We start from the raw sequence: 60,186 nt of genomic DNA, 5'->3' as shown, positions 1-60,186 counted from the left end.
GGAGCCAGGAAGAAACACTCTTTGATGCATAGAAGCTGAAACTGGCCATCTGGGGGGCAGAGGTGTGTAGTGCTCAGGGACTCAGGTGCTGGGACCTCCAGCAGACTACTTGACCTCTCTGTGCTTCAGTTTCTCCATCCGTAAAATGAAGGTAATAATAGTGTGCACTTCATTTTGGGAGAAGGATTACATGAGACATTGTGTGTAAAGCATATTGCCCACACGTGGGATGCAGCGCTCACTCAGTATCACAGTTCTCCTCTTCATCATTCTCACTGCCCAGATGGCTGCTGGTGAGACAGTGGAAGCCAAGCTTGGACCTTTGTCCCCTGAGCTTACTGACAGCTCTGAAATCTCCCTGTGGCTGCCGTCCATGACTCCGGTGGTGTTGTCCCTTATGGCAGTATGGGGGCAGGCCCCCCTCCTAAGGCTGGGTAGTTGGCAGGCAAAGGCCGCAGTGCTGCAAAGTATGGGAATATATTGAGAACACCCATGTCTCCAGGGCTTCCAGGACAACGGCTAATCAGGCCTATCCCCTTCCAAGTCAATCATCTTGCGCATTTCCAAGGCCAGCTTTTACTCAGCCCAGTTCCTGTCCCACGGAGGGAGCTTTTGGGGGCATCCCTGTTTAGCAATCTATACCCTAAATTAGCATTTAAAATTATTTTCACAGTTCTTGCAATTTGCTGGGGTGGAAGGGACCCAGCAAAAATAATGCTCTTAATTTGGCAATACTTACCTACCAGAGTTACAAATGCACATGCCCTTGACAGCAATCCCAGTTCAGGACTTTATCCTACAGATGTACTCACCCAGATGCACGGAGGATAGTCACAGCAAGAGATCAGAAACAACCTAAATATCCACCAGTAGGAGATGGGTATAATGGCATAAACAAATAATGGAATGTCAACCATCCAACATTTATTTGAATAATTGAAAATATCTACTGAATGTGTATTATATGCCAGCTATTATTCTAAATGCCTAGGATACATTAATGAGCAAAACAAAGATTTCCTGCCCCCATGGAGCTTACATTCTGGTTTATGTGCCACATGCTATTAAAAGACTGCAGCAGGTCCATAAGTAAGGATGCTGGCCCATCTCCCATATCCAATCTGTATTGTTAAATGAAAAAAGCCAGGTATAAGTGTATATGTGCCACCATGTGTGTACAATGTAACTTTGTATTCGCATAGAATTTTTCTAGAAGGATTCAGGAGAAACTGAAACAGTAATGGCCCCTGGGAAGGAGCACTGAGGAACTAGGGGTCAGCTTTGGGAGGGAAGAGTTACTTTTCACTGTTTGTAAAGTTTAAATGTTTATCCTGTGCTTGCCTTACCAAAAATCACAAAATAAAACAAAATACTAAAACAAAGGGTTTTTTACTCTGCCAAGTGCCTTCAAACTATTTTAAATCTTCTAGACCAGAATTTCTCAGCCTTGGCACTATTGACATTTGGGGGTGGATAATTCTTTGTTTTGGGGGCGGAGCTGACCTCTCCATTGTAGGATGTTTAGCAGCATCCCTGGCCTCTACCTGCCAGATGCTAGTAGCACGCTTCCCCTAATAACCAAAACAAAACAAAACAAAAAACGCCTCCAGACATTGCAGAATTCCATGGAGGCAAAATCACCCCTGGTTGAGAACCACTGCTCTAGAAAGCTGTGAAATAGGAGTGGGAATCACTGTCTCCATTAGACAGACAAGAAAGTTGAGGCCGAAAGAGGTTTTATAGTATTTTTTAAAAGTATATGCCTCATTTTTTCATTGTTATCAATGCATTTATTTTTTTAAGAACTTTTATTGAGATACAGTTAACAGACAATAAACTGCATATATTTAGAGTGTACAATTTGGTATCCCAACCTCCAAATTCATTCCCCCAACCCGCTCCAGTTTCCCCATTTGGTGTCCACATGTTTGCTCTCTGCATCTGTGTCTCTATTTCTGTCTTGCAAACCGGTTGCTTTGTAACATTTTTCTATATTCTGCACATATGTGTTAATATACGATATTTGTTTTTCACTTTCTGACTCACTTCACTCTGCATGACAGTCTCTAGGTCCATCCATGTCTCTACAAATGTCCCAGTTTCATTGCTTTTTACAGTTTAGTAATATTCCATTGTATATATGTACCACAACTTTTTTATCCATTCATCTGTTGATGGACATTTAGGTTGCTTCTATGTCCTGGCTATTGTAAAGAGTGCTGCAATGAACATTGGAGTGCATGTGTCTTTTTGATCAATTCACCTATGATTTTAAATATACAGGGCTCTACTTGCTACTTTTTAAGCAATCTGTTAATACATAAGTGGATATATAGAAGTAGAATGAATCTAGTTTCTTATTTAGTTTGATCAGTTTCTGGAGTTTTAGCTAAATTAAATCTTGCTGGAGATGTTGGGCTGCATAGCATAATAATCATTTAAAAAACAAACTATAATTTTATCAAGATTTGAGGGGGAGGTGGGGGGGGGAATTCTAGTCAGATACCTGACATTCCGGACAATTACATGTTGAAATATCAAATCTCTTGCTTTGTTCAAAATGTACACTTCACCCCCCAAAGTTGGCGTTGGCTGGCCTTATTTTTCCGGTTAGGTTGTTATTTGTGTCATGAGGGCAGAACTAAACCTCACATTCTTTTGTATCCTGTGGTGTCCAGCATGGTTCCTGAGGAGGCTTAAAATGAAGGCAGCCCAGCAGGGTGTGGACAGAATAAAGGCCAGGACGTGGGACACAAATGGAAACAGGTGAGGACTGTTGTCAGCTGATGGGTTTGAAAACACAAACTCTGAAGCTGCCTTTCAGAAAATCCTCTAATCTATGTTTGGCCTTGGCAGCTCACCAAAGGCATGAGGACAGCAGGTTGTGGTGCTTGCCAGGGAGGACTGTCTGTCCCCTCCCCAGATCCTCTCCATCTCTGGTGCTTACTGTGCTGGGGGCTGGGATTACAAAACAAAGAAGACACAGCCTGAGCATCTCACAGTGTGGCCGGGTTGACAGACACATAAACAGACAACAGCAATGCAGTGTGATCTGTGCCACGGTGGGGGTGGTAAAGGGTGCTCTGGGGACCCTGTGAAGGGAGTGGCAGAAGACTTGCTGGGAGAGGTGACATATAAGCTAAGCCTGAAAAGACAGGTCTCAGATGCACCAAGTGTGTGTCCATCTCTTCCCTTTCACCTTCACATGCCTGGTAAATGTCACATCTTCAGGAAGGCCCTCCTTGACCGACCCCTTGGAAAGGAGGCCCTCTAGCCTCCCAGTTTTATTTTCTTCATAGCCCCTTTCAGCAGCTACTCTTGTTTATACGTCTGCCTACTAGTGTGTGGCCTGTGGCTCTCCTCCAGAGTGAGAGTTCCAGAGACCGTGACCCTCTCATTCACTGCTGTGGCCCCCATGAATATCCAACACCTGTGGGGTGAAGAGGAGATTTGCCAGGTGGATGAGGGCAGAGTTGAGGAGTGGGGAGGGCACCTCTAGAATGCATCGGGCAGGTCAAGGTGAGAAGGACTGAAAAGGGTCCTATGGCTCTGGCACCAGGATGGAAGATGGTGGAGGCGGTGAGCCTGAGGTGCAAATGGGAGGAGGAGAAATCTAGATAACCCCTTGGAGAAGTTACCCTGAGAAAGGGAGCAGAGATGTGGGGTGGGAACTAGAGGGACCACTTGTCCATGGAGAGGTATAATCAGTATCTTCAATAGGAGGGAGACCAGAATGTTTTTATTTATTTATTTATTTACTTTTAATTCTTTTTATTTTTTGACATACAATAAACTGCATATATTTGAAGTGTACAATTTGATATTTTTTCTTATTAGTAATGTATATATGGCAATCCCAATCTCCCAATTCATCCCACCCCAAACTCCTCCCCCACCCCTCCACTTTCCCCACTAGGTGTCCATATGCCTGTTCTCTACATCTGTGAGATCAGAATGCTTTTAGACTAAGGGTCAGGAGCCAATGGAGACCAAGGAAAGAGGGGAACACCTAGAGCAAGGTCCTTGGGGAGACAAGAGGGGAAGGGAGCACAGAGACCTGGTGGAAGCATTTGTCTTTGACTGCTGGAAGTTGCCTGCTCCATTGCATTCAGAGGGAGGGAAAATGCATGGGTGCCAGTTAGAGATGCTTGGTGCACAGGGTGGGGGTGTGGGGGGCAGGAAGTGGTGGTCTGAACTTTCCCCGTCACTGGCGGCAAGGCCAACTGCTGTTAGGGACAGGGGAGAAATGGAAAGTGGTTGGGTAGGGGCCAGGGGTCCAGCAGTGAGTGTAACTAGGGAGGGAAATAGGTGAAGCCAGGAGGGGCAGGTAGGTGGGGGGAAGAGGCTGGTGACAAGAGACTGCAGGAAGGAAAATACATAGTGTGATTATGAATAATCAAGGAGGGTGGGAAAGACATCAGTGCGTGGTCTGAGAGTGGAGCATCTGATCTTCAGATTTCAGAGTGGGCAGCTGGGGATGACGCAGCCTAGGCTGTGGCAGTGAGAGCTGGCGGCTAAAGTGCAGGGGAGGGTCATTAGACATGAGGCTGTCAAGGAACTCTGTAGCCCTGTGCTACATGAGTCCCCCAGGAGGGCAGCAGGGCTTGGGGTGAAGAAGCCAGAGGGAGCTTCCAGGAATGAGGGAAAGTGCATGTGAGGCTGAACAGGGAGGAGGTATGTGGGCAGCAGAGGGGTGGGTGTGCGGGGTGGGGGCTGGGCAGGGGAAGAAGGCGGACCACCACTGTCCCGAGGAACAAGAGGCAGCCCACGTGTAATGCAGCAGGAGGTGGAGGGTGGGAATGTTCCTTGACAGGAGCGGGGGCTCCTGGGAGCATCGGGGGAGGGAGCAGGAAGCCAGAATCAGGGCTGGGGCCACGGAAGGACAGATGGCGGGTGTTTGAAGCGGAGGATGTGAGGCTGGGGTTGGCTGGCCTCCAAGCTCTCAGGGCACCCCTGCTGAGAGTCTGTGGGCTCCAGCCCGTGGGCCGAACGCTGTGCTTCGCTCCAGGCAGACACTTGGAAAGGAGTTTGGACGTGGGGAATTGAGGGACCCGAGCCCGCGCCGCGTGGGAAACAGCTGCCCACCTGGGAAGAGTCTGGGCCTCTCTCCCCAGCTAACTTTGGAGACGCTGGACCCTCAGGAGGCCTCCGTGTGTTCCTTTTCCTTAGAAGGGCAGGCCTGCCCAGCCCAGGGAGTACACCGAAGGGCGCCTCCTCCTGCACAGTTTAGGGACGAGGCAGAAATTCCAGAAATTCCAGATTCTTTGGGGGCCCTTGGCGGGCTCAGGTCGGGAGGGCCCTGCTCGGCTCTACCGCCAGAGGGCGCCCTCGGCCCGGTGGGCGGCCAAGCGGCCGTCGGGGGGCGCCACTTGCGCCCTGCCCCGCGCTGCGCCCCTGAGCGGTGGGCCGCCGGCAGGGGCCCGCAGTGGCCCGCGAGGGCGGGGCGGGGGCGGGGCGAGGGCGAGCCGGGCCGGGAGGGCGGGGCGGGGGCGGGGCGGCGGCCGGCGGCCTCCCTCCCCCCGCCCCCCTCCTTCCCTCTCTCCCTTTCTTTCTTTCTCCCCTTCTCACTCTCCGCTCTTTTCTTTGCCTCCGCAGCCGGCCGAGGGGGCGGGCCCTGCAGCCTTTGTTGCCCGCGGACCGAGCGCAGCCGCACGCTTGGCCGGAGTCCGGGCCGGGGACGCGGGAGCTGCACGCGAGTCGGGCATGTCCTGAGCCGGACCCGGGACCGGACAGCGAGTGGACGGGACGGACGAGAGCGTGCGCGCGGGGTCGCCAGGCGGCCGCCCGGCCCCGGCCATGCCCGGCGGCCCGAGTCTCCGCAGACCCGCGCCGCGGCTGAGCCCCCTCCTCCTGTTCCTCTGCGCTCTGGCGCCCGGCGCCCACGAATCCGCACCAGGTGGGTGGCCGCTCCGCCCGGGCCGGCCGGCCGTGCCACCGCTCCCGGCGTCTCCAGCCGCCGCTTCGCCCCCTCTCACCTCTGCCGGAGCCCGCGCCTGCCCGGCTCGGCCGGGAGATGTGGCGCCCCCTGGCGTTAGGGACCAGGCGGGGTTGGGGAGGAGACACCGCGCCTCCCGCGCGCCTTCCCCAGCCCCCGGCTCCGCTACCCGCCCCGCCTGTAGCCGCAGTAAGTCTCTTACGCCCTTCGGGCTCCAGTTTCCCCACCTCGGGAGCCGCAGAGCGCGTCTGACTCTGCCGGGGCTCTCCCGTCGGAGGGACCGGACGGAGCGCGGCCACACGCGATGGATTCGGTTTCTCGCCCTCCCGGAGTGCCTGGCCTGGAAAGCAGGCTGGCCGGGGCGCTGCGGACGAGGGCGCGGGGTCGCAGGTCCCCGGGGTCCCCTGCCGCGCCCCGGCCCCGGCCCCGGCCCACCGCCTCTAGGTGTCTGCCGGGCCCCCGTCGGCTCCCCGGGCCGGGTCTCGCGCGGTCCTTGCACTTCCTGCCTCCGCCTCCCCCAAGTGTGAAGGCGCCGGGAGTGGACCGGGGAGAAGGAGCTTCTTCACCCCCCCGCCCTGGGCTTGGCTCTCGCCGCCCCGGCCGGCCGGCCTCCGACGAGCCTCTGGCCCGCGTCCGGAATCCTGCTCCGCCGCGGGCCGCCGGGCCGCGGAGCTCCTGGAGCGTCCGGAGAATTTAGGACCAGAGGATGTAGAGGACCCCTGGCCTGCCGCTCAGGGAGCTCATGGACTGATGGGGGCGGGTCCAATAGTGGGGAGAGCAGTTCTGGCTAGGCAGTCGGGAAGGCTTTGTAGGAGAGGAGGGGCCTGTGCTTGGAGGGACTGGAAGGATGGATGAACTTTGGATGGGCTGGAAGGATGTGTCTGGGGGGCGGGGTGAGGGGGTGCATCCTAGCCGGGCTTGGTGGAGGCGGGTGGCTAGATGAGGCCTGCCTGCTGGGGCTGGGGGAGACCTTCCTCTCCAGCAGAGGGATTGTGGTTGTGAGGCTAGAAAAGCAAAGCGGCCGGAATGTAGGGGACATTGAAACCAGATCTTAGAGGTTGGGGCACCGTTGAGGGCAGCAGCTGATGAAGGCAGTCTTTTAGGGAGGAGGCTCCCCATCTAGCAGCAATGTGTACGGATTAGAGCAAACATTTAGTGAGAAATGCTATGTGCCAGCCTCCCTAGTTCTCATTTCTCATCAGCTCCACAGCCACCCTACCAAGGTGTGTGATGGAAAGTCCTTTTATAAATGAGGGAAAGGTTCAGAGAGGAGAGTGACCTACCAGCTTGGACTCCTGGGCTACTTGGGTGAAGCCTGTGTTTTCCCACTGCTGAGGACCTATGAGGATGAACCAGGTGATAGGGATGAGGGAGCAGGAAAGCGGTTGCCCCAAGGAACTGCCCCTGAGCCTAAACTTGGGTCCAGGCCCCCTGGCAGCTGTGGGAGAAAGGTGGGGGGGGGGGAGTCCCCTGTGGTCAGGGTCCGCTTTACTTCTACTGCAGGCCAGACACATGTATGAGCTTGCCCATTTTGTTAAATGGGGATAATGGTATCTACCTCCAACGGTTTTTGTGAGAATTAAGTGAGACGCTGAACGTGATTGCTTTGTACAGGGCAGAGAGACTACTGTGTGGTGGCCATGATTTTATTAATCTGCTAGGCAGACCCAGTAAGATCAGGGAGTCTGTGATGTGTCCTGTAACATGGACCTGCCATTTGGGGTGGAGGCAAGGCAGGCACCCTTCCTGTCTAATCTGGGTCCCCCTTCAGTGTGAGTGTCTGTCTCTAGTATCCCCATAGATACGTAGCATGGGGCTCTCCCCAGCCTGCTCCTGCTCAGGATCCCTGACCCTGAGGCTGCTGAGCTGTCATTTTCTTTGGACCCTCCTGGGGGATGTAGACTGGAGCCTCTGCCCACTGAATGCTACCTTCTTTGAGGCCAAAGAGCACATCTTGCGCTCACTTTTAGGAAAATGTGACAAACCAAGAACTTGTTGGGATTGCTGGGACTGGAGCAGGGAGGGGGGGCATTAAAACACTGTTATCACACATGTGAGCTCTGTGTCCATGTGCACACATGTGCTTGCAGGCAAGTGAGGACAGACTCGAAGAGGAGAGTGTGTGTCACACACACACACCCTGGTTATTTTTTCTCTTTGGCATGAGCTGTGGGTCATTTGAAGGGCTGGATTGTAACTTAGGTACTCGATTAGGAGGTGAGGGTAAACACCATGTTGGCATTTCTCTGGTAGAAGCTCCAAAGTGACAGTTCTGTCACCTAGGGGTGATATGCAAAGTATTCAACACCCATTGTGGCAGGAACTCAGTCCAATCACAACCAACTAACCTCCCTGGCAGGACAGTCTCAGCCATAAACCACTGGCATTCCGTGCTCCCATCCTGCTGTAGCTTTAGCTCTGCTAGCTGGCTCAGCTCTGATGCACCCACAAACCAGAGACTGGAACCTGCAATTACCCTTTGCTGGCACTGGGTGGTGGTAGGTTCAGCCACCACGATCTCTACCAGGGGATCAGCTAGCTATCAGAGACATTGAAAGAGTTATTTTTTAACTCACTCTGTCCTCATTTAAAAATATTTTAATGGAAAAATGATACAGATTGACTATTGAAAATGAATGCAGAACAAAACAAGATGAAAATTATTGCAGTAAAAGTGGTAACATCCTTTAAGTATTTTTAAATTTTGCATTAAAAAATATTTTATTATGCCATTAGGCAAAGACATAAAACAGGTTTTTAAAGAAATAGCTATGTATACTTTAGAACTTCTCTTGCTAATTTTCAGTCATAGTTCACATTTGCTATGTGTTATCTACTGTACTAAGTACTTATGTATTAACTCACTGAATTCTTACATATTATTATCATACCCATTTTACAGATGGAGGAACTGAGACTGTGTGGTTGAGTAATTTACCCACGACCTCACAGCTGTCAGTGGCAGAGCTGCGATTCAAACCCAGGCAGTCTGACTCTAGAGCACACTAGTTCTAATGTCTTTCGCCTGCAGCATATTTCTACTTAGCCCCATCACATTTTTGAACTTAAGAGGATGCATCTTTATAACTCACTTGAATTTCTGTCTTGCAATAATTTTCCAAGGTCTAGAGCAGGGATTCTTAACAGGACTGCATATCCCCAAGGTCATGGATCCCTCCCCAGGGACACCGTTGAGCTCTTGGAGCCATTTCTCCCCAGCGGTTCTGATTCCCCAGACACATACATACTCCTTCTCCCACCCACACACGTTTGAGGACACTGCTATTACCTAGAAGTGTGCCATGTAGCTTTCGTTTTTCTGGTATGCAGACCACTTCAGGGCTGGTTGGCATTAGCACCTCTAGACCTTCAGCTTGTCTTTAGCAGCCTTGGCCGTGATGGTTCATGCCCTGGGAACTGCTGTTAATAGTCATTTAAAACAAAGCCTTGGAGTGTAGCTGTTGTCTTATTCTCCATCTGTTTGCCCTGTGACCCTCCTTAAGTTTTCTGACCTGGATTCTCTGAGCAGATGAGGAAACTGAGGCTCAGCAAGATGAAGTGACTGTCTAGGCCACACAACTATTAAGTGGCCAAGTTGGCACCCAAACCCCGGTCTTTCTATGTTCAAAGCCCATCCTTTGGATACAATGCATTATTTTGTCACTCCATTGTCTCTCGTTTCACAAAACATGTGCCTGGGCCAAGCTTCTTGCAGCTGTTCCCCTCGCTCCCAGCTTTTTCCTACTTCTGTGAGGGTCTGCCACATAGTGTTCATCACCAAGATGCCCTCCTCATCTTCATGCTTAAATATGTACCCATATGTCAAGGGACATTTCACATGTGCCCCTGTGAAGAAGCTTTTCTTCTTCCCCATCCATCTGTGGGGTATCCCCTCCCCTCTCTTGGGCCTTCTCAGCACTGTGCCAGGGGTAAGAATCATGGATACCCTGCACCTGTTTCTCTATTCGGAGGGCTAGGATGGTGTCTTATACACTTTCCTGGACTTTGGGGCACTTAACTCTCCTCCACAACACCAAATGCCATGGACCAGGCAGGTAATGTAACAAGGCTGGTGGGAAGATATTTTTCTTGAAACATGGGGCCTCTCGGCCCATCTCTTGTTTTCCCATTTTTGTTAGAGATTCAGTTCTTTACTGAATGAAAAACAATACAAGTGTGAAGCTGGGGGCAACCTATATTTAGCTACACCATTGAGAACACCATAGGGAGTGGTGTAGACTGAGGCATATGGTGGAGCGCACAGGCCCTCTCTAAAGAGTCACTTTTGATAAGCTTGAATTTAGGTCTGACGTGGATGGATGATAAGACTTTAAGCTGAAAATTGAGATTTTTGTACAAAATCAAGTGATTTTTTTAAACACTGGCAACTGATAAAATACTTTCCAACATTTTTGCCAGCTCAACAAACCACCCCACCTCCCAAATCAATACACTGACAAACAGAAAAACATGTCTGCAGGCCATGGTTGTGGAGTCACCACCCCAAATGCCCTTATTAGGATGTCAGAGCAAGAAGTCTCCTTAAGTTTTCCAGCTCAATGGCTTCCAATTGCTGGCACTGAAATGGTTACATCAGAATCCCCAAAAGGTTTAGAAAAATACAGAAGAAAATACAGATTCTGGGGCCTCAGAGCCCTGGATCCATGGAGTCAGAATCTCTGGGCTGGGTCCTGGGCAGCTGCAGCTTTTCAGAGCTCTTCAGGTACTGCTGATGTTCAGGCCGGTTCACTTCCAGTGAGGAATTTCCTAACTTCCCTGATGATCACAGTCCCCTGAGGCTCCTGGTAAAAACACAGCTTCCCAGTCCCATTTCCTGGAGATGCTGATTCAGTGGGTCTGAGGCAGGGCCTGGGAATTTGTTTTTTAACAAATTCTCATCTGAAAAGTCTGGAAAATCCTTGCACTGGTGCCCTCCTGAAACTCAGAGACATGGGAAATTTGTCCAGAGCCACACAGCAAGTCACGCCAGCCCACCCTGCCTCGGAGCTTGCTCCTAGAGGACTGTGCCCTGATGGCTGGCCTGCTGGGGCAGTTGTGGACTGTGGCGGATGTCCTCAGCAGGGGGGCACACCACTGGTGTGTGCAGGGCACTTTATATGTGGTTTGGCAGGAGACAGGGTGGACGGCAAGTTGGGTTTCTGCAGCCTGGCCTGGATGGAACCTCAGACGGGGCTTGGCTTCCCTTCCAGCCCCAGCAGCAGCCACACAGGCAGCTCTGTGGGACAGCTGCAGGGCACTCGGGCATTCTTGTGGCCTTGAGGGGTCACTGTCCTGAGCAGCCAGGATCCCAGGAGCTGGGCATAAAGCCAGTTGATCTGGGCAGGACCTGAGGCTGGGAGAAAGCTCAGATGGGCCAGTTTCCTACCTGTGCCGCAGAGCCTGGGAACGGTAGAGGAGAGGGAACAAGACCATCAGCCCTGGGGTTCCTCCCCACCCCCAGCAGTGGTGCTCTTATGTGTGTATGTGTCCACATGAGATTTCTTTTGAAGCCTAGGTCTGGTGGCCAAAATAGTTTGAGAAACTTGATTTAGTCCAGCTCCTTTATGTTAGCGATGGGGAAACTGAGGCCCAGCAAGGGATGGACTGCTGAGAATGTAGAACAGTGCTACTGAGAGATTGAAGCCATCTGGGTGACTTCATTACTCTTGCTGTGTGGCTTTAGGCCAGTCTCCGCAATTCTCTGAATGTCTCTGCTTTCTCCAGAAGCAACCTGGGGACGCTACTGCAGGTGTCCTAACCTGGATCTGCAGCCACAGGGACCTGGGTAGAATTCAGAGGATCCATGAACTTGGATGGGAATATATTACGTCTTTAATTTTTCTAAATTTGAAGTGAAATTTAGCATTTCCTTCAATTATAAATATTAGCAACAAATCACAATAGTGTTGGCAGCATTTGTGATTTTGCTACCAATAGGAAAAAACAAAATATCTTATCTCAGTACAGCTGCAGGTACCTTGAAATAAGATTGACGTTTATCACTACTTCTAAATAACCAGAGTTGTTAAATTTGCTAGATTTTGTTTAATATGTTAGTAAAGGAGCACGTAATTTCACATCTACTTTTTAAATTATTTTGACAACTGTATTTCAGTATCATCAATGTCCTTGGTATTTCCTTGGTATATTTAATCTTATACATTTAAAAACATTTTTCTGAGGAGTCCATAGCAAAAAAAAAAAAAAAAAAAAAAAGGTTAAGAATGAAGCCTTCCTGGGAAATCCAAGCAGAGAATGACCAGGAGAGGATTCTGCAAATGCAAAGGCCTGAGCAGAAGTCTGCAAATTTTTTCCAGCCCTGGAAGCTTTTCATTCAGTCTTAAATGTGAAAGAAATAAACTAGGGCTGCTCCTTGAAGTGGTAGTGATGAGGGGCCAGGCAGCCCTACCTGGGTGGTCCTTCTCTAACTCCCCATATCTTAGGAGGCCTGGAGATGTGTGCAGAACCCTCGGGCACTTAAAAAAAAAATCCATCAGGCTAATAATAGTCATAATAATCATAATTCCCATCATGTCCCGTGAGCCAGGCACCGCTATGTGTGGAGTATAGTTCAGTTCAATTAATCCTCAGCCCCCAAAGTGTAAGTTATTATCCCCATTCTACAGATTTTACACAAATATTTACTGAGAAATCTCTAGTTTCCAGACACTCTTCTGGCACTTAAAATTTTCAGCAAAGACTATAAAGATTCCTGCCCTCCTAGAGTTCACACTAGGAGGAGATAGAGAAAGAAAAATAGATGAAAGAATGGAGACGTTATGTGATACCGTATGTCAGAAGTGCTATGGGGAAAAATAAAGCAGGGAAGAGGGGATAGGGAGAGACAGGGAGTTGCAATTTTGAAACAAAGCCAGGAGAGCTCGAGGAAGAACTTGAAGGAAGGGAGGGTTTAGTCAGGTGGAAAACTGAGCAGAGCGTGTTCCAGGTGGAGGGAACAGCAAAGCGAAGTCGTGAGGCAGGAGCCTGTCTGACTTTGAGGAACGGCAAGGAGGCCAGTGGGCCTAGGGAGGTGTAGCAGAGAGGAGATTGGAGCGGGAACCTTGTGTGTGTGAGCTGGAAGCCACTGCAGCGTTTTGAGCAGAGGAGGGCCATGAAAGGAGACAGGGAGAGGGACGCCAGACGGGCAATAGCGGAAGCAGTGAAACCTGTTAAGAGGTTACCTCGTTAACCCAGATGGAGCCAGCGAGGCCCGGAGAGGCGAAACAGCACAGGGGGTGGGTGTTGGGGCCTGGCACTCAGACGTCCTCGGCCCTCTCGGCTGCGGCCCACTCCGCCCCGGCTCTTCTCCCTGCAGGACACGCCGAGGGCCGGGCGGCTCTGGACATCGTGCACCCGGTGCGCGTGGACGCGGGGGGCTCCTTCCTGTCCTACGAGCTGTGGCCGCGCGCGCTGCGCAAGAGGGACGTGGCTGCGCGCCCCGCCGCGCCCGCCTTCTACGAGCTGCAGTACCGCGGCCGCGAGCTGCGCTTCAACCTGACCGCCAACCCGCACCTGCTGGCGCCCGGCTTCGTGAGCGAGACGCGCCGGCGCGGCGGCCTGGGCCGCACGCACATCAGGGCTCGCGCCCCCGCCTGCCACCTGCTCGGCGAGGTGCAGGACCCCGAGCTTGAGGGCGGCCTGGCGGCCATCAGCGCCTGTGACGGCCTGGTGAGTGTGCGCGGGGTGCGCCGGAGGGACGCGGACCTATCTGCTGGGTTTGGCATGTTGGCTTTCCCTCTCCCAGCCTCAGTATTCACATCTGTAAAATGGGGTGGACAACGCAGGCCTCTGTTCTCTAGGACAGCAGTTCTCACATTTTAATGTGAGCCAGAGTCACCCAGGCCTTGGTGAAAACCCAGTGTCCCATAGGTAGGTGGGAGGGGTGGGGGCAAAACTTGCATTTCTGGCAATTTCTCAGCGTTGAAGCTGCAGGTCCAGACACCCGACTTTGAGAACTACTGTTTGTGGTGTGTGTAGACTAACTCACAAAGCAGCCAAGTCCCTTTTCTTTGGAAGGGCCAGTTATGACGCCTACTCCTTTAGGCTGCTCTTCTCCAGGACAGGCTTCCTCACCGTTACCTTGCCTCAGGGAGTGGTGAGGCTGCCTTCCGGGAAAGCAGGCCTCAGCCTCCAGGTTTTTCTGGGTTGAGGTCATGCTGGCTACTGCATGCAGCCCTCATTGCCTCCCTCTGCTTGAGTGCTACCTAAGAGCAGCTCCACTCCAGGCAGCTTGGGGCCCCTTTCTGCTCCCGTCTCTGGAGCCTGGGGTGCGGGAGGAGTTGGGGGTGGGGTGCATGTTCTCTGTTCCTAGGGAGAAGCCTCAGCTCAGACTGCTCAGGAAAAGCCATGGCTGTGGCAAGGCAGGGCCTAATGACAGACAGCCCACCCCACAGGCTCTAGGGTATTTGGGCCTGGGCCTTTGAGAGCCCACCTGCCTGGAAAAGTCTCCCATTTACAGAGTCTGTGCTCCTCCCTTTCTATACAGTTAATTAATCGTATTGAGTCTGAGTGACAGGTGCGCATGTGGGCATCGTTGCCATTTTACAAATGAGGAAGCACGCTCAGAGAGGAACTTGCCCAGGGTCACCCAGTTATCCAGTGGTGGAGTCTGCATTCAACCCAGGCCTCCAGCCCCTAGACCTGATGAGGCACTGTCTAGCACTCCAGGTTCTCTGGCCCTGAGTGACCCAGCTGACCAGCTTGGAGCCAGTGAGGGAGGTCCGAGGGAGGTAAAACCTTCTTCTGTGTTGGAGTCCTGAGCTTCCCCAGGAGGTGGTGGGTTACTCAAAGATACCTCCCAAGGCCCCTCCTTCCTCTGGCCTCTCTGAATACCAGCGGACATGATGGAGACACCCCTGCCAGCGTTCCTTCTCTGGCAAAGCCTGGGACCAAGGGAGAGGATGTCCTTGTGGGAGGGGGCATCTCTGTGGCCCTCTTGTTAGATTTGGAAGAAGAGCCATTTCTTTCTTTCTCTCTTTTTTCTTTTGGTGATCAAATTTCTTTTTGTTGAGGTATAATTGAAATATTAGTTTCAGACAACAATTTGATGCCTATGTATATTGTGAAATGACCACAATAAGCTGTTACAAATTTATGTACATATAGTTTTTTTTCTTGTGATGAGAACTTTTAAGATCTTTCTTAGCAACTTTCAAAAACACAGTACATTATTATTAACTGTAGTCACCATGCTGTACATTACATCCCCAGGACTTTTTTTTTCTTCTTGATGTGAAGCTTTTAATTGTAATTCCTGCTTATCTTTGGGATGCAGGAGATGCAGACCCATTTCTTGCTTCTTACGGGCTAAGGGGTGGGGTGGGTATATGGAGCAGCTTCCTGGGCTGGTGGCTTCTGAGCTTAGCCTAGAAGCCTGTGGCTGGGTGAAGTGGTAGAGAAGGACATTCCAGGCAGAGGGTACAAAGTGAACAAAAGCCCAGAGGGAGGAAAGCATGGTGTGTCGGGGTCAGTTGGGGTGGCGGGCTCTGCTGGCAGGACAGGCCTCTGGGATGGGTGGGAAGGACAGCAGAGTGCCAGCCCTCCACGTGTGACCCTGGTGCTTCTTCCCCAGAAAGGTGTGTTCCAGCTCTCCAACGAGGACTACTTCATTGAGCCCCTGGATGGTGTCCCAGCCCGACCTGGCCGCGCCCAGCCTCACGTGGTATACAAGCGCCAAGCCCCTGAGAGGTGGGCAGAGCCGGGGGACTCCAGGGCTCCAGGCATCTGTGGGGTGAAAGGTATGTTTCTCTGCTACTATCTCTGGGGTAAGGGATGAGTCTGGGGCATGGAGGGGCCTTTCTAGGAACCTCTGTCAACACCTCCATGCCCAGCTCCTGTTGGACCAAAGGGTCACAGACAGACCAACAGACACATCCTCATAGCCTGTGCCCTCCAAATGCGCCACGAGCCTGAGGCCTCTGCCTGTCAGGCCTGCCCCAGCTCACCCCCTGGAGTGACTCCTCTCACTACCAGCTCATCTGTCTCCCCACCTTAGGGCTCTGTCTCTCCCTGCCCCCTCCCCACTCACTGCCTGTGGCACTTCCAGCTGTGCCAACGATGCTTCCTTGAGGGTCCAGGTGAGGCCGGGCCATACCCAACCCCAGCAGGACAGCTAGCTGGGAACCTCCCTCCCCTCCCCACTCTGGTCCCACCCCAGGGTAACTGACTTCCATTTTGGGAACCTAGAGTGTGGTACTCAGCACCTCTCCTGCAGAGTGGCCACGGTCAGTGCTGGCCAGTCCCGGTAAGAAGCTGTCTGCTAAGGGTTGCTAGGGTTTGGGAACTGCTCCAGCTTCACAAGCTGCCCACAGCTCAGGGACTCTATAACAGATATCCACAGAGGCATGCTTCTTGGCCTCAGTTTCCCCAGCTTCATAGATGTTCTTCCTCTTCGGATCTGGGGGCAGCCTGGGGCAGTGGGCCAAGTCTCCAGTGGGGTCAGCTGGTTGGGGTCTTGGTCAGCCTCGCCAGGCTGGGGGTTAGGCCAGGGGGTCTGCATGTGCTAGGATGTACTTACCCCTCAGCGGGGGAGAGATAGGGGCTTAGGAGCTCACCTCACGGACGCAGTGCTTTGTCGTGTTCGTATCCGCCATTTCATTAGCCCCCCCAAAGTCGCCCTGTGAGGCTGATCAGCTTATCTATTTACAGTCAGGAACCCCCGGGGTCAGAGAAGGGAAGTGACCGAGCCAGGGTCACACAGCACAGGGGCAGAGGCATCACGGGAGTCCAGGCCCCTTGCCTCTGATCCCAGCACGGTTCCCGCTGAGCGAGAGAGTGCTCGCTGGGGAGAGGCGCTTGAGACGTGTGCCCGGGGCCAGTCTGCTGGCAGCTAACCCACAGCCCGTCTGGGGCCCACAGAGTCCCCGGAGCTGGAGCCCCGGCGGGAGCGTTGGGAACAGCGGCAGCAGTGGCGGCGGCGGCCAAGGCGTCTATACCAGCGTTCGGTCAGCAGAGAGAAGTGGGTAGAGACCCTGGTGGTTGCCGACGCCAAAATGGCAGAGTACCATGGGCAGCCGAGCGTCGAGAGCTACGTGCTGACCATCATGAACATGGTGAGGCTGCCGCGGGCATCACGCGGGGGCGTGGGGGGGTTGGTGAGGGCTGCCAGGGGGTGGTGATGGTGAGGTGCAAAGGGTGGGTGTACCCCAGGCCCAGGCCCCAAACAGGAGGTACAGGCTTCAAGCTCCTGAGTCCAGGAGGGGATGGGAGGCCCTGCAGGGAATCACTAGGAGAGAACCTGGGCAGAGGTGGGGCCTTTGGGGCTGCTGTGAGGACACCACTGGGTGTCACGCCACCCCGTTAGCTCAGCAGCCTCTACCTGCTGCCAGGACCAGAGCTGCGGGAGGGAGGCTGAGGCAGCCACGCCCCTGTGCCCGCCTAGGGGAGCTCATAGACTGCTTGACCCATCCACACCACGCTTAACAAACACTTCCCTCCTCTGTGCCGGGCCCTGTGCTGGTTGCTGGGGACACGGAAATGACCAATCAGACCAGCCCCTGCCTGAGACATCAGCACGCATTAGCGTTAGAAGGATCTGTACGGTTCTGCGGTCTACTAGCTAGTGACCTTGGGCAAGCCACATTACCTGTCTTAGCCTAAGCTTGCTCATCTGTGAACTGGGGTTGACAGTAGTACCGTACAGGGTTGGCCTACTTCTCTTGACCCCACGGGACAGTTGAGATAACTAGGCCCCAGGAGGGGGAGTGACTTGCCCAGGGCATAAGGACAGAGCCAAACAGGAGCCCAGGTTTCCCAAGTCCCACCTGGGACACCGTGGCAGGTTGGAGCTGGTGACTCCCGCTCCCGTAGTACCAGCCAGTCCTTCCCTGCTGCTGCCCCGGCTGTGCAGGGGGGAGGCCTCAGGCAGCCAAGCTCTTCCTTCGGCCTTTGGCATTCGTAGCAGGCCACCCACTGAACACTGTTTTCCTCCTGGGCTGGGTGACTGAGAGCAGGGTGGAGGGTGTGTGCTTTGCAGCTGACATGGCCAGGGTCGTGCTTCAACTTCCCCCCACGCAACACTAAGGGAGGTGTGCTCTGGGTCCTCTAAGGTCTGGCCGCCCCTTTTATAGCCATGAAGCCTGGGCTCAGAGAAGCGAACGGGCTCCATCTGTGGCCAGCATGCCCCCACTGCTCGAGTCTGCGTTGGCAAGCTCAGCTCTGGGCCAGTCCCTGCCCGACTTGGCCACCCCATGTTGGCTCCTTCCTCCTTGTGGAATAAAGGCCATGACCTTCTGCCTGGCACTTGAGGCCTCTAAGGCCCAGCCAAGCTTCCATTTAGCCTTGTCTGCCCAGGGAGACAAACCACTAAAGGCCAGGGTTCAGAAGGAACTGTTGCTGGACAGAAGGTCTGGCTGCTGGGCTGGGCTGGGGTGGGGGGGTGGGGGTGGGCAAGGTCGGGTTCCCAGGCCATGAGATCCTCCTCTCAGGGGCTCAGCCTGAAAGGGGCCCAAGAGCTTGGCTGGAGCCACCAATAGCTAGCTGGGTTCATTTGCCTCACTTTTTCTGAGTGTCCCATGTGGGCAGGTACTGAGCCCTCCAGGCTCCCCCGTGACATCCCCTGTGTGCCAGGGGTCAAGGATTTGGCCCTAGAGTGGGGCCCCTTCCCGCCTTGCTGTCCAGGCTCACAGGACGTATGCTTTTACATTGTGAGCCTCACCCTGGAGGAGGGAGGATCTGGCTTTCACAGCACCTGCTCTGGACAGTATCAGGTTTTCCCGAGCTGGCAAGTCCAGCATTGGTCAGGACAGAGTGGGGGCACCCATGAGCCTAACAGTGCTCAATACCCGAGAGGGAGACTCCAGGTGATGGCGGGGTCACGGGGTGGCATGCAGCCAGCCTCCGAGGAAGCCTGGACCGTGTGTTAGGGCTGGAGCCTTCTGAACATCTGCTACTAGTCCAGGGTTCCACACTCACTGCCTCATCTAAGCCTCAGCCCCATTTTATAGTTGAAGGAACAAAGGTTCAGCAAGGCCAAGGGGCTTGCTCAAGGTCACACGGCTGGCAAGTGGCAGAGCTAGGACTGGAGCTCAGATTTATCTGCTTCCGAAGTCCCTCCCTGTCCTCTCTGCCCCCCACCCTGCCCCAGAGAGGGACAGCTGGGTAGCTGTGCTGACCAGAGTGTGCTGGAAGGATGGGGCAGCAGGGCGGTGGGGGTGGGGAGAACTTAACCTTCTTTTCCCTGCAACGCTGATGTGCTGAGTTCGGCTCTGTGCCAAGGATAAGGTGATAGATGCATAAGATAGATGCATCCCATGCTGGGGAAACTCTGCCTCACCGTAGCATTGCTCAAAGAATATTCCAGGGAGTACTTGCTCCAAAAGGAATGCTAATAAGTGTTCTGTGAAGAAAGATGGCGCTGTTGAAAAAGTTTGGCAACACAGGTTTAAAAAAAGTAACACAGACTTTTCTGCAGGACTTCTCAGAGCCTCCAAAGCTATAGGCATTGAGAATCCCTCAGAGAGGAGTCAGGGGGCACTTGCGAAACGTAAGAAGAGCAGAAACTTTGACGCAGTCAGATCTAGGTTCTGATCCCCTATTCAGCCTCTCTGTGAGCCTCGGTTACTCCATCTGTAAGGCGGGGATAGTGATGCCTGCCTGAGAGGTAAGAAGGATGAGATAAGCAACGTGAAGCAGCTGTGTGCGTTGGGCTTGGTCAGCGTTAGCTGCTGCTGTTGTGGCTGCCATAGCATATGCCCTTCGGCCCCACAGCCACCTTCAGGACAGGCTCACTCCTCTTTACCAGGACCTCCTACAGGTTCCAGTGTGTCAGTGTCCTCTCTGTGCCAGACCCAGGTCTGAGTCCGGGAGTTCAGGTGGGTCTATTCCAAGCATAACGAGAGAGGTCTCCCCACCCCGTTTTGCACGCCCAGTTCTGTTCTTATCCTCTGAGGTCACAGGCCCTTTTTGAGTGGCTCATGTCATCCTGTCTGCTCATTGGGAGCCTGTGGTCACCTGTAACCCCCAGATCTTACTTTTATGAACACTGCCCACCCCAGCTTGCTCTCCAGGCCTGCACCAGAACAGGGCTTGTCTTCCCTGGGTATCGTTTATCCATTTGAGACAAACACACTGATCTCAGGCCATAAATAGACATTCATTGGTTGATTTGGTCAACAGGTAATGACTCTGCCTCCTTCCCAGGATCTCTTTCACCTCTGTACTTCTTGGGGGACAGAGAGAGGTGTTTATATACACTTAGCGGGGTGGGGCTTTGTGGTGGCAGGAAGCTGTCCCAGCCCTAACTCAGGATATAGAGTGGGCTAGTTTTCGGGACAAGTCTTAGCAGACCCTCAGGGGCTCCTCTGGAGCCACTTTATGGGGGGCTGCTGCCAAGTTCACCTGCATGTTGTCTAGGAAAGACTTGTTCTTTTAATCCGACTTTCTCCAGAGTAGTCTTTTCATTTTTCACTGGGTTTTTTGTTTGTTTGTTTGTTTTTTAGTGAAATAACGCATTGGAAAAACTTAGCAAGTGCTCAATATTCATTCATTCATTCAACAACTGTTTTTTGAATCCATAATGTGCCGGGTACTGGACAGATCACTGGGGATATACAAGGGAGTCCACACAGACATTGCCCTCATGGAGCTTATGGTCTGGAAGGGGAAGAGAGACATTAATGAGATTGTTACCCTGATGAATATGAAGGTGTGACGGAGGGGGTACTAGGAAGGACAAGTTCATGGTGGCTTGGGGGTGTTGGGTAGAATAAAGGCTCCCTAGAAGACATGATGGAGGGGTGAGAGCTGGGGAGAGGGTAAGAGATAACTTGGGAAGGTGTTCCAGGCTGAGGGCACAGCATTTGCAAAGGCCCTGTGGTAGGAAGAATCATGGGATTCTGAGAGAAAGCCAGAGTGGTTGGAGCTGGGGAGTGAGCAGATTTGAGGAGGGGGTTGAGGCCATAGAAGTGGGCAGGGGCCAGACCACACAGGCCTGTGTGCCAGGTCTAGGACTTTTGTCCTTACCTATGGACAGTGAAGACCCATTCATTGTAAAGCAAGGGCATAGGGTGATTGGGTTTGCATTTCGGAGACAGATGACTGGGCTGCAAGGCTGCAGGTGGGCTGGAGGGCAAAATTTAGGAGGCAAAACTGGCTGATGTGGTGGAGGAAGGCAGTGCAGAGGGGCTCCCGGCTCTAGCATGTGCATGGAGGTGACAGAGACACGTTGCATCACTGTCTTCACCTTTCCTGACCTTGGGTTCTGACAGTGTAATTCATCCCCCTCATCAGGGGCTTCTTTTGCCCTCTTAACAGCATGTGTTTTGTCCATTCCTATTTGAATATTATTTTCATTGATGGAATTGAGAACTCAGCTCACAACTGCTGTGTCCTGACATCTCTGCCTGTTGGGAACCTGACACCTGTCCCCAGTTGTGGGCTGGCCTCTTTCTTGTTCTGAGGGAGCTTTAAGAGAGCAGATAGCTTTACCAACCCCATTTTCCTGGCACATTGTCCATCTTTGGGGATGGCCTTCTGTCTTGGGGCGGAGTGGAGAGCCGCCCGTGTGGCTGCGGGGGCCTCTGAGAGGCATGCACACCTGCCCTCTTGGCCCCATGGCTCTCAGTCCCAGGGAAGGTGGGCCTCTGCCTGCCTCCACCCCTCCCCCAGGCTGTGCCCAGGTCATGCCTCATGAGAGGGCTCGCTTCTGGGATGCTGGTTCTGGCATCCCCAGGACAGGAGGGGGCTGCAGGGCTATCCCAGCCAGGGCAGGGTAGGACCCTGAGATGGGCCAATGAGCCAGCATTTGGAGGTGTGCGCTGGGGAACAGGGTCTGAAACGGGTGGTCAGGACTGGCCTGGGCCTGGGAGGCCCTCTTGTCCTCCCCAGGTTCTGCCGGTGCTGGGTTGGGGAGGTGTGTGTTCAGGTGTGGGCACATTCATGTAAGGGATGCATGCGTGGGTGAGCTCCCCCGTGTGTGAACGTGGGTGTGCATCCCTCCAGGTGGGCTGGAGGTGGGCAGAGGCTGCCCGTATCCTGTATGCAGGGCGACAGCCTGACCCTTATCTCTTGGGCAGGTGGCCGGCCTGTTTCACGACCCCAGCATCGGGAACCCCATCCACATCACCATCGTGCGCTTGATCCTGCTGGAGGATGAGGAGGTGAGCAGTCACGTAGCCTCGCACTGTCCCCTGGGATGGGCATCGTCCGCCAGAGCGCTCCTGCCGCTGACCTGAGCTGCCTTGTGTGGAAGGGCACAACCAGGGCCTCCTTGGCCCAGGCAGTGTCACCTGTCCCCTCCAGTCCCTGACTGACCCTCTCTTAGGTCCCCTCTGGCAGGTGTCTATGGGAGGGGTTGTCAGACTGGAGGCTGGCCCGGGGCCCATGGACCTGCCTACTTGTCTGCCCACCGCCACCTCTGGGCCTCTGTCTCCCGCCTTCGTGTGGAGGAGAATTTGGCCTGACCCTTCGGAGCTCGGGGGGAGGCTTGAGTGGCTGTGCTCTCTGCCCCCAGGAGGACCTAAAGATCACTCACCATGCAGACAACACCCTGAAGAGCTTCTGCAAGTGGCAGAAAAGCATCAACATGAAGGGGGACGCCCACCCGCTGCACCACGACACTGCCATCCTGCTCACCAGGTACCACCACCTGTGAGGGGCCGGGCCGGGGCTGCAGCCGGGAGAGCCTGTGTGGGAGGGAGGTGCTACCCGACCCTCAGGGAGAAGCCCCAGGAAGAGGGCAGGAAGGAGGTGCTACCCGACCCTCAGGGAGAAGCCCCTGCAAGAGGGCAGGAAGGAGGTGCTACCCGACCCTCAGGGAGAAGCCCCGGCAAGAGGGCAGGAAGGGGGTGCTACCCGACCCTCAGGGAGAAGCCCCAGGAAGAGGGCAGGAAGGAGGTGCTACCCGACCCTCAGGGAGAAGCCCCAGGAAGAGGGCAGGAAGGAGGTGCTACCCGACCCTCAGGGAGAAGCCCCAGGAAGAGGGCAGGAAGGAGGTGCTACCTGACCCTCAGGGAGAAGCCCCTGCAAGAGGGCAGGAAGGGGGTGCTACCTGACCCTCAGGGAGAAGCCCCAGCAAGAGGGCAGGAAGGGGGTGCTACCTGACCCTCAGGGAGCCTCATGTTGCAAAGGTTTGCATACCTTTGACCCGAGACTGGATTCCAGCAGTACGTGGGGAGATCTTTTTATTTTGGGATAATTGCGGATTCTCACGCAGTTGTCGGAAATAATTCAGGGAAAGGCCACCCACACTTCATCCAGTACCCCACAGTGGTAACATCCGGCATAACTGCAGTTAGAGCCCAACCAGGAAACTGACGCTGACACAATCCCCAGACTACTTACCTTTCGTTAGTTTTACATACACGTACTTGTTTATGTGCGTGTGCGTGTATTTAGTGCTGTGCAGTTGTATCACGTGTAAGTTCCTGTGTCCACTGCCACAGCCTAGATTAGAAGGATCTCTCGTGCTACTCTTTTATAACCAGAAAAATCTTACTTCCGTACCAGCCGCCTCCAACTTGACCCCAGCTTCTGACCACTCCTTATCTGTTCACAGGCAGTGTTTTTGAGCTTGAGGTGGAGTTATTTCCCTTTGCCTCATGAGCTCCAGCAGCTTCTGTCAGCACCCTCACTGGGGTCGTAACCCAAAGTGTCTGTGCGTGGCTCTACTCCCCAGGCCCAGATGGGTGTCCGGGGTGAACGAGGGCACCTGCTTCCTAAATGGCTCTTACGCTGGTCTTAGAGCGATGGGAGGGGCATCCTCCTGGCTCCCACCCTCCCTCGGGGTCAGCAGGGGCCCTTCCCTGGCCCCCTGAGCTTGGGTGGGCCTGGCTCCAGCCCAAGTCAGCCTGAGGGCCCCTTCTCTCTGCATGTGCAGGAAGGACCTGTGTGCAGCCATGAACCAGCCCTGCGAGACCCTGGGCCTGTCCCACGTGGCGGGCATGTGCCAGCCCCACCGCAGCTGCAGCATCAACGAGGACACGGGCCTGCCGCTGGCCTTCACCGTGGCCCACGAGCTCGGGCACAGGTATCCCGCCAACCCCACTGCCACACTGAGAACCTGACCTCACCTCCCAGCCTGGGGGCACCAGACAGCCCAACCCATGGCCCACACCATCCCAGGGAAGGGAGCCCTGCCTGGAGGACTGAGCCCAGCCTGGCCACATGCTTGCTGGGCCTGCACTGCTCCCACCCCACAGCCAGGCTGCTTCCCTGTTAGACGGGAGAGGCGTGAGTCTTCTTTGAAGTGGGGTTGAGACGGGCCAGAAAGTCACCATAGGTCTTTGTGCCTCCCTGCTGCCCTCAGTGCCTGCATTTTTGACTGCTGGTCCCTGCCACCCCCCTCTTCCTAATTGCTCTGTGACCCTAGGCAAAGTTTCCTGCCCTCTGTGGGCCTCTGTGTGCTCCCTGTTGATTGAGGGGGTTGGATTCAGTGAGGTCTGAGGCTCCGTCTGTCAGGCACCTCCACGTGAGGCTGCTTCACCTGAGCGAGGCCCGTCCCCTCGACCCTCTGTGCCCAGACACTTCAGCGGTGAATACGACAGCATCTTAGATGGCCGGCAGCGAACGAGGGCAGCTCACAGAGGGCTCTGTTGGTCAGAGGTCTTGGGTTATCACTGAGGACTGAGCGAGATAGCGCTTCTGAAAGTGCTTAGTGTGGGGCCTGGCATGTCGTAGGTGCTCAGCACATGTCATTTTTCTCGTGTCTTTCCCAAGGATGGTCTCTGGAGACCTTTCCTGTGGTGCAGCAGCTCAGACTCCCTACCTCCACTGCACAGCCTTGGGACAGGACCTGAGGGGTGGGAGGAACTCTGTCCGACTGTTCTTGGTGCCAGTGAGGTTGCGGGGGCCACAGTGGGCCCCACGCGTGGCACCTGGCCTGCCGTTATTGGCCAGCTCAGTGTGGGAGCCGGGCTGCTCTGCGTCCCTGGTGCTCAGTTCAGGCTCAGGCTGGTGCGCCTGGTGGAGGGCCCTGTGGGATACTGGTTATCACACCCACGTTTTACCTTAAGGAAACGGAGGCTCAGAGATGGGATGTGGTTTGGTGGCAGAGCCAGGCCTGGGAGCTAGGATCCGGCACCTTGCAGACCTCCGAGGGAGGGGCGGGCTGGTGGCTTCCCGCCGGCTCACCCGCCCCTGGGGCCTGTGCTCTCACACAGTTTTGGCATTCAGCATGACGGAAGCGGCAATGACTGTGAGCCCGTTGGGAAACGGCCTTTCATCATGTCTCCACAGCTCCTGTACGACGCTGCGCCGCTCACCTGGTCCCGCTGCAGCCGCGAATACATCACCAGGTTCCTCGAGTAAGTCCCTTCCCCAGCCCTGGGCCTTGTCTGAGCCCTTAAGGTCAGGGTTTGACGGGGGAGATACAGACGGCACCTTGGAGGATGATAAATGTGTAGAAGGCAGAAGAGTGGTGTTCCAGGTAGAGGAGGCATTGCCAAGGGCGTGAGGACATGGAGTGTGGAATAGGTTTCAGGGAATGGTAGGATATTAAGTGAGGCTACAGGAGCCAAAGCAGGATAGGAAAGGAAGCTGGAGGAGGTACACCGTTGGCCATGTGGCCGGCAGGGCCCAGTGAAAAGCCGGGAAGCAAGTGCCATTAAAGGCGCTGAAATATAAAGCTTTTCCTTTCTTTCGTGTTCTCTTAATTTGCTATCGTATTTTTTTATTTGCTCTTTAATATTCTAAGTAAAGACAAACATTTAAATGATTAGCACGTCTTTTTTTTTAAATTGAGGTGTAGTTGATGTACCATATTATATAAGTTTCAGGTGTACTACATAGTGATTCACAATTTTTAAAGGTTATATTCCATTTATAGTTATAAAATATTTGCTGTATTTCCTGTGCTGTGCAGTGTATCCTTGGAGCTTATTTGATACATAGTAGTTTGTATTCCCTAATCCCCTGTCCCCATCTTGCCCCTCCTTCCTTCCCTCTTCCCACTGGTAACCACAGTTTGTTCTCTGTCTCTGTGAGTCTGATTCTGTTTTGTTGTATTCACTGCTTTGTTTTACTTTTTAGATTTCACATGTGAGTGATATCATACGGTATGTGTCTTTCTCTGTCTGACTGATTTCTCTAAGCATAATACCCTCCAAGTCCATCCATGTTGTTGCAAATGGCAGCATTTCATACTTTTTTAGAGCAGAGTGGTACTCTGTTCTGTATATATTTCACATCTTCTTTATCCGTTCAGCTGCTGATGGACACTTAGGGTGCTTCCACATCTTGCCTGTTGTAAACAGTGCTGCTATTAACACTGGTTTGCGTGTATCTTTTCAAATTCGTGTTTTCATTTTTTTCGCGTAAATACCCAGGAGTGGTAGTTCTGTTTTTCGTTTTTTGAGCCATACCGTTTTCCACGGTGGTTGCACCCATTTACATTTACAGGAAGGGTTCTCTTTTCTCCACATCTTCACCAACACTTGTTATTTGTGTTCTTTTTGATGATAGACCTTTTGACAGGTGTGAGGTGATATCTTGTGGTTTTGATTTGCATTTCTCTGATTAATGATGTTCAGCATCTTTTCACGTGCCTGTTGGCCATCTGTATATTTTCTTTGGAAAAATGTCCATTCAGGTCTTCAAGTACCCATTTTTTAATCCGGTTGTTTTTTTGATGTCGAGTTGTATGAGCTGTTTATATACTTTGGCTTTAACTCCTTGTCAGTCATATCTTGCAAATATTTTCTCCCATTCAGTAGGTTGTCTTTCGTTTTGTTGATAGTTTCCCTCACTGTGCAAAAGCTTTTAAGTTTAATTAGGTCCCATTTGTTTATTTTTATTTTTATTTCCTTTGCTTTAGGAGACAGGTCCAAAAAAATATTACTATAATTTATATCAAAGAGTGTTCTGCCTGTGTTTTCTTCTGGGAATTTTATGGTTTCCGGTATTACATTTAGGTCCTTAATCCATTTTGAGTTTATTTTTTGTATATGGTTTGAGAAAAATGTTCTAATTTTATTCTTTTACATGTAGCTGTCCAGTTTTCCCAGCACTACTTATTGAAGAGACTGTCTTTTTTCCATTGTATATTCTTGCCTCCTTTGTCATAGATTAATTGACCCTAAGTGTGTGGGTTTATTTCTAGGCTCTCTATTCTGTTCCATTGATTTATGTGTCTGTTTTTGTGCCAATACGATACTGTTTTTTTTAAAATTATATTAAGTATATTTGATTTACAGTGTTGTGTTCATTTCTGCTGCACAGCAAAGTGATTCCATTAAATATATATATGTGTGTGTATATATATATATATATATTCTTTTTCATATTCTTTTCCACTATGGTTTATCATAGGATATTGAATATAGTTCCCTGTGCTATACAATAGACCCTGTTGTTTATCCATCCTATATATACGACAGTTTGCATCTGCTTATCTCAAACTCCCAGTCTTTCCCTCTGCCATGACCCCTCCCCCTTGGCAATCACAAGTCTGTTCTCTATGTCTGTGAGTCTGTTTCTGTTTTGTAGATATGTCCATTTGTGTTGTATTTTAGATTCCACATATAAGTGATATCATATGGTATTTGTCTCTTTCTGACTTAGTATAATAATCTCTAGGTGCATCCATGTTGCTGCAAATGGCATTATTTCATTTCATTTGTTTATTTTTTGCTTTTATTTCTATTGCCTTGGCGACTGACCTAAGAAAACATTAGTATGATTTATGTCAGAGAATGCTTTGCCTATGTTTTCTTCTAGGAGTTTTATGGTGTCATGTCTTATATTTCAGTCTTTAAGCCATTTTGAGTTTATTTTTGTGTATGGTGAGAGGGTGTGTTCTAACTTCATTGATTTGCATGTGGCTGTCCAACTTTTCCAACAGTACTTGCTGAAGAGACCATCTTTCCCCTGTTGTATATTCTTGCCTCCTTTGTTGAAGATTAATTGACCATAGGTGTGAGAGTTTATTTCTGAGCTCTCTATTGTGTTCCATTGATTCATATGTGTGTTTTTGTGCTAATACCATGCTGTTTTGATTGTGGTAGCTTTGTAGTAGTGTTCAAAGCCTGGGAGGGGTTGTACCTTCAGCTTTGTTCTTTTTCCTCAGGATTGCTTTGGCAATTCTGGGTCTTATGTGGTTCCATATAAATTTTAGGATTATTTGTTCTAGTTCTGTGAAGAATGTCATGGGTAATTTGATAAATATCACATTAAATCTGTAGATTGCTTTGGGTAGAGGATTGGCCATTTTAACAATATTCTTCCAATCCAAGAGCATGGGCTAGCTTTGCATTTCTTTGAGTCATCTTCAGTGTCCTTTACTAATGTTTTGTGGTTTCAGCATATAAGTTTCAGCATATAAGTTTTCAGCATATAAACATCCTTGGTGAGGTTTATTCCTAAGTTTTTTTTGATGTGGTTTTAAAAGGAATTGTTTGTTTACATTCCCTTTCTGATATTTCATTGTTAGTGTAAAGAAATGCAACCAGTTTCTGTATGTTAGTCTTGTATCCTGCCACCTTGCTGAATTTGTTTATTAGTTCTAGTAGTTTTTGTGTGGAGTCTTTCAGGTTTTCTATGTATAGTATCATGTCATCTGCAGATAATGACAATTTTACCTCTTCTTTCTGAATTTGAGTACCTTTTATTTCTTTTTCTTGTCTGGTTACTGTAGCTAGGACTTCCAGTACTATATTGAATAGAAATGGTGGGAGTTGGCAACCTTGTCTTGTTCCAGATTTTAGTGGGAAGCCTTTCAGCTTTTCACTGTTTGTGGGTTTGTCATAGATAGCTTTTATTATGTTGAGATATGTTCTCTCTATACCCACTTTTATAAGGGTTTTTATCATGAATAGATGTTGAATTTTATCAAATGCTTTTCCTGCATCTATTGAGATGATCATGTGGTTTTTTATTTTGTTTATGTGGTGTATTGATTTGTGTATGTTGAAACATCCATGTGACCCTGGGATGAATCCAACTTGGTCATGCTGTATGATGTTTTTTATGTGTTGTTTGTTTTGATTTGCTAATATTTTGTTGCAAATTTTTGCATCTATATTCATCAAAGATATTGGCCTGTAATTTTCTTTCTTGGTGATGTCTTTGTCAGGTTTTGGTATCAGGATGATAGTGGCTTCACAGAATGTCTTTGGGAGTTTTCTTTCCTCTTCAGTTTTTTGGAAGAATTTGAGAAAGATTGGTATAAGTTCTTCTTCGTGTGTTTGGTAGAATTCGCCTGTGAAGCCATCTGGTCCTGGGCTTTTGTTTGTAGGGAGGTTTTTTGTTTGTTTGTTTGTTTGTTTTTGTTTTTTTGAAATAACATTACAGATGCTATTTCACTTCTAGTGATGGGTCTGTTCAAGTTATCTATTTCTTCTTGATTCAGTTTTGGTGGGCTGTGTGTTTCTAGAAAGTTGTCCATTTTTTCTAGGTTGTTGAATTTGTTGCATGTAATTGTTCATCATATTCTCTCATGGCTTTTTATATTTTTGTGGTATCGGTTGTGACTTCTCTTTCATTTCTATTTTGTTTATTTGGCACTTCTCTCTTCTTGGTAAGCGTGGCCGGGGTTGGTCAATTTTGTTTACCCTTTCAAAGAACCAGCTCTTGGTTGTATTGATTTTTTTTCTGTTCTTTAAATCTCCATTTTATTTATTTACTTACTGATCTTTATTATCTCCTTCCTTTTCCTAACTTTAGGTTTTGTTCTTCTTTTTCTAATTCTTTTAGGTGGAGAGTTAGGTTGTTTATCTGAGATTTTTCTTGTTTCTTAAAGAAGGCATGTATCCCTATAAACTTCCCTCTAAGAATTGCTTTTGTTGCATCCCATTGCCTCAAGCTGTTTTTTAATTTCTTCTTTGATTTCATTGTTGACCCATTTGTTTTTTAGTAGCATGTTGTTATTCTCTATGTAATTGTTTTTTTCTTGTTTCTTTTTCTGTGGTTGATTTCTAGTTTTATGCCGTTGTGGTCAGAAAAGATGCTTGAAATAATTTCTATACTCTTAAATTTGTTGAGGTTTGTTTTGTGCCCTAGTATGTGGTCAGTCCTAGAGAATGTTCCATATGCATTTGAAAAGAGTGTGTATTCTGCTTTATTTGGATGTAATGTCCTGAAAATATCAATTAAGTCTAACTGTTCTGTTGTATCATTTAGGATCTCTGTTGCCTTATTGATTTTGTATCTCAAAGATCTGTCCATTGATGTGAATGGGGTGTTAAAGTCTCCTACTGTTCTTATATTCCTGTCAGTTTCTTCCTTTATGTCTGTTAGTATTTGTTTTATGTATTTGGGTGCTCCTATATTGGGTGCATATATGTTGACAAGTGTAATATCCTCTCCTTGTGTTGATCCTTTTATCGTTATATAGTGTCCTTCTTTATCTTTCTTTCTAGCCTTTGTTTTTTTAATATTTATTTTTTTATTGAAGTATAGTTGATTTACAGTGTGTTAGTTTCGGGTATACAGCAAAGTGATTCAGATATAGATATAGATACAGATATAGATATGTTCTTTTTCAGATTCTTTTCCCATATAGGTTATTACCAAATATTGAGTATAGTTTCCTGTGCTATACAGTAGGTCCTTGTTGTTTATTTTATATATAGTGGTGTGTATATGTTACTCCCAAATTCCTAATTTATCCCTTCCCCCCAACTTTTCTCCTTTGGTAACCATGAGTTTGTTTTCTATGTCTGTGAGTCTGTTTCTGTTTTGTAAATAAGTTCATTTGTATCACTTTTTTCAGATTCCACACATAGGTAATATCATATATTTGTCTTTGTCTCTCTGACTTACTTCACTTAGTATGATAATCTCTAGGTCCATCCATGTTGCTGCAAATGGCATTATTTCATTCTTTTTTATGGCTGAGTAATATTTCATTGTGTGTGTGTATACACATGACATCTTTTTTTTAATTTTTTTATTGGGTTATAGTTGCTTTACAATGTTGTGTTAGTTTCTGCTGTACAAGAAAGTGACTCAGCTATATGTATACATACATGACCTTCCTCCTACCCCCCATCCCATCCATCTAGGTCACCACAGAGCACCAAGCAGAGCTCCCTGCACTCTACAGCAGGTTGCCACTAGCTATCTGTTTTACCCATGGCAGTGCACATATGTCAATCCCAAATCTCCCAATTCATCCCCCCACTCCCATGTTCAACACATCCATTCCCTATGTCTGCATCTCTATTCCTGCCCTGCAAATAGATTCATCTGTACCATTTTTCTAGATTCCACATACATGCATTAATATACTATATTTTTCTCTTTCTGAGTTACTTTACTTTGTGTCACAGACTCTAGGTCCATCCACACCTCTACAAATGACCCAATTTTGTTCCTTTTTATGGCTGAGTAATGTTCCATTGTATATATGTACCACATCTTCTTCATCCATTCATCTGTCAATGGACATTTAGGTTGCTTCCATGTCTTGTTTATAGCCTTTGATTTAAAGTCTATTTTGTCTGATATAAGTGTTGTGACCCCTGCTTTCTTGTCATTTCCTTTTACATGAATATCTTTGTCCATCCTCTCACTTTCAATCTCTGTGTGTCCTTTGCCCTAAAGTGGGTCTCTTGTAGGCAGCATATTGTAGGCTCTTGTTTTTTCATCCAGTCTGCCGCTCTGTGTCTTTCAATTGGAGCATTTAAGCCAGTGACATTTAAGGTAATTATTGACAGATATATGTTTATTGCCATTTTAAACCTTGTTTTCCCATTGATATTATATTTCTTCTTTTTCCCTTTCTTTTCCTTTTTGTTTTTCCTTTTGCGGTTTATTTTATTTTGTATTATGCTTGTTTGGGGTTCTCTTCTTTTTGGTTTTTGTGAACCTAATGTATGTTTTTGATTTGTGGTCACCCTGTTTTTCAAGTATGTTAACCCCTTCCTATATCTACTTGCTTTAGACTGGTAGTCACATAGGCTCAAACACATTCTAGAAAAACTACATTTTCTTACTCTCCTCCACTACATTTTATGATTTTGGTGTCCTCTTTTACATCTTCACGTTCATCCTTTTATTGTTAATTGTGGTTATCATCTCTTTCACAAAAATTTTTTTATTTTTTAAATCTATGTACTGGCTTATTTAAGTGATTTACTTTCCAACTGCGATTTTCCCTTTCTTATAGATTCTTACTTTTTTCTATTTAGGGAAGACTGTTCAATATTTCCTTTATGATAGATTTGGTATTGCTGTATTCTTTTAGTTTTTGCTTGTCTGAGAAATTCTTTCTCTCTCCTTCTATTCTAAATGATAATTTTGCTGGGTATAGTATCCTAGGTTGCACATTTTTCCCTTTCAGGACTTTGAATATATCTTGCCACTCTCTTCTGGGCTGCAGTGTTTCTGTAGAGAAATCAGCTGATAACCTTATGGGAGTTCTTTTGTAATTAACTCTTGATGCCTTTAGAATCCTCTCTTTAACTTTTGCCATTTTAATTACAATATGTTTTGGTGTAGGTCTATTTGGGTTCATCTTGTTTGGAACCCTCTGTGCTTCCTGTACCTGGATATCCATTTCCCTCTTTAGGTTTGGGAAGTTTTCAGCCATAATTTCTTCAGATACATTTTCAATCCCCTGTTCCCTTTCTTCTTTTTCTGGGAGCCATATTATGCATAGATTGGCATTATCCCATAGGTCTCTTATATTGCTTTCATTTTTTTTTTTTCATTCGGCTTTCTGTCTGCTGTTCTGATTGGGTGATTTACGTTATTTTACCTTCCAGATCACATATTCATTCTTCTGCATTATTCACTCTGCTATTCATTGCCTTTAGCTCAGCTTTTGTCTTGGCAAATGAGTTCTCTAGTTTTTCTTGGTTCCTTTTTATAATTTCTAGTTCCTTTTGACAGTAACCTTCGTTTCTATCAATAGCTCTTTTTTTTTCTTTTGACCTTTAATATGAGTTTCTCTTTAATTATAAAGTTATACATTTTTATCTTCCTAAGCTTCATTTCTTCCCTGCGATCAGCTCCTTCAAAATCTCTATGCTTGTTGAAAGCTCAACAGCTCTTCTTAATTCCTTCAGTATTTTCATTTTCTCCTTTTTGAACTCAGTGTCTGTTAGAATGAAGAGATCTGTTTCAGTGTTTGTTCTTTCAGGGGAATTCTCTTGATCTTTTAATTGGGAGTGGTTCCTCTGCTTCATTTTACTTATATTTGTCTCTTGCTCTGGGTTTCGGAGAAATAATTACTGTGGTCTTGGTGGGCTGTTTTTATGTGGGAGTGGCCCTGTGTAGTCTATGGGTTTGGTATTTTTGGTGTGAGGGCTGTTTTTAGTATGGATACCCACCACCCCTTTCCACAGTGTATACTGGCCTTTATCCCCTTGATGGTAGATGTGACTGGTGTTGTGGTGACTAGAGCCTGCATTGGATGTTGAGCAGAGCCTCCTCTTTGCTCTGTGGTTGTCACTGCCCTGTCCAACTGCTCCCTAGTTGTTGGACTAGAAGCCCCCGGATCCATTTCTGAGCTGTGTTTCTGAGCTGTGGTGCAAGGTCGGTGGGATTGGAGCACTCCCACTGGGAGAGGAGCCACCGAGTATTCCTCTAGTGAGCATGCTCTGTTGTGTCGCCTGTCACCTATTGTGTGGGATCACAAAGTCCGCTGTTATTGGCACTGCCCTTGGCCCTGCCTCGGCTGTTGAAATGCTGGCAATCAACCCTGGTGTTTCTCAAGTGTTGTTTTCACAAGGCCACCAGCACAGATCCACTGAAGTGAGGTCCCAGGACTGCAGCAGTCACACACCTGGACTTGCTGTGAGGGCTATGGCAGCAGCTCCCATCCTAGCCCGGCCCAGCCCCCACGTGCATGTGCCCACAAAGCCCACAGCTCCTAAGGTCAGACCCATCTCAGCCACAGGAGACCCATGGTTGCTCAGATGTCCCTTAGGTGCTGAATTTACAGAGCTGGCGGCAGAGGTGTAAATCCGTGGCTCGTGCAGCCGGGGAGAGATTTCAGCCTTGCTTCATAAGTTGTGTGGTCCCTGGGGCTCAGCGGTGATTTCAGCCCCACCTTTGCAACCTGCTGGCGCCTACTCCTGGATCCTGCCAAGGTGGTGACTGGCATGGGAGCCCACTGAGGCAGTGGCTGGGGTGTGTGGGCCCACCCAGGCTGGAGCCCATCCAGGTGGCAGCTGGGGCACAGAGAAAGAGGCTTCTATGGCGACCCCGCCCCCCTCATGTGCCACTTAACAATGGCACATTGCTTCTATCTCAGGCCCAGGCTCCTCCCCCAGACAGTCCTGGTTGCAGCCATGCCACACTCCAGCCCCTTCAGGCTGTCTCCACACAGGCAACACCAGCCCTCTCCCCAGGTCTGTCCTGTAAACCCCAAGTTTCAGCACCCAGCCCCCACCCGTACCAGTGGAGGCTTGTCTCAGGCTGGGGCATGCAGGGCTGTAGTGTGAACCATCTGTGCAGATCTCTGTCTATTCTGCCTGCCACACACCAGTTGTTGTGCTCTCCTCTGAGCCTCTGTGGCTCCCTTCCTGTCCCAGTTGAATTGCCTGCCAGTAAGGGGGCTTCCCAGGCTGTGGGAACCTTTCCTCTTTTACTGCTCCCTCCCAGGGGCTCAGGTCCCATCCTGCTCCCCCTTTCCCCCCTCCTTTCATCCTACCCAGTTACATGGAGATCTTTCCTGTCCTTTCAGGTGTTTGAGGCCTTCTGCTAGTGTTTAGTAGGTATTCTATGAGAATTGTTCCATTTGTAGATATATTTTTCATGTGTTTTGGAGAGGAGGTGAGTTCCACATGCTTCTACTCTGCTGTCTTGATTCCTCTCCCAGTACCGTACTGTTTTGATGACTGTAACTTTGTAGTACAATGTGAAGTCAGGGAGCATAATAGTCAGGAGCTCTGTTCTTAAGATTATTTTGGCTATTCGAGGTCTTTTGTGTTTCTATACAAATTTCAAAATTATTGTAGTTCTGTGAAAAATGCCATTGGTATTTTGATAGGGATTGCATTGAATCTGTAGATAACCTCAGGTAGTATGGTCATTTTAACAATATTGATTCTTCCAACCTGTGATCATGGTGTATCTTTCCATGTGTTTGTGTCATCTTCAGTTTCTTTCAGTGTCTTATATTTTTCTGGGTACAGGTCTTTTACCTCCTTAGGTAGGTTTATTCTTAGGTATTTTCTTTTCAATGCCATGGTAAATTGGATTATTTCCTGAATTTTCTTTCTGATAATTCTTTGTTAGTGTATAGAAATGGAACAGATTTCTGTATATTAATTTTGTATCTTATAGCTTTACCAAATTCATTGATGAGCTCTAATAGTTTTTTGGTGGCTTCTTCAAGATGTTTCTGTATGTAGTATCGTGTCATCTGCAAACAGGGACAGTCTTACTTCTTCCTTTTCAATTTGGATTTCTTTTTTTTTTTTCTTGTCTGATTCCTGTGGCTAGGACTTTCAATACTATGTTGAATAAAAGTGGTGAGATTGGGCATCCTTGTCTTGTTCCTGATCTAGAGGGAATGCATTCAGCTTTTCACCATTGAGTATGATGTTAGTAGTGGGTTTGTCATATATGACCTTTATTTTGTTGAGGTATGTTCTCTCTGTTCCCACTTTCTGGAGAGTTTTTATCATAAATGGATGTTGAATTTTGTCAAAAGCTTTTTCACATCTGTTGAGGTGATCATATAGTTTTATTCTTCAATTTGTTAATATGCTGTATCACATTGATTGATTTGCAGATACTGGATCATCCTTGCATCCCTGGGATAAATCCCACTTGATCATGGTGTGTTGTTGGATTCTGTTTGCTAATATTTTGTTGAGAATTTTTGCATCTATGTTCATCAGTGATATTGGTCTGTAATTTTCTTTTTTTTTGCAATATCTTTGGTTTTGGTATCAGGGTGATGCGTCATAGAATGAGTTTGGAAGTGTTCTTTCCTCTGAAATATTTTGGAATAGTTTGGGAAGAATAGGTGTTAATTCTTCTCTAAACATTTGGTGGAATTCCCCTGTGAAGCCATCTGGTCCTGGACTTTTGTTTGTTGGGAGTTGTTTTTTATGTTATTTTTTTAATTACTGATTCAATTTCATTACTGGTAATTGGTCGGTTCATGTTTTCTGTTTCTTCCTGGTTCAGTCTAGTCTTGGGAGATTATGAATGCATAATACAAATTCCTAGAAATACCTAGGAATTTGTTTATTTCCTCTAGATTGTTCATTTTATTGGCATATAGTTATTCATAGTAGTCTCTTATGATCCTTTGTATTTCTGTCTTGTCAGTTGTAACTTCTTTTTCATTTCTGATTTTGGCCCTCTCTTTTTTTCTTGATGAGCTTGGCTAAGGGTTTATCAATTTTGTTCATCTTTTCAAAGAACCAGCTTTTAATTTTACTGATCTCTTCTATTGTTTTTTTTCTCTTTTTTTTCTATTGTTTTTTCAGTCTCTATTTCTAAGTGATTAGCATAAGTTTTAGCATTCATCTTTATGCAGTGCCAATTTGTAAATGCAAACATAAGCATATTGAACTCGTGTGTGGAATCACCAAATGACAAAATTCATACTTCATAGCTCGTGTTTACCAGAATGGCGGACATATTGCACAAAACTGATTTGATTGATTTCATTTCACTTTGTAATATGCACACATTCTCCCAACACTCTCTGCCTTGGCTTACTGATGAGTGAGGAAGAACTGACAGGAAATGGAACTATCTTTACATTTCCAACTAGCCCATCATTTTCAGTGCAGTAGTTGGCTGATACAAGGAAATAACACAAATAACAAAGGATGATAGAGTTCCTTGGTCGTTTGTGTGTCCTAAAACGTCATTTCCTTCTTTCTACATTTGAAGCAAGTTCTGGTTCAAGTACAAAGTATGGTCTCTGGGGCTGTCCTAAACATAACATGCTTATCTTCCACTTGCTTAGAGTCTCACTGAATTCCTCCACGTCATGGGTCCACTGGGATTCTGTGCTCATGAGGTGGCAAGGAGCAGTGGACACAGACATCGCGTATCTCCCCTGCTCATGCGTGTGCTTCTTGTCCCATCAGAACTCCCTTAACAAAACACAAGTTCAAAAATGTTAGGAGTTCAAGAATGCAATAGCAGAGCTTTAAATCACCTGCCACACTCTTCCCCACCCTCCATTCTTTGGGCAGCCACTTTCAACTTTCATTCTTTTCAGCTTTTTCTTACCTTATTTACTTTCATATTTCCAAAAAGCCTTCATAGAGTGCTATTTCTTTAGTTTTCAATTTAGATATTATCTGATGACTTGTATGATGGAAGGTTGGGATTTAGTCCCGTGTCACTTCCTACACACATTTGCCCCCACCCCCGCCCTGACCACCACATCCCAGTATCTTGATTAACTCCATGTTCAGTGTTTTCATTATTATGGTTGTATAGATAATGCCAAACTGAGTGTTGTAACAAAATGATATTCTTTTTTTAGGAACCACTTTTTTATTTGCATAGTTTTCTTTGCTTCTCTAAGTCTTCCATGTCCTCCAACAATTCTACAAAATGTCTCTTAATCCAGTTTTCTAGAAGTCATTTCCTTCCATGTCATCTAACAGTTTCCTTCTTTCCTGGACACCCCCCTCAACTTCCCTCTGTCCTCCTGCTCCAGTCTAAACTGGATGCTTTATACTTCTCCTCTAAAATTGTCATACAGGGTTTTCCTGTTTCCTGGATCTCATGATACCTTTTTAGAGGGGTTTACTTCTTTGTTTTGGTGGAGTATATCCTCAAGTAGCCTTCTGAAAAGGGATGTATGGAGGTGAATGGTTTGCTTGTCTTTATTCTTCCCTCATACCTGATTGATCATTTGACAGCAACTTCTAAGTTAGAAGTCTTTCTCCCTCAGAATTTCAAAGGCGTTTTTCCTTTGTCTTCTAGCTTCCAACACTGCTGTTGGCAAGGTCTCATGCCAGTCTGATTCCAAACCTTTGTATGTGACCTTTTGAAAAGGTCTGGAAGCTTTTAGGATTTTCTGTCTCTCTCTTAATATAGAGAATACTCTGTCTCTCTGTGTCTCTCCCTCTCTCTTTTTCTCTTTGTAATTTGAACTTTTGCAGTTATGTGCCTTGGTCTACTTTTATCTTCTGGGGCACTTGGTAGGCCCTTTTAAACTAAAAATTCCTGTCCTTCAGTTCTTGGAAATGTTCTTATATTATTTATTTGATAATCATCTCTCTTTTATTTTCTCCTTCTGGAACGCTTCATATTCAGCTGATCTCTCGCTTTCTTTTGTTTTTTACATTTTTTTATCTCTTTCTGTTTTCTGGAAGACATCCTTATCTTTACCTTACAATCCCTCTATTACATTTAAAATTTTTTCCTATTGTACTTTTAACTTCCTGAAATTTGTTATTTGCTAACTACTCCTTTTTATCATCCTGTTCTAGTTTCAGGGGTACAATATCTTCTCTTATCTTTCTGAGGTTATTATTTATGTGGGTTTTATTTTTTTCTTTTGCTCCCTGCAATAGCTTTCTTCCCTTTGAGTTATTTTTTAAAATCTGTCATGTTAAGGGTTTTCTTAAGATGGCATGGCTGTATTCTCTCCGTGGAAGGAAGCACTGGGCTGTCAGTGGGAGGTCGTGGACCGGACAGCACTTTTCCACATCACTGCTGAGGGACTCGTCAGGACGGGGCTGTTTTTTTGGGAGATCTTCAAATGTCAGGATCTAGGGTCACTTTTCTGAGTGATTGTTTCCCCAGAGAGACATTCTCTAGTCTTTTCCTGGGAAGCTATAAGTCTGGCTGCAGCATTCTGGCATCCAAATGGGGAAGGAGCTTGGCAGTTATCTCAGCCTTCCGTGTATGGACTTTTCTCTGTAGGTCCCACTGCCTCCGACCTTCCACTGGGCCAGATCCCCTGGGTCACCCTCTCCAGAGAGTGACTCCAGCCCTCTGCCAGGCAGGGAGGTGGCCATCACCTGGCTACATAGGGTTGGGAAGGGGATCTAGGGTCTGATGTGGTCTTACAGACTTTCAGCCAGGCTCTGGTCCTTAGTCTTCCTGGTGTCCAGGCCTCCAGGGGTCCCTGGGACCCTGATTCCTGAGCCCTTCCAGTGTCCCACTTCTGGGTCGTTTCTCCCTGTGACTGGCTCTCAGCGTTCACTGCTGTAGTAAGTCAGCTGCTACTCAATCATCTGCTTTCCAGCTTCTAGAATTTTGCTGACATCTCTCATCTGCCATCATCACGTCTCGCTCACCCTTTGTCCTTATGGATTTATGCCTTGTTTATTCCTTTCCTGTCATCTTAGTGGGATTCTGGAAGGGAGTGGAAATAAATCTGTGTCTGCTCAATGGGCCATATTTTTCTAGAAGCCCGTTCACTGGGGTTTAAGCAGGGATGTGACCAGGTTCATTTTGGACATGAGAGCAAGGACTCCGGCCTCTGATAGAAGAGGAATTACTGAGTGGAGAGTGGGACTAGAAGCAGAGAAGAGTTGAGTTTGATATTTAAGACCCTGGCCTCTGGCCCAGGCTTCTACCCGTGTTGGCAGACAAGATACATTAGCCCTTAAGCCTCAAAGACTGGAGATAATGATGGGACTGCCTCCTGGGTTGCTCTGAGGATTAAATGAGCAAACATGTGAAGCGTGTAGCACAGCGCTGGCCACATGGTTAGCATTCAGCGCCGGGTGACTGTTATCACTGCTAATAAGTGATACGTGATGAAGAGCTGAAGCAGGGACGTGACCCGGGCAGGGAGAGCCGGTGGAAAACTATCCCAAGGGTCTGTCACCTCCCCCACATGGGGGCCGAGAGTGAGAGTAGAGTTGGGAGATCAGAGGAGTAGCCACCCCCTGCAGCACCCTGAGGGCTTTTCCCAGCTGCCCGTGCCCAGGGTACCGCCCAGCCTGACTTCAGTCAGGACAGACAGACAGACAGACACGTCTCTGTCTTCATTCAGCTGCTGGAATGTGTGAGGGACTTGGCCTGGGGCCTGGGGCAAGGGTGGGAGGAGAGGGCGAGAGCCTGAGCCAGCCAGGGCCTCCTCTTGGCACCGAGAAGAGCTGGATGGAGGCAGAAAGAGAGATACACGCATGGCCGATGGAGAGAGCTGGGGAGGGAGGAGAATTTCATCTCCCCAAGGGTGGCCACCCTCTCACCTCTCCATCCTGGAGGGTCAGGCAGGAGGGGATCACAAGGCCCAGGAAAGGTGCTGGAGGGGGTGCTCAGACGGAGAGCGTGGTGCCAGCCTGTGCTCTAGCCCCTCTGCCCTTCATCTCTTTGCTGGGGGGGGGTTGGGGGTGGAATGGAAGACAGGACAGGCCCCGCCTAGACAGAGCGAGCAGGATTCACAGAAGGAAGGCACCAAGTGGAGCTTGAGGGTGTCTCAGAGGCACACAGACCACCCCCACCCACCGCCCAGCCCTGTTCCCCACCGAACGCAGCACTCCTTGGCTCCCTGCAAATAGATGTTTATTGGGCCACACAGACCCAGAGGTTAGCGAGTCCCATTTGGTTTCAAACTATGCTCAGGGGGACAGTGGGAGAGGAGGCAATGTCCCTGTCCTGAAGACCCTCACCATCTGGGGGAGACAGACATGTGACAATTCCAGGTGATTCGCGCTGTGGCAGACAGGCCTGTGGGGTTTGTAGAAATCTAGAGAAGAGGGACAGGGACATCATCTCTGAGAAGGAGCCTTGGAGCTGCCCTCTAAGGACGAATGGAGCATCCTGAGGAAGAAGGATGCTCTAGGTGGGGTGCACAACGTGGTCCAGGGCTGGCAGTGTGGGAACGTGGGGTGGGATGGAGAATCTTCAAGAGGTGGTGGTGGGATTGGAAGAAAGTTTCAGGAGCCCGTGGTCCTTGGCCAGTCCAAGAGGTCAACCTGAGAACTTAAAAGAGCCTTTCTGGGCTGAGAGCCACTTTAAGGGACCCTGCTGTTTCATAAGGGACCTCTCGTTTCATGAGCTACTACCTGGACCTGGGGCCGGGGAGAGAAGGCCCTGTTTGCTCACACCCTTGCAGCCCGGGTGTCTGCGGGAAGAGAGGCTGGCCTGACTGTATGTCGGGCCCTTGCCCCCACCCTTCGGCAGCTCCGTGCCCAGGCCCCCAGGGGTGACCCGGGGAGGGGCACACAGGTCTCTCCCAGATGATGGGCAGCTCTTTGCAGTCCTTGAGGTGGGAGTGACACTTCCGACGGCAGCCACCCACTGTCTACTCTGACCCCATGTGGGGCTGCCCCGCCCCTCTGTAATTAGACTTAGAGCGAGGCGGGGCCCGGAGGGCAGGGCTGACGTGTGTCAGCAGCATGGGGAGGCTGGCGGTGAGCCAGCCAGAGGAAGGAAGGGCCAGCTGCTGGCCGCCTGTGTGACTTTTCCCAAGTAGATGCTGCTATTTATACCGCTGTTGTTTGGGATCACAGACTGCCTCAGCCTCCTGTAGATGAGGATGTGAAGGCCCCGAGAGGGTGAGGGATGGCCCAAGGCCACACAGCAGCTATAGCTGGGCAGAGTAGAACTTGGGTATCCCACTCCCCAGTCAGCATCTGGGCCTGAATGTGGCTCTGATTCTGGCGGTGGGTCCTACGAGGACGCCTCGGGCTCCCCAGCCTCTCACACACATGTAGGATGGCCCTGAGAGGTGGTTGTTGCTCTGGCTGCCCAGCAGCAGGCCACGGGAGCTTGATACCAGCCCGTCAGCACTGGGTCCTGGCCGGAAGACTGACGGGCTGGATGTGGCCCGGGACCCGTTGGTGTGGGGCTGAGGCACGTTGGACCCCAGTCAGAGGAGCTCTCTGGCTGGGTCTGAGTCAGGGGAGCGAGTGAACCCCCAGCTACATCTTGAATGGTGTCCTGCCAGGTGAAAAGGAGAAGCCCCAGGGCCAGGTGGACCCTTCACCCCTTCCTGTCCGCCTCCACTAATGCCCTGCCCCAGGGTGCAGGCCCAGGGAGCCCCCAGGCTGAAGCCGGCAGTCAGAAAGCGCCTTTCTCCTTGCCAGGCCTCAGCTGCCCTGATTTAGAACTTCTCTTTGGGGTGAAGTCTTTGAGGCAGGCTCATGGTCGGATGGGGGGAGCTCTGCACTGAGGGCCACCCAGCAAGTGGACACGTGGGCACTGGCAGCCTGGCGCGGCATCACTTCCTGACCGTCACTGCCCCCCTACCTGACCCAGGGCAAGTGAGGCACGGCCCTGGACCCTGGATGTGTAAGGAGTTGGTGGTAGTAGAGTTTTCTGCTTGGCGGGGTGTGAGGAGCAGATGAGAGAGTGCCTGCTCAGACCCAGGGCCAGCCTGGCCTGCAATCATCTGGGGCAGTGGGCTGGGTCCCACGCCTGCTCATTCGCCAGACGCCCACTTTAGAGGGTCCATTTCCAGCTAACACAGGTGTTCCACGTGATTCTGGGTGGGGAAGGGCTCCCAGGGTCCTCAACAGGAGTCTAGTCACTGAGGCTTTGTTCCCTGCAGCTTGGGGTGGAGCCTGGGCCCTGCCACCAGCCAGGGAACTTGGGAAACCACATGGACCACCCACCCTGACCTGGAGTTGCAGCTCCCAGACCTCTGCCTCTGAAACCTGGACTCCTGGATCCCAGTGGCTGACATGCCCCCAGCCTTTCCCCACGCGGGCGTACACACTGGCTTCTTTCTCGGCCCCTCCGTGGCCTGTCGTGTCTCCTCCTTCCCTCCTGGCCAGACCCCGGCATTCATCACCTCTGCCCTTCTTTCCCATGCCCCCCTCAATCCTAACTAGGACCTTCTGCTCATCCTGGCTCCCCAGCCTGGCACCAGCCACCCTCAAGCCTCCCAGACTAGAAAACTTGGGGGTGTCTGCCTCCCCCTACCCTGCTTAGCCTGGGACCCCAAGTCCCACAGATCCTCCCTCCCTCCTGCTGCTGCCAGGGAGTTCTGGCAGGAGGTAGGCAGGATTAAATAAGGGAATGACACAGGCTGGCAGGCTGGCAGGCAGGGCTGCCCCCAGGCTCTCTCCCAGGTTGGCGGCTGGGCAAGGGGCAGCCTTCAGGCCTTGGTCCTCCCACAGATGACCGTAGGTCTCAGCCTGCAGTGGGGCCATCAGAGGGCTGCTATCGTATCAGCTGTGAAGTGATGCTCTCCAGATCCCAGACTTCGGGATGGAGGCTGCAGGAACTCTGAGCAGGGTCACATGAGGGCTTAGTGGTCCAGGAGGCTTCAGAGGGCTGGATCTTGGGGAGAGAGGCTTCACCGTGGAGGAGTGGGGAGAGTGTTGTGGATGGAAGGGACAGTTTGTGGAGAGGCCTGGCACTGGAGAGCGGGGATGAGTTGTTTAGCCAGCTGGGGTACCCTGGAGATGGATGGGAGAGGCTGGGAGGGCCTTAAGTCAGAGAATAGGATGGGTGAACCAAGGAGGCTGGAGTTTTCCTGTAAGTTTAGGGCTTTAAGCCCCTTCCTACCAGCCCCCCGCTTCGGCCCTCCTGGCCTGGCAAGGCCTCCCTGATGGGTCTCTGAGGCCGCCCCCTCTGCCACGGAGGACAGGTGGCCCTCACTTCATACTCCTGCCCCATCTCTGCAGCCGTGGGTGGGGCCTCTGCCTGGATGACTCTCCCACCAAGGATGTCATCGACTTCCCTTCGATACCGCCTGGCGTGCTCTATGACGTGGGCCACCAGTGTCGCCTCCAGTATGGGGCCTACTCTGTCTTCTGCGATGACATGGACGTGAGTGTGGGGCCTGTGTGGACATGGGGGAGGAGGGTAGCCCTCAGCAGCCCGCAGACCCTGCCCGACCTGGGCTCGGCCCACATGTGATGCCCACGAGACATAAAGTGGCCTCTGGGAGAGGCCTAGGGTTGGGCGGCCATAGACCCAGGTCTGCATTCTTTGTGGACCATTTATCAACTGTGGGACTTTGGGCAAGCCTCTCACCTACTGGAGCTGGATTGTAAGAGGTAAAATGAAACCTCTACTGTGGGGTCCTGGGGAAGATCACCTAAGGTGATGGCCACGGGCATGTCAGAAACCCTGCAGCTTCTAACCAGGGTGTTTCCAGACGGGTGGGCGGGGGCTGGGAGAGGTGTGGGTGGCCTGGGGATTCCACTGAGCCGCAAACCCAAGCCTTGGGCCGCAGCCCAGTGCCCCCCACATCACATGGTTCAGGGAAGACAAGAGGGGACCTCTGGGGGTTCCAGCTGTAGACCCCACCATGTGCCAGCCCCAAGGAGGGATTCCCAGGGGACCTGTGGGGGTAGCGTGGGGGCAGGGCGGCTGGTGGCGCCAGGGAAGAGGTAAGGGTGTGGCCCTTGCCTTCCTCCTTGCAGAATATCTGCCACACGCTCTGGTGCTCCGTGGGGACCACCTGTCACTCCAAGCTGGATGCAGCTGTGGACGGCACCAGGTGTGGGGAGAGCAAGGTAGGGGTGCCCCAGTCCAGCTGCGGAGGGGGTGAGAGGTGAGACTCCCTGCTGTGCTCGTGCTCCGGGGTCGGCCTTGGCTCACAGACCTGCTCACGCTCCTAGCAGACCCCCAGCCCTCTCAGGCCCGCGTCCCCACGTGCAGGATGGAGGCTTTGGGGCAGAGCTGCACTGGGCGATTCTCCAAGGTGCCTTCAGCGCGGAGAGTCAGCGTGTGGGCACCGTTTTATTCCTTGCTTGGCTGCACCGTGGGGCCCGGGGCTTGGGTGACTGGAAGGGGGCCTCCCCCAGTCCTTAGGTCCTCCCCCTCTGGGCCCTTGCAGGCCTTGCACCCACCTGTTCTCACTAGGGTGAGGAGCTTGGAGTGGCCTTGCTCCACCTCTGTCTGTCTCGGTAGTGGTGTCTGAATGGGGAGTGCGTTCCCGTGGGCTTCCGGCCCGAGGCCGTGGACGGTGGCTGGTCTGGCTGGAGCACCTGGTCCGTCTGCTCGCGGAGCTGCGGCGTGGGTGTGCAGAGTGCCGAGCGGCAGTGCACACAGCCGGCGTGAGTGTGGGCCCTGGGCGCCCGGCGCAGGTGGGAGGGCGCGCCCTGGGCAGAGGCAGCGATCGCGGGGACCCTGGCTCTGTCCCAGCCTCCCGCTCTCAGAAGGGTCCCCATGGAGGCTAAGCCCGGAGTGTCCAGAGCCACCTGGGGCCACTTCTAGGAGTGCCCCAGAGGCTGACTGAGTCGCCACTGCTGACTCCACTGCAGACAGGGGAACACCAAGGCCCAGAGACTGGAGGCACTTGTCAGAGGCCACACGTCGAAGCAACAGCTGGTGGGAGGGAGGCAGGGAGGACAGTGGCTAAGAGCTTAGGCCCTGAACCTCAGATGGATCAGGGTTCAAATCCCCTCTCCACCCCTTCTCTGGGCCTCGGTTTCCATAGAAAGTATATGATGGGGCAACAGCAGTGCCCATCTGGTACAGGGTAAATGCAGGTAAAGCCCTGCAGCTAGTCTGTAGTAAGTGCTCAGTAAACGGAGCCACGTAGTGGCATTCGAGGTACACGTGGGTCCAAGATGAGACTGGGGACAACTGGGAGAATTGGTCCGTCTGGGAAGGGTCCTGTGTGACCTGGGTGAGTGACTTCATCTCTCTGGGCCTCAGTTTCCCCATTTAAGAGATGTGATGTGAGGATGCAGGGAGATGCAGAGGCCAACTGTACTGTAGACTGAGGGGCTGCCTGGCACATTGGGATGAGCCCACTTCACTAGGCTGCCCCAGGGCGGGCATGGGATTCAAAGCCTAGTCCTTCTAGGACCCTGTGCTTACACCCCACCCTGCCTCCAGGCCTCTAGGTCTGAGCTATATGGGGGTGGTTTGGGGTTCTGGCTCTGTGCTGGGGGCAGCCCTGTCAGCTGGGCCGGGACCAAGAGGGCTTCCTTTTGACCTGGGCTGGGGTGCTGCCACCAGGAACATATCTGCTGACATGTGGGCTGTCCGATGCTGGGTCTCATGGGCTGGAGGCTTGAAGTAGCCCTTCCAGCTAGTGCCAGTCATGTCTTCAGCTTGGCCCAGCCTCTCAACAACCCTCTGCAGAGGCAGCCCCTAGTCCCATTTTATAGATGGGAAAACTGAGGCATGCATAGATGAGGAAACTGAGGCCAGGAGGGGTCTAAAGACTTGGCCAAGGTTACACAGCAGGTTGGGGGCAGAGCCCAGGCTTCATGCTGCCACTCTCCCTGAGGTCCTTTCAAACATGGAGACTGTGTCTGGGCCAGAGGGTGGGCGGCCCAAGGGGAGAGCAGCGTGAACCGAGGTGGGAGGCAGAAACCTTTGGGTGTTAGGGATGCAGGTGGAGCTGCTTGCTCCGAGGGCCCACTTCTGGATCCCGGTATGCAGTCAGCGCTCACTGTCACTGTGTACTCACTCTTCCTCCCCCCTCCCCCCACAGGCCCAAATACAAGGGCAAGTACTGCGTGGGTGAGCGGAAGCGCTTCCGCCTGTGCAGCCTGCAGGCCTGCCCCGCCGGCCGCCCCTCTTTCCGCCAAGTCCAGTGCAGCCACTTTGATGCTATGCTCTACAAGGGCCAGCTGCACACGTGGGTGCCTGTGGTCAGTGACGGTGAGTCCTACCGCCCACGGGGACACTGAGGCCCAGGGGGGCAGAGATCCAAGGGCCCAAGGTTGCCCCGTGATGCAGGCACTGTGTGCTGGGGCTGCCGCTCCCTCCTGGGAGGGAGGATACCTGCAGATGCTACCAGCCCGCTGGAGCCCCCAGCCCACCACTCGTGCGTGTCGTGGAGGCTGTCTTCCTGGTGGCCTCCACGACCCCTGCCCTGCTTGTCCCTCACGGCTCCTCTGCTTGGGCCCCCAGTGAACCCCTGCGAGCTGCACTGCCGGCCCGCGCACGCGTACTATGCCGAGAAGCTGCGGGACGCCGTGGTGGATGGCACCCCCTGCTACCAGGGCCAGGCCAGCCGTGACCTCTGCATCAACGGCATCTGCAAGGTGTGCCCGGCTAGGGAGAGGGTCTCCAGCACGGGCCGCCCTGATCCCCTGGCGGGCCTTCTCTGGCTTCCTCCTGCTTGCCTCTGGCCACCCACCCCAGGCTGTATCATTGGGCTTCCCAGCACTGCCAGGGAAGCCCTTGGATGGTCTCCCATCGCCTCTCAGCGAAGCCCCCCCCTCCACCTTCCTGGAACGGGAGCCCCCCATCATCGGGCCTCATCCCCGGCCTCTGCACCATGGCCTGCCCGCCACGGCTTCTGGGTGCTGGCCTGTGCCGGCCCAGCCCCAGCGCGGAAGCCAGAGCTCAGGCAGTGGCTCGACCTCCTGCTGGCTGGATGACCCCAGGCAGTGGTTTCCTCTGCGACAGCAGAAAGAGGACCGTCCGTCCATGTAGACAGGTCACAGGGTTAAACGCGGTCAGTGACACGGCATGGCAGGGCCGTGCAGGGCTCAGGGCCTGGCAGAGAAAGCATCCCTGTTTGCTGACAATACCTACACTTACTTCCAGTAGCAGCAGTGCCCACTGCCCCTGCCCACGTGCTCAGCACCTTCTTTCCCCTGCTCCCAGGAAGGGAAGCCCGCGGGCGTAGAGGCCTGGGCTCAGAGGAGGACCAGCAGGGAACACTGATTCCCCCGATCGGGGCAATTCTTGTCCATGCTGGTCAGGAGCCCGGGTGCGCCAGCTGCCCCGCCCGCGGCAGCCTTTCGCAGAGCGTTTCCCATCTCCTGTCTCATGCAATCTCACAACACACCTTCATGGTGCAGGTGGTTCTCCTTGTTTCACATCTGAGGAAACTGAGGCTCAGAGAGGTCGAAGGGTTTACCTGGGGTCAGAGGGCACAACTGTGGTGGGGACCCCGCTCCCTCCTTACCCTGGCAGGCCCCCGAGGCTGGGGCCAGAGAGGACTCGCGGCCAGTGGCCCAGCACCAGGGGTCTCCACTCCCCGTGTGTTGCAGAACGTGGGCTGCGACTTCGAGATTGACTCGGGTGCCGTCGAGGATCGCTGCGGCGTGTGTCACGGCAACGGCTCCACCTGTCACACCGTGAGCGGGACCTTCGAGGAGGCTGAGGGCCTGGGTATGGGGTGGGCCCCCTGGTGGGGGGCAGGGTTCTCTAGACCTGGGACCCAGGCCAGAGATGAGGAGCAGGCAGGCCCAGGACCCTGACAGGCGTCAGGGCACCCAGGCCCGGGTGCAGAGACCTGCCCTCGCAGGGCGTCCTCCTGCCCCAGGGACCCCAGGCTGGGCTGGTCAGGCTTATGCGTGTCCTTACGAAGCTTTAGAGACTCCCCAGCTCCACTCCCTCACCTCGGGGCCTGTTTTGTATACGTTGCTTCAGTGCCAACTGTGTGCTAGGTAAGGGAGACACTGAGGTGAAACGCTTACAGTCTCACCTTTTAGTGTGACAGATGCGATGGAGGGAGGCCCAGAGGGCTGTGAGAGCCCTGAGGAAGAAGGTCCTGTCCTGGAGAGGTCAGGGAGGACTTCCTATAGGAAGTGGAAGTTGAACTGAATCATAAAAGACTCAGATGAGACGGGGAAAAGCATTACACATGGAGGAAAGAGCGTGTGCCCAACAAAGCTTGGAGCCAAGAAGGAGCGTGCTCTGTCTGGGGACCTGTCTGTGAGAAGAGCGGGGCTGCCGTGAGGCTTTGAATGCTAAGCCAAGAAGCTTAGATTTCATCCCCAGAGATGCAGTCCAGTGTGGTAGTTAACGCTCAGACCTCAGAGCTTGATTCGCACCCCAGCAGAACCCTGGTGCAAGTTATGTAACCTCTCCTTGCCTCAGTGTTCTCCTCTGTAAAATGGGGATAACAGTAGTACCTATGTCATAGGGTTGTTACACTTGTAGAGTCCTTAGGGTAATGCCAGGCACATGATGGGTACTACTTGGTGAAAGAACACAAACAGGCTGTATAGGCATGAGGAGACATCCCAGGGGAAAGGCCCAGTCAATTGGGTTTTTTAGAAAAGTCATGCTGGCCCCAGGTGTAGGAGATAGGCTCAGCCTTGTGGCAGGGAGACCAGCTAAGGTTTCCCGGAGAGGGGTGATGGGGCATGGGGCATGGGGGCAGGATTTGAGCCCTTTTGAGGCTTTGGTGACCTGGGACAGATCTAAGTGGGAACTCAGAACCTTAAGTTAACGATGGAATCTTTGGCATCGGCAGGCAGGGGCAAATGGAAAGAGAGGTGAGGGCAGGTCACAGCTAACCCTCTTACCTCTTTTCACAACCTGTACACAACCCCCGGCCCACAGGGTATGTAGACGTGGGGCTGATCCCAGCCGGTGCTCGCGAGATCCGCATCGAGGAGGTGGCCGAGGCCGCCAACTTCCTGGCCCTGCGCAGCGAGGACCCGGATAAGTACTTCCTCAACGGTGGGTGGACCATCCAGTGGAACGGGGACTACAAGGTGGCGGGCACCACCTTCACGTATGCACGCACCGGCAACTGGGAGAACCTCACATCCCCTGGTCCCACGGACGAACCTGTCTGGATCCAGGTGACTGCCTCCCAGGGCCCCGGCTGGGGAGGAGCAGAGGTGGAATCCGTGGTACCCAGCCCCATGGCAGGAGTGAGCCCTGGGGCAGTCATGGAGTCTGGCTCTGGGCCTGGCCCTACTGCTGGGGCCTCTGCCTCAGTTCCCCATCTCTAAACTAGCTCCGTGGTGTAGCCCCAAGTCCCAGAGGTGGCTGAGGTCGACGCCTTCAGGACGGGTGGCAGGTCGGGGCAGAGGGAGAGGCCCCCTCGTGCTCACGGGGCCCCCACCCGCCTGCCCCAGCTCCTGTTCCAGGAGAGCAACCCCGGCGTGCGCTACGAGTACATCATCCACAGGGAGGCAGAGGACCATAGCCAGATCCAGCCGCCTGAGCTCTCCTGGCACTATGGGCCCTGGACCGAGTGCACGGTCACCTGTGGCACAGGTGAGGAGGGGGGTGGGCACCGCTCCTGCCCAGCAGGGCCTTTGTCTCCGGGCAGTGATGCCTGGCGTGAGCCTCTGGCTCGTTACTTATTTGCGGGGCCACTGGGAGCTTCGCATTCTGCTTCTGGGCCTCCGTTTCCCCATCCACATCACTGGGCTAGCAGGGGCCCCATCTCGTGGGTCTGCTGAGCGTGAGCAAGGGGAGGCAGGCCCCGCGCGTGGCACCTGGGGAGTACTTAGCGTGTCTCCCCCAGAGCGGCACCAGCCGCCTCGCCCACTCCCCCTGCGCAGCTCCGGCACGTCCTGTGCCCGTGATTGTGCCCCATACCTGGGACCCGACCCCTTTGTCCTCCCAGAGCCTTAGCGGCATCCCCGTCAGGGTGGGCTCCTTCCCCTCCTCTAGCTCCTGCCACAGACGGGCTTCCTCAGGCCAGCCTCCCCCTCGGTGCCCTCCCTGCCTCCCTGGGAGGCCCAGAGCCTGGCGGTCCTAGGCTGCCGCCCCAGGAGGGGCTTCCCCAGTGAGAAGGGGGAGGGAGGGAGAGGGAGGAGGAGAAGGAAGGAGGCGGGGAGGATGGAGGAGGACAGGGAGGAGGGGAGGAGGGAGCCGGCACGTGACAAAAATCTGCCCACCCCAACTCTGCGCCTCTTGGCCCAATGGCCCATTCACCACATTTACTTATTTCTTTAAACTCTATCAAATGTGTCACAGTTTGACCAGCTCTCACGCTCCCCTCCCTGTGGCTCCTTCAGTCTTCTTTCCCCTCCCCCTCCCTCTCCCCCGCAGAGTCCAGGGGTCTCAGTCTCAGGAATCCGGGACAGAGGCGTTAGAACATTCCTTGAAATGCTAGTCTGATGGCAAGTGAACGCTGACCCACTAAAGCTGGGCAGAAATCTTCCGAAGTTGTTAAGAGCATCCTCTGCCCTATAAGTGTTAAATTTACAAATGTGAAAACAAATATGTTTGATGAACCAGACACTGGGGAGTTGTCTTTCAGCACATTGGTGGCTCCCACGTGGACAGAATAGGCATGTATTGAGTGGCAAGTGGCAGGATCCTGACGCGTGGTGGCTGGAGCAGATAAGGATTTACTTGTCTCCGGCAGTACCAAGCCCCAGGGTGCATAGTCCAAGCTTGCTGGCTGGCCTGGGGTGTTTTTAGGGACCCCTCTCAGCCCCACCTTCCCGTCATGTGTGTCACGTGACAGCATCCTTTGCCCAGGCTTCTTGCTGCGTTCCAGGCAGGAAGAAGGGGCAGAGGGATAACTCTAGGGAGGGGCTTGTGTCTTTTTCTCCCTGGCACGACTGCATCCCGCACCCCCATCTGCCAGGGAACTTTGGTGAGGAGTGTTTTCGGCAGGTCCCATTGTTAAGCCTTGAACAAACCTAGCATTCTGTTAGGAAGGAAGGAGGCGGGTGGAGGGGAGCCTAGAGGCCCAGGGCAGGGGGATTCCCTCTTCCAGGCCACAGGGGGAGCAGGGTGAAGGCAGAGCCCGTTGGAGTCGGTCCTGCCTGGGCCTCAGCGTGCAGTGCGGGGGTGCGTGTCGAGGGGGAAGAGCTCCGCTGTGCAAAGGCCCAGAGGCAGGCAGTGGCAGAGGGAGTGAAGGACAGGAACAGGGACAAAGCGTGTGTGGGGGCAGGGAGTGGGGGGCTGTGGGGCCGGAGAGGAACGCCTGGCCGGGCGGTCTGATGGATTCCTTCTCCAGCATTTCTGGGCACTGACCCCGTTAGGAGGGGTGCAGACACAGGCTGGCGCTAGGCCGTGGTTAGGTTTGACACTGGTTGCGCTCTTACCATGTGCCAGGCGTGGGCTGAGCCAGCACGTCCGTGAGCACGTTATCCTCATGCCTGGCCTTCGTGGCAGCGGTTATTGTTACTGCCATTCACAGATGAAGATCCCGAGGTTCAGAGAGGCCCCGTGAGCTGCCCAAGGCCCTCCAGCTAGGAAGCTGCGGGGCTAGACCCCCAGCCCACTGACCCGCCACACTCTGCTGCCTCCCTAGGGGTGCGGGTGAAGGCCGGGAGAACCGTGAGGAGTGAGGAGGGGCAGGAAGGGGTCCGAGCAGGGTGGGGTATAGCTGTGTCTTCGGGGACAGGGTGGCTCGGGCAGGGGGGCGCCTGGGTGCCAGGCCCAGGCTGAGCCCCCGTGGCCTCCCAGGCCTGCAGAGGCAGAGCGTGTACTGCACAGAGCGGCGGGCGGGGCCTGTGGACGAGAGGCACTGTGACCCCCTGGGCCGGCCCGACGACCGTCAGAGGAAGTGCAGTGAGGAGCCCTGCCCGGCCCGGTGAGCCCCCCAGGCGCCTGGCTCCCAGGAGTCCCTCATCAGGGTGCCCCGGGACGGAGCAGAGGGAGCTGGGCTCCTGACCTTTCTTCCCAAGGCTGAAGCCCCAGCCCCCGGTTGTCCCCGACCTCCACCTGGGCCTGGGTTCCCCCTCAGTAGCCAGCACCAGCCAGGGCCCTCCCTGTCGCTCGTGCTTGAGTCCCGGGATGTGGACACAGGCCTTGGGTCTTGCCCAGGTCCCCCAGGGGTGAAGGTGGCAGGAGCAAAGGGGACTGTGCCCTGTCCCTGGGCTTTAGGGGCCAGGGTGCCATCTGGGCTTGGAGATCTGGGGAATTGTCCCCTGGGCTTAGGCCTGACCTTCCCTGAACCCCAGGTGTCCGGGAGTCCAGGCGGCCGCACACTGATGCCGCCCTGTGCCCCCCGCAGGTGGTGGGCAGGTGAGTGGCAGCGGTGCTCCAGCTCCTGCGGGCCTCGGGGGCTCTCCCGCCGGGCCGTGCTCTGCCTCCGCAGTGTGGGGCTGGATGAGCAGAGCGCCCTGGAGCCGTCTGCCTGTGCACACCTGCCCCGGCCCCCCACTGAAACCCCCTGCAACCGAAACGTGCCCTGTCCGGCCACCTGGGCGGTGGGGAACTGGTCTGAGGTGAGCATGGGGATGGGAAGGGGTCTGCCCCCAGCTCTGCCATCCGTCTTGGGCTACAGGGAGGCGGAGACAGCCTGCGGGGAGCCCTTACTGTGGTGGGAGGGGAGCTGGGCGTTCCAGGTCCAGCCCCATCCCCAGAACCTCAGGCGCCGGGATGCCCTGGCACGCCACGGCCACAAGTCAGCCTCGAGCTGGTCAGGGAGGGCTGGCTGGGGCCCTGTCGCTGATCGAGCCGTGGGCAGGGTACCTTGCCAGGCCCCAGCTCCTCCTGGCCTGAGTCCCTCACCCTGGCCTTCGCTTTAGTGCTCGGTGACGTGCGGGCCAGGGACTCGGCACCGAAGCATCCTCTGCACCAATGACACCGGCGTCCCCTGCGATGAGGCCCAGCAGCCAGCACGCGAGGCCGCCTGCCTTCCGCCGCCCTGCCCACCGGCCCTGGACGTGCTGGGCCCTGAAGGCTCGGGTAGTGGCTCCTCCAGCCACGAGCTCTTCAATGAGGTGGACTTCATTCCCCGCCGCACAGCCCCACGCCCTGCGCCCCCGGCATCGCCCGAGCCGGCCGGCATGGGAAATGCCATCTGGGAGGAGAACCCCGAGCTAGGCCTGCCGGGGCCTGTGTTGGTCGACGACTTCTACTACGACTACAACTTCATTAACTTCCACGAGGACCTGTCCTATGGGCCCTCTGAGGAGCCCGATGCAGACCCGGCGGGCACAGGGGGTTGGATGCCCCCAGCCCTGAGCAGTCCCGCTGAGCCCCCCGTGGGCACCCGCACGCCTGCCACAGGGCCTCCGGGGACGGAGGCTGAGGGGGCACTGGGAGGTTGGTCCCCTGCCCCTTGGCCCCGCGAGGCTGGCCGTTCCCCACCCCCACCCTCGGAGCAGACCCCGGGGAACTCCGTGCTCAATTTCTTAACGGAGGAAGATGCCCCCATTGGAGCCCCAGGCCTTGGGCTCCCCAGCTTGCCTTGGCCCCCCACGTCAGGCGGCATGGAGACGCCGGCTGCCCCTGGCAGCCAGAACAGGTTCCTGGGAGGCGGGGACAGCCAGAGCCAGCCGCCCCCGCCCTGGTGGGAGAGGACCAATGAGGTCTCCGAGGACAACGAGGAAGCCTTAGGCCGCAGAGCGCCCCACTCGCCCCAAAGACCCAACCCCACGTCACCCGCTGTGTCCTCCGTCAGCACCTCCCACTCCTCTCCTAGTCCCGACACAGTAGAGCTGTGGACGCGCGGCGCTGAGGCCCGGGACCCAGCTCTGGAGGGTGGCCCGGGGCCCACGGACAAGGAGCTGTGGCCCACCGTGGCGGGCACTCCTCCCCCGCCCCCTCCCACAGCCACTCCGCCAGACGCTCAGGGTACGGACCGCCCCCTGGAGCCGGGGACTCCCACCCTTCCGACCCCGAGACCGGCTCTGCGGGACCTGGAGACCCTGGCGATGCCAGGAACCTTCCTTCTGAAGACCCCGCCTGGCCTGGGGCACCTGCCCCGGGGGACTGCCCCGAGCCTGGGACCCCGGGGCCAGCCTGAGTTCCCCAGCCCCGCGGTGCCCCCAAGCCCTGTGCTGCTGTCTGCACCCGCTCAGGACCGTCCGGCCAACAGCAGCCCGGCCCCCGCGCCTCTGGACCCCGGCCCCGTAGGCCTCCCGCCTGTCAGGAATGCCCGCTGGGAAGTGGGGAACTGGAGCAAGGCAAGTGGCTCAGGGGCCGGGGCGGGCGGCGGGGTTGAGCAGGACCTCACGGACGCGGTCTCTTCATCTGCAAGTGAGCAGAGCGGGACACAAGCCTTGTCTGTCCTGCCTCCCGGGCAGGGGGCGGGGCATTAGGGAACGGACAGCCTGTGGGGGGGGAGGAAAACTGCCCCAGCTCAGCCATACGGCAAGGAAGGACGCTGGCCTGTGTCCCCCGGCCCACCCCCGCATCCCCAGGCTGTCACTGTAGGGGAAGTGAGCTGCTTCAGATCCCTAGTTTTGGCGAGGGAGGGACAGGCGGAGGCCCGGTGAGGAACCCAGACGTCCCTCCCACGTGACTCTGGGAAGCGGGGAGCCTTGCCAGGACAGCTGGCCCGCCTCGCCTGTGTCTCCTGTGAGCAGGGACAATAGGCAATCACCTATTGCCAAGGGGGTTGGCTTTTCATCCTCACGGTCTCCCTGGGAGATGGGTGGAGGAGCCTATTTTGCAGACGAGCTAACTGAGGCACTGGCAGGTCCCTCTCACCCGGTGAGGGGCTGGCGGGTGTGGGGATCTGCCCCGCCCTCATGGCCACGGGTTCCCCGCCCCCAGTGCTCCACCACCTGCGGCCTGGGTGCTGTCTGGAGGCCCGTGCGCTGCGGCTCCGGCCGAGAGGAGGACTGCGCCCCCGCTGCCCGGCCCCAGCCCGCCCGCCGCTGCCACTTGCGGCCCTGCGCCGCCTGGCACGCGGGCAATTGGACGAAGGTGCGTGAGGGAGAAGGCGGGCAGCCTCGGGGCCCGGGCTGGAGCCTCGGGGCCCGTGGCCTGTGCTCGGGGTCAGCCACAGCCACCAGGGAGGGCTCCGTGCCGCACGTCTCTGTACGTCTCTGGGATTGTGCCGTCTGTGTGTGGTTCAGCCGGCCCCAGGCCCCTTCTCTGGCTGGCTGTATCCTCTGCTCTGTACTTGCTGTCACCCTTGGGCTCTCCCTTTCTCCTTGGTTCCTCTTTCTCCATCTGTCCCATCCTGGGGTAGCCCCTGGCCACGCCGCCCACTGCCCGAGGCTGGTCAGCCACGGCCCCTCCTTGAGACGCTTCAGGGACTTGCCCTGGGTGGGGGTGAGGGTGTCTGAGGCGTGCCCTGCCACAGCCCTCACCCGGTCCTGCGTGTGCACACACGCGGTGATGGTGTGTCCACACACGGGACCCTCGGCCTCCAGTGCTCCCGCAGCTGCGGCGGGGGTTCCTCCACGCGGGACGTGCAGTGTGTGGACACGCGGGACCTCCGGCCGCTGCGGCCTTTCCACTGCCAGCCGGGGCCTGCCAAGCCACCCGCCCGCCAGCCCTGCGGGGCCCAGCCCTGCCTCAGCTGGTACACCTCCTCCTGGAGGGAGGTGAGGCCTGGGGGTCTGCGATGGGAGTGGGGGTGTCCTCCGAGCCTGGCAGCACCCAGACCCCGTTCCCTGCCCTCGCAGTGCTCCGAGGCCTGCGGCGGTGGTGAACAGCAGCGCCTGGTGACCTGCCCAGAGCCGGGCCTCTGCGAGGAGGCGCTGAGACCCAGCAGCACCCGGCCCTGCAACACCCACCCCTGTACACAGTGGGTGGTGGGGCCCTGGGGCCAGGTGAGCAAGCATGGGGTTTTGGGGGGGCGGAGGGCGTGTGGAGGGGCGTCAGTCAGACCTTCGTTCACGTAAGGAGTTGTTCAGTGTGTCCTGCGTGCCAGGCTCTCTGTGGTCCCTGCAGATACAGTGGTGGCCGACGAGGTCTCCGCCCTGCTGAAGCTTACAGCCCGTCAGGGAGACAGACTAAAAAAAAAAATGGACGTGCGCTGTGATGTCTGACTTTAGAGTGAGACCAGAGGGGTCCGTGGTGACCAGAGGGGTCCGCGATGTGATGGAGAGGCATACAGGGAGCAGCAAATGCAAAGTCCTGGGGCAGGAGTGACGGAAGTGGGGTGTTCAGGAGACTAAGCAAAGGCCAGACCAGCGGAGGGGGCACGGGACAGGCCAGCGAGGCCTCAGCTGGGCAGGGCTCCTCCTGCCAGCCCTGTCTGAAGCTCAGAGGTTTGGCAATCTCAGTCCTTGTCCCACGAGCTGCTGAGGGACGCTGGGCAGGTTGCTTCGCCCTGCCGGGCCTCTGTTTCCTCATCTGTAAAGTGAGGTTCTAAGCGTTCGATGAAGCCACACAGCGAGGCAGTCAGCACAGGGCCTGGCACAATGTTGGCACCGGTTAAATTTATCTTTAGGGCTTTTTAAAAACATCAGACCCCAACTGACACGAACAAAGCCTGACTCAGGATGGTGGGCCCTGCTTGAGAAACTTTCCCTGCCTTCCGCTGCCCATGGGCTGCAGCAGACCCTCCAGCCCCGGGGCCCTGCCCAGGCCTCTCAGGCTTGCCCCATCCCGTGTGAGGGGCTGGCAGGTTTCCCCTCCGCTCTGAAGGTTCAGTTCCTGCAGGCAAACACCTAGTGGCCTCCGGGAACAGGACCCACCCTCTGAGAAGGCCGGAGGGGTGGGGCTGGGAGCCAGGAGCTAGGCTTCCTGAAGGCGGCAGCTGCCCTGGGGGTGCCCCTGAGATGCCCCCCTGCAGGGCTGGCTAGGGGGATGCTCACCCCTCCCCTGCGCCCCACAGTGCTCAGCCCCCTGCGGCGGCGGCGTCCAGCGGCGCCTGGTCAAGTGCATCAACACCCAGACTGGGCTGCCCGAGGAAGACAGCGACCAGTGTGTCCACGAGGCCTGGCCCGAGAGCTCCCGGCCGTGCGGCACCCAGGACTGCGAGCTCACCGAGCCGCCACGTGAGTGCCCTGCCGGGCTGGGTGCTGGGCGGGTGGGGCGGGTGGACGGTGGGGGGATGGAGGGTCATGGAACCGTCCCCCCACAGCACTGGCTGACGGACAGGGAGCCACGCAGAGGCTGGGGCTGTGGTGGGGTCGGAGCCAAGAGGAGTCCAGCCCCGCAGGCAGCTTCCTCTAACTCCGGGGAGGAGCGGAGGCAGCAGCCTCGGCCTCCAGGCTGCTGTGTGACCTTAGGCAAGCTCTTCTTCCCTCTGGGTGTGTTACCCACCGGCCCCAGCGTGAGGCCAGGAATGCGCCTTATACTGTGTGCAGCTCAGGCCTGGGTGAGCCCCCCTCCCCACCTCCGGCCCATCCATTTCCTGGCCTGAGGAGGACTGCCCAAAGGGAGCAGTGAAACTGCAGGCGGGGGCTCCCTCCTGGCGTCCTGCTGGCTCCCAGCAGCTGGTGGCTTCCTGGCCAGCTGGGTCCTCCTGGAGGAAGAGCCTGTGCCAGAGGTGGCTCTGGACATAGACATACACACACACACACACACACACACACGCACACACTTCCTTCCTGCAGCCCAGCCATCCCCAGCACTGCTGAGCACAGGAAACTGTGGCCCTGGAACCATACCTGGCCTCCCCTCACCAGCTGCATGGCCTTGGGCTCCATTTCCCTTTTTTATGCATAAAGGGACAGACAGCCCCCATCCTCCTAAATGAGGTCTTGGGGTGGAGAGTCCACGAGGTGCTCAGGAAAGGTCGGCTTCTTCCTCTCCCTCGTGGACACCATCATCCCCCATCATGAGATCAGGAAGAGTGCCTAGGGCTGCCTCTGGCCGTCAAGAGAACCCGGCAGCTCCTATGCCTGTCAGCTGTCTGAGCCCTGCCCCTAGGACAGAGTCCCATCTGCCCCCATCTGTCTTCTGTACCAGTGACTGGCTCCCTGGCAGCCCTCGGGCAGGCCCAGGCTAGCCACTGCCATGCCTGCTGCCCATGCCACTGGCAGGGATGGCCTTCCTGTCCCAAATCCCATTAGCTCGAGGCCCGGCAGAAATTCCACCCACCCTGAGCGCCCTGGCCTCGGCGTTCGTCCAGCCAGCCCCTCCACGCCTCTTGCAGCCCCAGTCCCAAGGTAGCTGCTGGCGCCCAAGCGAGGAGTTTAAGGGTGGAGGCCAGCCAAGGAAGTGACCTGCATGCTGAGACCCTGGAGTCCCCAGGATGTTTTGATGATCTGTGGGGCTGTGTGGCAGGACGTTTGGGAAGTCTGGAAACTCCAGGGTGTGTGGTCATCACGGTGAGGCAGCTGACATAGCGCGACCACATCCGTTTGCCTGTGGAGGTGGGGGTCATTGGCAGAGGAGGGAATTGGGGCCCCACAAGAGGTTAAGAAACTCGCCTGAGGTCGCACAGTGGGAACAGGACACAGGTCTGCAGGAGTGTAGGCTGGAGGTGCCGCACAGAGCCAGGATGGAGGAGGCTGCCTGCTGCCTGCCTCGTGCCTTCTGCCGGGCCCTGGTGAGGTCCCAGGGCCAGGGCTGCCAGTTGCCTTCCTGCTTCTTCTCCCCCGGGATGTCTGCTAACGTGAGCAGGGTGGCAGCTGGCGGCTGCCATGGGCAGCGGGAGCAAGGCCAGGAGGCTGGGAGCAAGCGGCTTCCCACAACAGCTCCGATCAGCACAGGGCAGGAGGGCCTGCCAGGCCTCAGCCCTGCACAGGCAGCCTCCCTCTGCCCCTCCTCAGGAGGCCTGGGTTCTGCTCACGGGCTGATGGCCTAGGGCACACCTGCTCTCTTGGGGCCTCAGGGCCTGGCCTGGCTGATGGGACTCTGCTCTGGTGTGTGACCTGAAGCTGAGGCTACAGGGGGCAGGGAGGTCTGGCAGGACAGGTGCATTTGGGCAGAGGGTAGGGGGCAAGAGGCCACTGTAGGCAGGCAGGAGGCACGTGGGACTTCAGCTGTGTGCCGGCACCTGTCGGGTCACACAGGGTCGGGGGCAGAGGGGCGGCAGACTCCTTGGCTTCTCATGAGCACCTGAGGCAGTCAGGGCTGGGGTCTCAGGGCCTTTCCTCTGGAAACCTGGGCCCAGCAGGGCCAGTTCTCCAGTCCTGGGGGTGGGGGTCTAGGCCAAGGGCAGGTGGGACAGGACAGCAGCTGGAGATCGGCAGCTCAGGCCTAGGGGAGCCCCTGCAGAAACAGGAGGCAGGTGCTCTGTGGGGAGCGGCAGGTCTCCTTGAGGCTGCTGGGGGGCGGGGAGAGGGCCCAGGTAAGGCCCAGGTAAAATCTCAGGGAAGCCCTTCCACCCTGGGTGCAGGCGGGACGAGGCGGGTGGTTTTGGCGCCCTGCCCACCCGTCCTGACCCGCCCCCTCCGCCTCTAGGCTGCGCGCGAGATCGCCTGTCCTTCGGTTTCTGCGAGACGCTGCGCCTGCTGGGCCGCTGCCAGCTGCCCACCGTCCGCACCCAGTGCTGCCGCTCCTGCCCCCCGCCCGGCCACGGCGCCCCCTCCCGCGGCCACCAGCGGGTCGCCCGCCGCTGACCCGCAGCCTGGCCCCCTGCAGCCAGGACACACAGACAGACCTATGCACGGACCTCAGCGCCCAGCAGGACCTCAGCGCCCAGCACGGGTGGTGACGGAGCCCCCCACCTCGTGCCCTAATGGTGCTAACCAGGCCCCCGGCCGGTGGCAGGCTGGGGACCACCCCCCTCAGAAAAGGTATTTTTTTATTCTAACAATTGGCGTAACATTTATTATTGTTATTGTTATACATAAACAGGCATCTACCGTTTCGAAGTGCAGCCTGGCTTTCTCTGAGATTGGGGGAATTTCAAGTCAGAAACGACACCTCCGCCTTAGCAGACAGCATCTTTTCGTCTGCTCCTCTGGGAGGTCCACAGGGGAGAGAGGAGCAGGGGAGCGCACGCAGGGAGCGGAGCCCACGTGGGCAGGAAGGCCTGAGGGAGTCAGAGTGGAGGAGGGCTTCCCGGAGGAGGTGTGCGCAGGGCTTCAGAAGGCTGGATAACAGGTGGTGGGAAGGTTTTCTGGGCACCAGGTACAGCTTGGCAGAGGCCCAGGGGATGCGGGTCCCTACTCACGATCCTTCCACACCCCTTGTTTCGTGCCCCCTGCCCAGGCCCCCCAGCCCTTTCCCCCACGTCCCCACTCGGGGGTCTTCAGAGACCTGTGTTTCACAGGGATTGAGCCACACCCCCTTAAGGAGCAAGGCCCATCTTGGTCACCCCTGGAGTGAACCAC

General features: G+C 53.8%; 1 protein-coding gene across 1 annotated transcript; it reads left to right on the top strand.

Moving 5' to 3' along the window:
- Positions 1 to 5,588: 5,588 nt before the first annotated feature.
- On the top strand, positions 5,589 to 59,698 carry ADAMTS7 (ADAM metallopeptidase with thrombospondin type 1 motif 7). The gene is made up of 24 exons (XM_057725095.1): positions 5,589 to 5,896; positions 13,251 to 13,603; positions 15,507 to 15,672; positions 16,793 to 16,986; positions 21,949 to 22,032; positions 22,386 to 22,510; positions 23,751 to 23,900; positions 25,033 to 25,176; positions 43,330 to 43,474; positions 44,074 to 44,166; positions 44,564 to 44,709; positions 46,101 to 46,270; positions 46,523 to 46,656; positions 47,614 to 47,734; positions 48,914 to 49,158; positions 49,438 to 49,579; positions 51,734 to 51,860; positions 52,284 to 52,497; positions 52,801 to 54,183; positions 54,776 to 54,928; positions 55,381 to 55,554; positions 55,636 to 55,782; positions 56,793 to 56,955; positions 59,312 to 59,698. Exons 1-24 carry the CDS (start codon positions 5,797 to 5,799, stop codon positions 59,467 to 59,469), a joined length of 5,031 nt encoding a protein of 1,676 aa, XP_057581078.1. The 5' UTR covers positions 5,589 to 5,796; the 3' UTR covers positions 59,470 to 59,698.
- Positions 59,699 to 60,186: the final 488 nt, after the last annotated feature.

This window comes from Hippopotamus amphibius, chromosome 2 (assembly GCF_030028045.1).
Source record: "Hippopotamus amphibius kiboko isolate mHipAmp2 chromosome 2, mHipAmp2.hap2, whole genome shotgun sequence".
NCBI lineage: Eukaryota > Metazoa > Chordata > Mammalia > Artiodactyla > Hippopotamidae > Hippopotamus > Hippopotamus amphibius.
The sequence above is the reverse complement of the archived record's forward strand: the minus strand, read 5'-3'. Positions and strand labels throughout refer to the sequence as shown.

Excerpts from the sequence above, each read along its gene's own strand:
- ADAMTS7 (XM_057725095.1), top strand. The coding sequence starts at position 5,797 with ATGCCCGGCGGCCCGAGTCTCCGCAGACCCGCGCCGCGGCTGAGCCCC. Across the intron at positions 15,673-16,792 it reads AGGCATCTGTGGGGTGAAAG|AGTCCCCGGAGCTGGAGCCC; the intron begins GTATGTTTCTCT and ends TGGGGCCCACAG. Across the intron at positions 43,475-44,073 it reads TCTTCTGCGATGACATGGAC|AATATCTGCCACACGCTCTG; the intron begins GTGAGTGTGGGG and ends TCCTCCTTGCAG.